Here is a 72,089-nt window from a genome sequence, read left to right on the forward strand (position 1 = left end):
ATGACAGGAGACGAATCACTGTTGTTCGGCATCAAACCATTCAACGGTGGTCACGTTTCCTTTGCCGGTGATATTGGAGGAGAGATAACGAAACAAGGGAAGGTCTCGAATGGCACATTGACATTTGATGAAGTCAATCTGGTGGAACAGCTCAACCACAACCTGCTAAGCGTCTCTCAGATCTGTGATAAGAAATTTTCAACCCTATTTACAGAAAATGAGTGTCTTATTCTGAAACCAGGTTTTAAGGTCCCTGAAGAATGGATTATGATGCGTACTCCGAGGCACAACGATGCCTACATTCTGGACATGAGAAGCAATTATTCCATGCAGTCTGCTTCCTGCTTGTTGTCCAAGGCCTCGGAGAACGACTCATCTTTATGGCATCGATGGTTGGGTCACGTCAACTTTAAGAACTTGAACAAGTTGGTTAAAGGTGACCATGTGAGGGGTTTGCCAGTAAAATCCTTTCACTGTGCTGAAAAATGTTTATCTTGCTCTAAGTGCAGACATCACAAACTCCCTCATAAGCCCAAGCTTGTCAATTCCATCAATTCCACTCTTCAGTTGTTGCACATGGATCTTTTTGGTCCAATTCAACCTATGGCAATAGGTCGAAAAGCCTATTGTCTGGTTATTACTGATGACTTTTCGCGTTTCAGTTGGACATTTTTGTTAGGGCACAAGGACGAGACGTCACATTTTCTGCTCAGGTTTATTGTGTTAGTTGAAAATCAAACTGATAAGAAGGTGAAATGTATCAGAAGTGACAACGGCACAAAATTTTGCAACAAGGTGGTGAATGAACTCTGTCAAAACAAGGGAATTGTTCATCAACTCAGCGCACCTTACACTCCCGAACAAAATGGGGTGGCTGAGAGAAGAAACCGTACTTTGGTGGAAGCCGCTAGAACAATGCTCTCATATTCAAAACTACCATTGATTTTCTGGGGAGAAGACATCAACGCCGCTTCCTTTACCAAAATCGTGTGCTGCTGAACAAAAGACTGAACAAGACGCCTTATGAAGTCTTCTATGGATCAAAGCCAAGGGTAAACTTCTTCAGAACGTTTGGATGTCCCTGTACCATTCTCCAAACGAGTGTTGGAACAATTTCCAAGTTTGCTGAAAAGGCGGATGAGTGCTACTTTGTTGGTTATTCTGCTGACAAGAGTGCCTATCGTGTGTACAACAAGAAATCAAGAGTAATCTTGGAATCCTTAAACATTGATTGGCAAGAGTTAAACCCTACTGATGCACACAATGGTCCAGATTGGATGTTTGATTATGAAGGATTGTTCAAGCAGTTTCGTGGAATGTATATGACACCAGCCGCACCAATGGTTTCACCTGTTGCTTCTCCGCTTGCTCAACCAGATAATGATCAGTCTCTCCTGATGCATGCTGTTTTGAAAGATCTTGGACATGTTGACATAGCTGCTGCTGCACCCATACTGAATATACAACCAATGGCTAACCACCAAGTCTTGATTAGTAACGAGCAGCCCTCTGCTGACACTACTGAAATGCAAGCTGTTGATGACATGATTGATTCAGATTCTGACTCATACATGTTAGCAGATAACAACCAAAATGTTCAAGTTGATCAAGCAGATCTGCCTCCTGCAGAACCAAGTGTGGTGGAATATGTCCCCACACCTCCCTCAGAAGAAGACAATCAAGGTCCTGCAATGAAGACCGATGCATCATGTGGGCAGGTGGAACCCCGTCCGCATGAAACTTCTGATAACACCAACACAACTTATGTTCCAACTGTTGCTGTTCCATTCTATAACAACCTATGGGAAGGTCCCATTGCTGCAGAACATTTGGTTTAACCACAAGAAGATGGAACTGATCCTCAACCAAGTGTTTCTGTCCCTGCGAACACTGTCATGCATCCCATAGAGAGCCTGTCTATTCAACTTGAGGCCACACCAGTCGAGCATGTCGACCAAATTCCACAGATGTCAATTCATCGTCGACATCCGACTGAGAACACCATCGAAGATCCATCTGCTGGCATCCAAACACGCAGCACTTTCGGTAACATTAACAGATGTCTTTTTGCTTGTTTTATTTCTCAGGTAGAACCCAAGGACTACAAAGTCGCACTAAAAGACAACTCTTGGGTAGAGGCTATGTAAGAAGTGTAACACCCCGGCTAAAGCGGAAACGTCTGAGTGTGACGTACAGATTGCTCAAACACACGTGACACTATTAGGTGACCATAATAACATTATTTCATTTAAATCTTCATGTAACACAAGTTTATCAAATAATACAAGTTGTAACAAATAAATAAACAAATGATAAGTTATTCTTTGAATATCCTATAGGCATGCTATGTGTCTTCTAACTTTCATCCTCGTATCTTTACACCTGTAACTTATGTATAAAATAAAGTCAGCTACGAACATAGCTGGTGAGCTTCCACAGTTTAAATACGTACGTAAAAACCATACAACTCATGGACAAGTGATAAACGAGCAAGTAAGTCCTTTCCAATTGGTAACAACCAACGTACTCGGGAAATCGCGCAAGTAAGGTCCTTTCCAGTTGATAGCAATCAACGTACTCGGATAATGAGGCCCTTTTCCACTCGATACAAATGGACCGGAGTGCAAAGGGGGGCGTATGATCATACTTAATGAGGCTTCCCAACCGTGCAAGTAATATTCGTGCAAGTAATATTTGTGCAAGTAATACAAGTAACACACAAGTCCATATACGAATTGTAGTTTTGCAATACTTGAATTTCAATATGGATACATACGCTACCTCAAAACAATAAAAATATTAAAAAGGGGTGGTGAAAAACTCACCTTGAAATTGAAGAAAAACGTTGCAATGAAAACCGAAAGCATGATAACGAAACCGAAGCGGTCGAACATGCGTTAAAGAAATCCGAAACGATTGAACTTCTCGAACTATAATTAAAACAAAAGCAAAGTCTAACTATCGGGATTGAAAAGGTTAAAATTATTTTGTTAACGGAGTTAAGCATTATTTAATGTAACTTTTATTATTTTATGGCATTTTTATATTTTAATAATATTGTTTAAGCTTTAACGGGTTTTAACGATTTAAATTAATATTTTATTAATAACTTAACGCTAATACGAGAATTATGATATTTGCGAATCACGGATTTTAACTATAGTTTTATCTAAAAAAAATGATTATGTTTACAATTTATCAAAGGTAACGAGCTATAGTCAACGAAACGGAAAAATAAAATAATTTTATCGGGTTTAATGAAGTTGAACGTTAGTTTTTAGGTGAAAAATGTTAAACTTAGATTTATACATAATTTATTTATGTTAAAATTATTTTATTTGATTTAAAATAATTTTTAATAATCTATTTGGTTTATTTAATAATAAAGACAACTTAAAAGAATTCGGTTCATTTCCGATCGGACCCGGACTCAACTTTAGGTTGGGTTTGTTTCCGACATGGTAAAAAGTATTATATTTTAGAGAGCGAGATGAAAAGAATTAGTTTTAGATGTTGGATAAATAAAATAACTAAACCGAACCGAATAAATACATAAGCGAGTCAATATCGTTTTTGATGAACTACACTATTGTTAAATAAATAATATAACATTAAGTTCTAAACGACACGAACAAGCAGAAACTAAAAACATACCCGGAACAAGAACTTAGGGGGTGTTTGGTACAGAGAATGGAAATGGAGAGAAAATAGAAATGGAAATGGAATTGTAGAGAAAGAGAATTGGTATGGAGAATGAGAATCATTTCTCTTGTTTGGTACACGAGAAAATAAACAGAGAACTCTACCATACCCAACCCCACCTCCACCCAACCTGACACCACTCACCACCACAGCCTCACCACCACCAGCACCACCACCACAGCACCACCACCACAGCCCCACCACCACCACCAGCACCACCACCACAGCCCTTTCTTCAACCACAGCCCACCACCACCGGCTGCCGCCACCAAACCCCCTTCTTCAACCACAGTACACAAGAAATTAAAAAGATTCAAATTTTTGGAACATAAGATATAGAAAAAGGAGGCTCAGATCTGTCATCACTGCCTCTTTGGAGATTTTGTGGTGGTGGTTGTGGTGGCGATGATGATGATGATAATCAGAAGCCACCTGCAACCACCGCCGATTTCCACCACCACTGTCACCCACCTGCGACCACAATCACCCGACCATCTGAAAACCCTAACCTACCACGAACCACCACTTGAAACACTAATCTCCGTTCACCCGTACCACCTGCAACCTACAACCGGTTACCATCTCTGTGTTCACCACTGCGAACGGCGGAGACGGGGTGGTGGTTGCAGACTTGGAGACGAGGTGGCGGTTGCAGACTTGGAGACGAGGTGGTGGTCGGAGACGAGGTGGTGGCCGGAGACGAGGTGGTGACATGCTATGAGGAGGCTGCTGAGAAATGGATTTCTCTTTGTTTTAAAGAGAAATGGAATTCTCTAGTTTTAGAGAAATAGAAAGAGAAATAGAAATGAAAAGTGGAAAACAAACAAAAGAAATATTTCTAATTCTATTTCTCCTCAATCAAATCCCTCTACCAAACACCCCCTTAGATAATAAAAGAAGAAATCTTGAACTTCACGGTTTGACTTCATAAATCAAAGTAGGTGAAAATCACCAAAATGAGAAAATAACAAGAATCTTTTGTAAATTGAGTTGTGAGGAAATGGAAATGAATGGAGCTCTATTTATAAGTGAACTGAGCTAGAGTTGTTTCAATTGTATTAAATTGGTCAAAATACTTAATGGGTCATGAATGCCATTTAAAACTTGTAATTGGTCATAAAATTAAATTGTAACCTACAATTTATATTCAAACACATTTATTATCATCATAAAGAATTTTGACCAAGATTTAAATGTAGTAGGAATGTATTTTTCTTCATCTTTTAAAACCAACTAAGTAAAAAAATGTGACATAATTAAATAATAATTAAAAAAATGTACTTTGGTTATACGTAAGTAATGTTATCTATGCGACATTTGAATAAAGTATATATATATATATATTAGTAATGGTTAATATATTTAAATAACTTTAGGAAAAGCTATTACATATGAAATATGTAACATATGATTGTATTTATAACTAAATGGATCACATCGACTAATAAAACGGATTAGTTTTCAAAATATATTTACTCTTTAGTCCTTGAACTTTGAGGTGCAATCTATATGAAATAGAATTTATATAACTTGGATATTTTTATATTTTACCCGCACAGTTTGCAAATTGCTTTATCTTTAAAACATTGACTTTCGTTAATTGCGCAAAATGAATTGAAAGCGACAAATGATAACCGTAAATCCTCGGAATTCAATACGAATAGAAAATGAAGGTATGATAAACGACGAACAAGAGTACATTAAAATGAAAAACCGGGTCAGTTTAACGAACACAATACTAACTCAAAAATGACGAATGTCACTTGAAGTGAAACTTAAGAATCTTTTAATAATATATATATTTATAAACAAAAACCGAAAATTTGAAATGGGTCGGGTTTTCAGATTTGAAAAGTAACGAATGTTACAAGAAGAGCTGTTACAGTTTCAGAAGCTAAATGTTTGGAGGCTAGTAAAGAAACTAGAAAATAAAAGGCCAATCGGAACGAAATGGGTGTTCCGAAATAAGAAGAATGACAAGGGGGTGATCATTAGAAACAAAACCCGGCTTGTTGTACAAGGTTTTTGGCAACGTGAAGGTCTTGATTACGATGAAGTGTATGCACCAGTGGCCAGACTAGAAGCAATTCGTATCTTTCTGGCATACGCCTCGTACATGAACTTCAAAGTATATCAAATGGACGTGAAGACTGCTTTCTTATACGGGAAAGTAAAAGAAGAGATCTATGTCAGTCAACCTCCAGGTTTTGAGGATCCAATTCATCCTGATCACATTTACCGCCTTGATAAAGCACTATATGGTCTTCACCAAGCACCTCGCGCTTGGTACGCCACACTGGCTTATCATTTGGTGAAAAATGGTTACAAGAGGGAATCATCGATCAAACTCTCTTTGTCAAGAAGGTCAACAGTGATTTGATTCTGGTTCAAGTTTATGTCGACGACATCATCTTCGGGTCCACGAATGAGGATCTGTGCAAGGAGTTCTCTAAGGTTATGCAACAGCGATTTGAGATGAGTTCCTTAGGGGAGATGACTTTCTTCCTGGGCTTACAAGTTGAGCAGAAGAAGGACGGGACTTTGATTCACCAAGAAAAGTACGTTCAAAACATTGTTCAGAAATTTGGTTTCAAGGATTCATCATCATTCATGACACCAATCGCAACACGACCTGTTCTAGCTCCTGATCCATCGGAAAACCAGTCGATCAACACCTTTACAGGTCAATGATTGGTTCCCTGACGTATCTCACTGCAAGCAGACCAGACATCATGTTTCCTGTTTGTCAGTGTGCCAGATATCAGTCTGACCCAAGAGAAACCCACATGATTGCTGTCAAGCGTATATTCAGATACTTAAAGGGGAGACCATGATTGGGTCTTTGGTATCCAAAAGATTCTCCCTTGGAACTTCATGCTTACACCGACAGTGACTATGGAGGATGCAACTTGGACAGAAAGTCCACATCTGGTGGATGTCAATTCCTGGGAGATCGGTTGATCTCATGGCAGTGCAAGAAACAAGTCACTGTGTCCACCTCCATAGCAGAAACCGAGTACATTGCTGCATCCAGCTACTGCTCTCAAGTGATATGGATCCAGCATCAGCTGCTGGATTACGGTTTGAATTTCTATTGAACAACGATCAAATGTGATTATGAGGCGGCCGTTGCCATTTTCAAAAACCCGGTCCAGCACTCAAAGACTAAGCACATTGACATCCGAATACATTTTATTCGTGATTGTTATGATTGCAAGCTTGTCGACATAAAACGGGTCCATACTGATTTTAACTTTGCAGATCTCTTTACAAAAGCTTTCAGTCGTGCCCGATTTTTGTTTCTCGTTGAGTCATTAGGCATGATTTCCTTTCAGTAAATTTTATCATTTCTCTTTTAATTTAAAACTGTAAATATTTTTCAAATATGTCACACTTTTAGAGGGAGAAAATGAGTTAACTTTAACTCACCAAAAAGATTTTAAAATTTACTTTTAGTAAAACAAAAATCAAGTCACTCGACTTAACAAAAAGATTTTATTTTAATATATAATATTGACTTCATCTTTACTCCTATTAAAGTAAATTCTAAGAAAATTCAAAAAGAATTATCCCATTTAGAGGGAGCTCCTGTTTAGAGGGAGTCAGATATTTAAATTTTTCAATCTAGAATTTGATCCGTTTTTTATGGAAAGTGATAGTACGTTGGTATGTAATGATTCTAGCGCATTAAAAGAGTAGAACAAAAGGCTACAAGATCATTCATAGATGTGTAGGTAGGCTTGACAAACAAGTAAGTGTCGGGTGATATAAACTTAAACTAATGTCGGTACTAGTGGATATACAATTATGAAGCGGTTGCATGATTCCGTAAAGTCATATTCATGAAGGCAAAAATGTAACTATACATGTCATACCCAAGTCTCTCTTTACCTGATCACAGTCGTCTTATGAAAGTCAGTGTCAATTTTAATTTTCATTGAGTCAAGAAAAGAGTTAAGTAAAAAGTCAAGAAAAGCAAGAAAAAGAAAACAAAAGAAAAGAAGTCAGAAAAAGAGTCAGTCCTAGGAATTTTAACTTCTACTTTATTTCTTCATTTATTTTTGACTCAAGCCTTGGACTTTCTACGTTTGTAGTCATACAAGATCTGATTGTTAAGGCCCTGAATCTTCTGCTTTGTTTTATTTTCCTTCTTTTGTTCAAGCCTTGGACTTTCTCTGTGCGATAATATGGTATTATCCGACCTGATTGTTATGGCCTGAACTTCTGCTTTATTTTAATCTTTCTAGATCGAGTCAAGTGTGCAAAGCACAAAGTGTCATGTGTAAGGTGTACAGTAAGTCAGTCTGTCAATAAGAGTACTGTGATCAACAAAGAAAGGTCTAAGTCAAGTTGAGGTGATATGTTAACACAAAGTAGGCCTGAGATATGATGGAATCAGTAACATGTCGGATTAAGTGGGGACCACATAAGCACCGTGCCTAACTATACTTTAAATGTATCATTTCTGGCATCAAAACACTTGTCAAGTTAAAAAGGACGACAATATCTACAGTCAATGATGAACTTGTGTCACAATAATTTCAAAAAGGTAACGCGATCTAGGGCTTTGCAAATCAATATGATTCCATAGCGTGATCATTCTTTGTAAATTAACCAAAGAAAATACTATGAAAATTAATTTATATTATTGTTTAAATTTAAAATGTCTTAAATTCTCTGTTTTATTTTGTAAAATATTAAATATCTGCATAGTTTAATATCTTAAACTTTATTTTTATTTATTTTATCTTTATTTTATTTTATCTTTAATTTTAAATTTTAATTTTATTTTTGTTTCTAGTTCGGTTTCTTCTTTTATTAAGTTTTATTTTGACAAAAGAGATCGTTCGTGCAAATGTTAACGCTTATGGACCAACAAAAGAAAATATTATAAACAATCAAGTGCGTGGTTTCGGTAGGTAAATGTTTTTTCAGGTTTGAAAATGCAAATGTTTTTAAAGACCGAGGACTGAGAGTGTATTTTCGGTGAATACTCGTGATATTTTGACCTTATCGCGAGATAGGCTGACTTTATATATATGGGAATCCAAAATATCATTCTCTATTCACCAAACACTTTTACCTTTACTCTCTCTCTTCTCTCTCAAATCTTCAAACTCTCAAACCCAGATTTTCTTCGACTTTTCAAAGAATCCGGTCCTCATAATCACAATCATGCCGTTGAATCCTAAGTATCCACCTTCAGTATAACAACAGAACACCATAAATCATTTCATCTTTATGTTTCTGGGTTCTCGTGGATCAAGACGACGGTTCATATTAACCGTCGGCTTGATCCATGTCTGATCTTCTTATAAGATCGATTCATATGTTGTGAACAATCTGTTGTTGGACTTATTGATCTTGATTATCATCATTAATTATTAGAATTAGAGTTGTTTGTGTAAAGTTTTTAGATCTAGGTTTATTCACAGGTTCTATAAGTTCAAATTGACCAAGTAAACAAAGGAGATTCAAGCTCATACTTTCCAGAAATCTGATTCGCATCTAGGCGACCTTGAGTAATGAAAAGGGAAGAATATCTACCAAGTTGAAGTTTTTCGCATAAAAAGGCCTTTCTCTTCGCTTTCTGTTTCGCTTCGCTTGACCATGAGAAGCAAAAAAGGGCTTCATGCGAAATTTTTCACGCGAAAAAGTGACACTTGGAGAATTTTTGAAAAACTTAACCTTGTTAGCTACTGTTCTGTTTTTGAAATTTGAACTGTTTGGACACTTAAACTATTTTGAACTTAACCATTGTACATTTTGGACTAAGTAACGTATATAATGTATATAATTAACTAACTACTAAATTATGTAATGTATACATACTTAAAGCTTATATATATATATATATATATATATATATGTAACTCATTTGTTTTGTTTGTCTTAATGATGATTCTCATGATTATATGGTTTTTGATTTCAGAGTCACAACTTGTTCTGTGCTCTCGAGTTACCTAAGGCAAAGAAGGATAGAGTCTTCACATCAATGGTCAAGGGGCTCAAACAATCACCCCTTTCACATGCCATCTCGGCTGACCCAGCTATTTTCTACAAATGGGTCCTGGACTTCTGGGCGTTTGCCAAAGTTGCAGATGATTCTCTATCGTTTACAACAACCGTTGCCAGACAGGAATTAAATATTACCGAAGATGACATTAGAAGGGTGTTAAAGATTGATGACCAGCCCAATTACAAATATGAGAAGGGTGACAGAAAGAAGTTGGAGGCATATGTTGCTCAAATGGGATACGACACAGAATGGAAGAGCCTCGAGAAGAAGCACCTTCCTCCGTACTGGAGATATCTATTCCACATAATCATTCATTGTTTTGGAGATACCCGTGGAGGGGTCGATAGTATGAGCACTGATTGGGTCCATGTTATGTTCGCGTTGACAAATCGAGAAAAGTTTAATTACTCTCGAAGAATATTTCTATGCATGATGGGAAATATTAAGAGTGGGACGACATGGCTTTTATACCCAAGATTTGTACAAATGCTACTTGATGATTTAATTCCAGACGTCCCTAGGCCAGGAGCAAAGAAAGCTAAGGACAAGAAATCCCATCCTGAGCCATTTCATGTACATGAGATCAAGTCATCGATATTTGGTGTATTGTTGAGCATAAAAGGGAGAGGTCATCAGTATACGGGACCAAGACCTGGTCCTAAGTTTGGATTGTTTGAGTAAACGGAGCCTGCTGGGGATGAGGCGTGTGATGAAGGAGAAGAGGAAGATGAGCCAGAGGTTGAGGCAGAGCAAGATTCTTCTGATGAGCCTGCTGAGGATCGAACAAAGGCAAAGCATGACTTGAAAAGAAAAGAGGCCGAAAAGGGCAAACTGATTGAGCTTGAGGAGGAAGAAGAAGACCAGCCGCCCTTGAAGCGTCTGCGAAAGGTTGGAGACTCCAAGAAGGCTCCAACACTTGTTGTCAAGCTTCCCTCCAAAGGTAAAACCCCCTCCTCTCCTGCTGTCACCAAAGAAGCCCTGGCTCAAGCCCTCAAAACACTAGATGTAACCAAGATAAAAATTCCTGCCTATAAGATACCTAAAACCAGAAAGAAACCTAAAGCCAAGAAAACCAAGACCCTACTTCATGACTCACCAGAATCCTCACCCGAACCCTCACCAACAGACCAACCCATCTCCACATTCCTACCCCAAATCCCATCCTCACCTCCACAACAACCAACCCAAACTGAACCAGAATCCTCCCAAGTCACAACACCACCTACACAACCAATCACCGAACCCACAACCTCCTCAATTTTCACCCCATCCGTCTTCAGCTCACCCATACAAACAACCAGCCTTTGGAGCAAAACAGTCATAACTTCCCCAACCCAATCCCTACACCACCCACCACCACCACTTCACCTATCCCAACCCAATCCTTTACCCTACCTCTGCAAACAACCCAACCTCCCACAATGACCATTACACCACCAACCACAATAATCTCAGCCAAACCCATCAGCCGAGGGAAGTCTTCGACAACTCCGGTATACGCCGATCCTATCCTCGATAGGATCGTCGCACTGGAGGAGTCAAACGCTAAAAGGGCGGAACGAGAGATTGTGCTCCTCAAGTTAATCAAAGATATGAAGCAAAAGGCTCTTGAGGATGAAAAGGAAAAGGATCCGGGTGTTGGAAGAACAGAAGGCAGCAAGTGATGAAATTGCTGAAAATCAGAGGTTATTGACCAACACCTTCCACACCCGAATCCAGAACATGCAAGCGCTGATGAACCGAGAAGCCTCTGAAAATGCCAATCTGAGAGCAGACCATTCAAGACTTGGAGATAGGCTAACTACACTTGAACGAAACTTACCAAGTGCTAGTGCTCTCAGAACTAGCGTAAACAAGAAGATAGAGGATGCAACACGTAGGTGGGATGTTGAGAATGAAGCCACAAACTCCAGAGTCACAGCTTTAGAGAATCAGCTCGCCTCAACTGCTTCCCTGGATTCACTCAGAGCTGAAATGGAGAGTGTTCAAGAGAAATTAAAGATGCAAGATCGTCTTGTTGGTGCAGGATGTCAGCAGTTCAGTCTTGTGTCTGTAATCGAGTCTGTAATGTTAATTATGTTTTATATATGTCTTAAGCGAAGTTGTTAACAAGTTCGCCTAGGCGAACTTGTTAGTCAAGCGAAGTTAGGGACAACTTCGCCTAAACATGCCAGGCGAAGTTGTCGTGTATTTATATACTAGGTTACGGCTTAGGTTTAAAGATACGGGTAACAGATCGAGTCGTGTATTGTCGAGAGTTACAGAGGTAACATGAGTCTTTGTATTCGGTGATATTCATATCACGTGTTTGAGTTGCAATATACAACGTGTTCTCGTTTGATCGTAACGTGTTTGGTTGATTTGTTTTCTACGCTCGTAACGACCTACGCAGGGATTCCGCACCTACGTAAATCGAGATATCCCGTGTAGATCCGGCTGGGAACCTACAATTGGTATCAGAGCATTTGCTCGATTGTGTGGTTCGGGATTTTCACGCGGGGGGTAGAAATCGTTCCGTTTCGACTATTCGCGGGACGTTTTTTCTGTGTTTTTGGGTTCTACTCACCTCCAACCTTCAAATACAACCCTTTACACCTTCACAAACGTCGAAAAACCCAGAAATCGGATCTGCAGAAACTTGCTGTTCATCGGGCGAAGTTGCCGTCACTGTTTGTAGGGTTTCGGCGAAGATATAAGGTTAAGCGAAGTTATCCACAACTTCGCCTACCTTCTCAAGTTCGCTTATCTCAAGCGAAGTTCCCTATAACTTCCCCTACCTCCAAAGTTCGCTTACCTCAAGCGAAATTGATCAGCGAAGTTAAGTACTAAGCGAAGTTATCCACAACTTCGCCTACAGTACTGTTCAGAAGAAAATTTTTATTTTTTGGGTTTCTTTGTTTTTGTGAAAGATGTCGTCTGTTAACATCTCAGAGCTAGTCAAGATGGAGGTAGAAGCAGGTTCAGCTACTAAGGCTCCAAGGTTGCTGAAAGGAACCGATTTTGTTGCTTGGAAGGATCGGTTTCGAACAATATGTTAAATACCAGGATGCAAAGATGTGGGTGTGCATCCAGGATGGTTATATTCCACCAACTGCTGAGTACGAAGGTCGTGATCAGATCAAGAAGTACAGCAAAATGGAAGAAGAAGAAAAGAAGATGTATGAGGCCGAAAGCAAGGCTCATGCAGTAATCACTATGGCTCTTCCACAAGAAATACTTCACACCTTCAGGAAGTATAAAACAGCAAGAGAGCTTTGGGAAGCTCTTGAGAACCGGTTTGAAGGAAATGTGGGAATCCGTGCCTCGAAGATCAAATTACTCAAAACCCAGTTCTCAGTCTTCAAGTATTTGAAGAACGAATCACTTGATGATATCATCACTCGATATTATCATCTGATGACTGAACTCAGCAACTATTCTATTTCTTACAGAGAAGATGAGATAGTTGAGAAGCTTCTTGATGCTCTCCCACCAAAATGGGAGATGTACACGGTGTTGATGAGGGAAGACAAAGACTTTCCCGAATATGATTTGGAAACGGCAGTCAACAAGCTCCGAACCTTTGAACTTAATATGGTTCGAAAAGAAACACCTACGGATCAGGTTCAAGATCCAGGTATGTATGGTGCCAAGGTTAACTCAGGCTCAAGTTCGAAGTCTGAATCTGCTGCCTACTACTCTAAGGGAGAGTCGGGCGGTAACTCAACACATGAGGGTCATGTGTCTCTCAATATGAATGGTGATGTATGCTTTGTAGCTGGAGGATCTAATGCTTCGAAACCTCAACCAACCAAGAGTAGTTTTACTCCAAGTACTTCAAGCAATAACTACTCTAAGATGCCTATGAGTGTAAAATCTGCTGAAGAGCAGTTTGCACTCTATGCATCTTTTATTGCTTCATATGAAAACTATATTCAGGGTAAGATTGTTGATCCTGCTATTTTAGATGAAGACTATGACCAGATTGATGCTGATGATCTGGAAGAGATGGATCTGCAATGGAAGATGGCGATGATAGTAAGGAGAGTTAAACGGTTCATGAGGAAGACCGGAAGGAAATTTGTTGGAGAAAGGCCAGGGTTTGACAAATCAAAGGTTAGATGTTACAATTGTCAACAAAATTGCCACTTTGCAAAGGAGTGCAGAAATGAGCGTGTAGAACGTGGTCAAGGCAAGTCTACACAGCATAATGGGAGTAATAAAGATTATAGTGCCATGATTTCCAGAGAAAACGGTGAATACAACTGGAACCTGCATTCTGAAGAAATTTTTGAACAAGCCAATTTGGCAAATGTTGAAACTGCAAGAAGTGAGAAGGCTACTGGAGAAGATCAAGCCTTCATGGCAGATGTCAAAGACCAGCTCTCCGAGGTATGTACTAAACTTACTTGTTCTAAATGTGAGAATTTGTCTGAACAATTAGCAACTATAACTGATCAGTATGTTAGTTTGGATGCTGAATTTAAAACTTTAAAAGAAGATCATCATTTTACAAAAGCTAGAGAAAACAGATATAAAATAAAAATAAAGCTTGTGAAAAAGATATTAAAAGTCTAAAAGCAAAACTAGCTGAAAAAATTCAAGTGATTGATCTCAGCTATGAAGTTTTGGAAGAGAAAACCAAACTAATAGCTGAAAGAGAGAAACAGATTGCTGATCACCAGGTGAAAGTGGTGGAACTTAATAGAAAACTGGAGCAATTCAGAAATTCCTCTGCTATACTTGATCACCTCGTGAGTGATCAAGGTTCCCCAGTTAAGAGGGGAGGTATTGGATATCATGAGGTTCCACCACCGTACAAAAATAATTACACTTTTAATCCTAGTAATCAGAAATCTGTTGACGTTGAGGTTGGTCAGACAGTTCAAGTTAAGGTAACTGGTAAAGAACCAGAAGTTAGTAGAGGCGAAACAAGTTCGCCTGTTTCAAGTGTTAAAATTTCTGATCCGAGTCCAGTCTCATCAGATTCGGATAAGTCATCCGAGTCTGATAAGACAAAAGAGGAGGAAGTATTACCTAATAGTGGAAAGAAAACTAAAACAACTGAAAAAAGTTCTCCACTTAACCCGTATGTCCCACCATATGTGAGACGAACGGGTGGTAATACAGCCTCGACATATAAAACAACTTTTGATAAGAAAGTTGAGCACAGGAATTGTTTTAGATGTAATCAATTAGGGCACCTAGTTGCAGATTGCCCTCTGAAGCAGAGATTCAGAGGTGTGAGGCCTTCTAAAACTGAGAATAAGCCTAATGGTAATAATAATACTGGTAAAAATGAAAACCCTTTAAAATTCAGAAATGGGAATAATTCAGGTTTTCAAAGAAACCAATCTCAGTTTTACACTGCTCATAACCAAACCGTAAGTAATAATTCTATTAATTCACGAAGATTTGGTTGGCCTCACAGGCAGTCTACAAGGAGGTATCCTAATAGGACTTACAGAAATTATACAGATACTAACTTTGGAAAGCCAAAGTACGGGGTGTATCGATCCAAGACCAATTGGTCTTGGGTCCCTAGATTCTAATCTTTTGCTTTAATCGTGCAGGAACAGTTGAACAGGGCTACAAACAACCAATGGGTTGTGGATAGCGGCTGTTCCCGGCACATGACTGGTAACAAGAATTTGTTACAAGACTGGAAACCTGTTCAAGGGGGGAGAGTGAGTTTTGCAGGAGAGAGTGGTGGTAAGATAACAGGAATAGGGACGGTGTCTAACGGAAAGATGACGTTAGAGAAAGTAAACTATGTTGAAGAACTGAAGCACAATCTGCTGAGTGTTTCGCAGATCTGTGACAAGAAGTACACCGTACATTTTACAAAGAATGAGGCGATCGTGTTGCACCCTGGTTTTCAGATACCAGATGATTGGATTGTTATGAGGGCTCCAAGAGAGAAAAATACGTACATTATGGATATGAGATCGACTGAGATGGCCACAGAAGAATCGTGTCTTCTGTCAAAAGCGACCGAATCGGAATCCGAGTCGTGGCATAGGAGAATGGGGCACATTCTTCTTCGGAAAATGAACCACATTGTCAAAAATGGGCTTGTGTTGGGTGTTCCCTTGAAAAGTTTCAATTTTGAAGACAAATGTCTAGCGTGCAAGAAGGGAAAACAGCACAAGAAATCCCATCTCACCAAGAAAGTCAATTCGATAAACAGTACCCTAGAACTACTTCACATGGATCTCTTCGGTCCCGTGAGTGCAAAGAGTCTAGGAGGTACTTCATACTGCTTGGTGATCACTGATGATTACTCACGATATTCTTGGGTATATTTCCTGAAGTCGAAGGATGAAACGACTCAGATGGTGAAGAATTTGATTACCAAGGTCGAGAATGTTATGGGTAAAAGGGTAAAGTTCATCTGGAGTGACAATGGAACGGAGTTCAAGAATTATGAGATGGAGATCTTCTGCCTACAGAAAGGGATTGAACACCAGTACAGCGCTCCGTATACTCCACAACAGAATGGAGTGGCTAAAAGGAAGAACAGAACGTTAATTGAAGGGGCCAGAACCATGCTGGCTGATTCGAAGCTTCCTGTGGTGTTCTGGGCTGAAGCTGTTGCAACAGCCTGTTATATTCTTAATAGAGTCTTGACTGTTAAAAGACTAAATAAAACGTGTTATGAGCTTATGCATGGGAGAAAGCCCAACTTGAGTGGTCTTGAACCATTCGGGTCCCCATGTTCGATATTAAAGACAAATTCTAAATTTGGTGAAGTAGCCGACGAAGGAATTTTAGTCGGATATGTAGTTGGGACTTCCAACAGACGAGTCTTTAATACATCAACCAGCAAGGTGGAGGTGGTGTGTAACACTGATATCACGAGTTACAAATCACCAAAACCAAGCTCGGGACCCGCTGGGATTTTTGACTATGATAGACTCTTCAAATCTTTTAACATACCCTATTTGGATAGTGCAGAAGTAGATGAAAGAGTTGCTACGAAGATGCTCCTTGATGAGGAAGAGGATCTTGTGCAAAGACAGTTGTTCGATAAATGTCAACCTTCCTCATCAAATGCTGTCGATACCCCTGCTGCCTCACCTGAAGAAGAATTTTTCAATCCGTTTCACTCTCAGCATCAAACACCCATTGACAAGCTATCTTCAAACTTAGAAGACAACTTGCATATCAGTTCGGTTCCGACTACGAGAATTCACAAAGATCACCCTTTGGAGAATGTGATAGGTGATGTGTCCTCCGGTGTACAAACAAGACGAAGCTTGAATGAGCACACCTGTGTTTACACAAGCATTAAGGAGACAGGCATAATCAACGAATGCTTGTACACCTGCTTTATCAGCCAGATTGAGCCGAAAAACTATCAAATGGCCCTTAAGGACAGCTCGTGGGTCGAAGCCATGCAAGAAGAGTTGGCTCAGTTCAAGAAAATGGAAGTATGGAGTTTGGTTGAAAAACCAAAGAATGTGCATGCGATAGGCACAAAATGGGTCTTCAAATGCAAGAGAGATGAGAAAGGGATTATTATAAGGAACAAGGCGAGGCTTGTTGTGAAAGGATTTAATCAGCAAGAGGGGATTGATTATAATGAGGTGTTCGCTCCTGTGGCAAGATTGGAAGCCATTAGATTGTTTTTGGCATTTGCCGCTCATAAGAAGATGAAGGTATTTCAGTTGGACGTGAAGAGTGCGTTCCTAAACGGTAAAGTCGATGAGGTTGTGTATGTTGAGCAACCTCCGGGTTTTCCTGACCCAGACTTTCCCGACCACGTGTACAAGTTAAGTAAGGCGTTGTATGGATTACATCAGGCACCTCGTGCCTGGTACTCAACTTTATCAGATTACTTGCTTGAAAATGAGTTTGAAAGAGGGAAGATAGATAGCACGTTGTTCGTTAAAAGAGAATGAAGAGACTTTCTGCTGGTGCAAGTCTACGTGGATGACATTATCTTTGCTGCATCAAATGTCTCCATGTGTCAGGATTTTGAGGCCGTCATGAAGAAGAGATTTGAAATGAGTGCGATGGGTGAACTAACTTTCTTTTTAGGATTGCAGGTTGATCAGAAGAAAGACGGGATGTTCATTCATCAGACCAAGTATGTTCATGATGTTCTAAAGCGCTTCAAGATGGAGGACAGCACTCCATTCGATACTCCAATCTGCGTCAACCATAAATTGGGTGCTGAGTCAGACGGTGATGCAGACGTGGACCCAACCCAATATCGGGCTATCATAGGTTCTTTAATGTACTTAACTGCTTCTAGGCCTGATATAATGTTTGCCGTTTGTCTTTGTGCTCGTTTTCAGGCAAACCCAAAGGAATCTCACATGAAAGGTGTGAAGAGGATCTTGCGGTATCTCAAAGGCAAGCCTAAGCTGGGGTTGTGGTACGCAAAAGGAGGAGACTTGGAGCTAGTGGCTTACACAGATTCTGATTATGGAGGATGCAATCAGAGTCGAAAGTCGACAACTGGTGGATGTCAGTTTCTAGGAGGCAGACTAGTGTCTTGGCAATGCAAGAAGCAGACTTCAGTCGCCATTTCAACCTGTGAGGCAGAATACATGGCAGCATCCAACTGCTGCTCCCAGGTTCTTTGGATTCAACAACAGTTGCGCGACTATGGTCTGAATTTTTCTCATACTCCAATTTGTATTGATAACACTGCTGCTATCTCAGTAACTAACAATCCCGTAAAGCACAGTAAAACTAAACATATTGACATACGTCATCATTTTATACGGGATTGTGCTGAGAAGAAACTGATTGTGCTTGAAAAGGTTGATACGTTAGATAATTTCGCTGACTTATTTACCAAAGCGTTTGACAGAACAAGATTTCAAAACCTTATTGAGCTGAATGGGATGATCAATCCCGAGTAACCATGCTTTTTGTTTTTGTTTAATAAAGAAAATATATATAAAAAATAAAAAAAAATTAAAAAAAAAGTCATTATCGCTTAAAATTATGTCGGTTACCTCAGTTTGAAGGACATATCTTCGGATATGTTTGGTCCTCATTTCTACTTGTAGAGTATGAGGGTTGCCATTAACCAGATGACTGAAAGTGACCGGGGCGGTTTGTGATGTGTTTTTATTCTTTCGCTGAAAATTAGTCGTTCATACTTAGTTAGAAGGACACATACTCGTATGTGGTTGGTCCAGCGGATCCATTGGATCCTAAGGATAACCGTTTACCTGAAGACTTTGAACTGATCGGGGCGATTGAAGTTAAAAATTTTTTTTGGGAAATGAAATTATTTTTCAAGTCTACTACTTCGTAAGAAGTTCATTTGCTATGTTTAACAGAAAATTGATCCAACCTTGGAAATGATAGATATACTAATTCTGTGTGCTTAACTAGTAAAGTTATTAGGCTTAAAAGACTTTAGAACAGTCATTGTATGTCATGGTAGCTTTTTATGGTGCGTAAAAGTAGAAGTGATACTAACTAAATCTACTCGATTTTACGTGGAAACTCCTTATGAGTTCTGCATGTCTTCGTATATATCTTTCCGAATGATAGGCAGAAAAGCGATTACCCAGTCATACACGAGCCTGTTAGTGTTCTGATTCCCGTGAAGATAGCATATCAAAAGACTGCAGTGATCCAGATTCGGGACTTGCAGTTGTTCTCTGAAGTTTGTGTATTTGTTTAAAAAAAAAAAATTAAGTTATTGAGACATTCTAGAGCTTAAAATGTCAATCATGGTGTAAGAAAGAGAACGGGAAGCAGAGTCTAAATATTGAAGAGTACTTACAACTTAATCAGACACTACGGGTCGAGGTCAATTCGGGGTGACTTGGGGAAAGCCAAATACGCTTTGAGAATAGATAGGAGGCATCAAAATCTCTGAGTCGTTGCCCACTTAATTTTTGAGCGTAATTGAACTTAACTCGTATCACAGAAACGATGAAAACCATCTTAAGTTATTTACCTGCCTACAACCTGTTTCTTTATGTCATAATACAGCTAAACACGGATCTATGTGACAGTCACGTAGTTAGTATGATTCCTGTTCGGATCTTTTCTAAAACATGGTAGTCCCTGTCTAGACTGAAATTTGATCCCTTGTACTTTAAATTGTTAAAAGTTTTCTTTTTATGTAGTTGTATGCTTTTATACCTGGTTACTTAGTCTTGATCGTGTCATTTAACTCTTAAAGGAAGTTTTAAAATTTAATTGCAAAATGTTCAAACTATAGGGGTTTATTTTGTAAAATCGGCGAACTTGTACATAACTTCGCCTGCCCTAGGCGAAGTTATCCACAACTTCGCCTGAATAACTCCGCCCCTATATAAAGGATTTTAAAGGTCAAACTCTTCATAATTTTCAAAACCGGCGAACTTATTCTGCATCTTCAAGCGAACTTATCGATTTTCCAGCGAACTTGTCGTTTTTCGAATCTTTGTTCCTTTTTCTCAGTTTACGTTACGATTCAAGGTTCGTGATGTCGATATATCGTATAATCCATGTTCTTTTTTGTTTATCAAAGGTAGTGTCGAACCGTTTCGAGACCACGGACCGTCGGATCTTAGAACCCGATTTCAAAACTCGTTTTTACGTGGTCATGAACAAACTGATCGTCCAGATTTTCTTAATATCATGTTTTTCGGACTCCTCAATCGTCAAAATAACCTAAAACTTCAGATTTTCGAGTTTGAATCGTCATTACTGTTGCCGATTCAGATTCAGACGAACTTATAGGTTAGGCGAAGTTAGCCGTAACTTCGCCTGATAATCAACTTTGCAACAGTATATGAAGCGATGTTGTGGTTAGGCGAAGTTATCATTAACTTCGCCTGGACCTTTTTACTTATTATGTTAATTAGACGAAGTTAAAGCTGAAGCGAAGTTGTTCCCAACTTCGCCCCACCTTTAACTTCGCCTATACAGAAATAATCACAACTTCGCTCATGGTAACAGGCGAACTTGTGGTTTGCCGTGACGATCTTCTGACTTGGTTTGTTTGTTGCAGATATGGCAGCTGTTGCTGGTGCTGGAGGTGCTGGTGGCGATGAGGGAGGAGATAATCAGAGGCAATTCTTCCCGGGTCACAACATGTATATTACATTAGACCCAGATGCGAGTGGTGTGGAGGATTACCGCGAAATCATCACATTCCTCCTTCGCTCGCGGATATTCCACGCAATCACTACGACTCTGCCGATATCCTTACCCAATATTGAGGATTTTTGGCAGACGGTGGAATACGATTGCCGCGTTGAGCCCCCGGTGATGCGAGCAACCGTCAACAATCAAGAAGTTCAGTTCTCTTCTGAACAAATCCGGCCGGCTTTACGGTTCGGAGATGAGACCAGGGATGACCCGACAGACTTTGTGGCTCCTTTCCGTGATGGAGCATTTCTACGAATGGGCTATTCTGGTCCATTGGGCGATACACAAAGGAGGAAGGGTTTCCTACTCGATCAGTGGCGCTTTCTCATGCACGTCATGATTGTTTGTATGTCTGGGAGAAAGGCGGGCACTGACGGGATGGGCGGGACCATGCAGTCAGCAATGACTGCTCTGACTTATAACAAGCGTTATAGCTTCAGTCAGATGGTCTTCTATGAGATCGATAGACAGAGAAGGGCAGTGGCGCGTGAGAGGTTCATCATGTATCCAAGATTCATTCAGATGATCTTGAATCATGTTGCTCCAACGCTACCTCAGCGTCGCCCAATCAGATACGTGGAGAGTGTGAACAAGCGTATCTTCGCCCAATGCCGAACATCCAGCGCGAGGAGCAAACCTGAGCTGCGTCCAAGGCATACTCCACTGTTTGGGTATTTAATCAACCCGGAGTATGTTCCTGCTCTTGGGGACGAGTTTAGAGATCCTCAACCACAACAGGCGGGAGCACCTGAAGCTGTACCTGCTGCGCCTGTTGTGTCAGCTGAAGAAGACGTAGACCTTGACGTTGCATTTGGCGGCCAAGGATTCTTTGACATGGACCGGTTTGATCCTGAAGAAGAAGTGCAGGTCTCTGCTGCACAGGGTCCAGGTGTGAATGTTACTAGGGCAGCTACAACGGTAGCTGGCTCCGAATCTGATCATGAAGTGGCTGAGGCATGACGTGTGTTGGTTGAACGTGAAAGGACTTATGGAAAGAGAAAGAGAACTGAAGACGACAGTGAGTCAGAAGAAGAAGAAGACATTCATAAGTTGATCAGAAGGTCAAGAAGGGACAGGACAGGTGCAGGAAGGGGAGCTGGTGAGAGCTCTAGAGTCGTACGTTTCGCTCCACTTGACTGTCCGGTATGTCAATTGTCCCTACATCTCTACAGGTTACGAGGCCAAGCGCCACGGACGTTCCCGTGGTGGCTACATCATCATATTTCGGCCTCCCATCTATCACCTTCCAACTGACGACTCCGGAGATTGTGTCGTTGCCTCCTCCAACTCTTACTCCAAAGGAGGTGGTGGCACAATTTATTGAGTCGACAGTCATTGCTACCGCAGGATTGTCAGGTGTGATACCACCTGCGGTTACGCCTACTTCTGATGTCCCGGTTACATTTGAAATCCCTCCTCAGTACACTCAAGACATATCTCACATGAGGTTTGATTTCGATGCAACCCTATCAGACTCGGAAAGAATAGCGGCACTTGAGTGGGTCGTGGCAGAGCAAACAAGGATAAATCTTATCCAGACCCAGGCTATTCAGCGCCTAGTAGCAGAAAATCAGATACAGTCATCCCTGCTGGTTGAACATGGCAAACTTATAGATGCTTTAAAGGAGTTCTTGGCATCTCAGGGGTAGACAGGCTGTAAAGGCGACGAGTTAAGGACAAAGAAGAAGAATGATAGAGACGATGATCCCAATGCATCGAAAGGTGCAGGTGGTGAGTTGCCAAGAACTGTTCAAGCTCTTGGGACTTCCACAGCTCAGGGGGAGTCTACAGGTGCAGCTGGCGGTTCTGGTGGTGATGAGGTGGTGGTTGTAGAGGTTGAGGAGATGGGTGATGATGTGATTGATGCCTTGAAGGAGTTGGATGTTGAAATGCTAGATGATGATATGTGTGATGATGATGTGCTACCTGTGGAAGAAATTGAAAAGATCGGTGCACAGATTGTGATTGAAGATGATATTGAAGAGGGTGAAATAGTAGAGGAGAATGTTGAACACGAGCTTCCAACAGTTGAAAAGTCAGATATGGGTGAAGATACAGTAGTTGATGATACTGAATGGGAGGAGCAGCCTAGATGGAAGGAAGGCTATGCTCATTGGTTTATCAAAACGAAGAAGCCAGTGGTACCTACAATGTTCAAGAAGAGTTATAATATCAAAGGGTACGCTGAGTCAAAGAAAGGTATTATCTGTTGGTTATATGATGAACAGTTAAGGTTGTTTGTGGTGAAACGTTTTGATGGGATCCAATATTTCAAGAGGACGTTGAGATCTCTCAATACCTTACCTGAGTGTGAGGTGAAGGATTTGGCCAGATTGGGGTTAATTAATAGAAGTAATGATAATATGGCCAGAGTTATTGGGAAGATCGTGTGGAAAGAAAGTATTAAAGAAAAGAAGTTTGAGTTATTGAAGCCACCGAAAGGAAAGCTAGTGGAAGATAAGGAAAGAGGAATGAGAGCAGATGGCAAGCCATGGATGGTGATGAAGTACAAACCGATTCGATGCATGAAGGAGGTTCCAATGAAGACTATGCCTCAGGATGTGTTGAAAGATCTTAAATGGTGGTATGTTGATTGCCAGACTGCTGAAGCCGTGATGGAAGACGAAGATGAACAAGAAGTGCTGAGAGTCTATGATCCGATGCATCTTGTTAATTTATCTAAAGCTAATCTGCAGGTGTTGAATGAAAAGAAGATATTCTATATTCCTGCTTGGAAAGACGAAGCAAAGAAGTATCAGCGAGTGGTCATGGTGTGTGTTAGAGAAGGAGTGCATGCATGAAGACAAGGATTGAAGATTACAAGACACGTGCTTAAAGATCAAGACATGAAGCTACTGCCAAGGGGGAGTCTGTTGGTGCAGGATGTCAGCAGTTCAGTCTTGTGTCTGTAATCGAGTCTATAATGTTAATTATGTTTTATATATGTCTTAAGCGAAGTTGTTAACAAGTTCGCCTAGGCGAACTTGTTAGTCAAGCGAAGTTAGGGACAACTTCGCCTGAACATGCCAGGCGAAGTTGTCGTGTATTTATATACTAGGTTACGGCTTAGGTTTAAAGATACGGGTAACAGATCGAGTCGTGTATTGTCGAGAGTTACAGAGGTAACGTGAGTCTTTGTATTCGGTGATATTCATATCACGTGTTTGAGTTGCAATATACAACGTGTTCTCGTTTGATCGTAACGTGTTTGGTTGATTTGTTTTCTACGCTCGTAACGACCTACGCAGGGATTCCGCACCTACGTAGATCGAGATATCCCGTGTAGATCCGGCTGGGAACCTACACGTCTGAATGAGCTTCAAATCAAGACAAATGAAGAAATGGTAAGAAAGTACCAAGCGGCCTCAGACCTAATGGGTATTCATGAAGATGATTTTCATGGTCTAGAGGATAGGCTTGATGTAGTTTTCAGAAGCTGGAGAAGGTCTGGTGTGACTTCTCAAGTTGGTGGTTCACGGCCTACCGCGGGTCCTTCTGTGGCCTTGCGAGGAGTTCAGGTCGAGGCTTCTAAAGGTGAGGCGACTGTTGGTCGAATAGTACAACAGGTCGGCCAATCCAGCGGTGTTGGTGGTGGTTATGATGGTGATGAAGAAGATGATGGTGATGAAAAAGAAGATGATGATGATGATGATGATGACGATGATGATGACGGCGATGATGATGTACACAACAGCTTTGATGACGATGATGGTGATGGTGGCAACGATGGTGGTGAAGATGCAGGGGTTGGGGCAGCAGGAGGTGGAGGTGGAGATAACACTCAATCACCTCCACACTCTCAACACGATGCTCAAGACCCTGCTAACCCCGGTTCAGCCAGTAAAGTCAGAGAGGATGACTCACTACTTGAGAGCTTGTATAAGGATATCATCTCTCCGACTGACAATACAGGTGTGATCGATGATTTTATTAATGCAGGTATGAGCTTTGAGGAATTCATCGAGAGAACGGGAACGGAGGAGGCAGTAAATGAACAAGACGATGACATCAACTACTCGCCAAATCCGGATACTCCTCCCGCTCAAGCTTCAGAGGCTCCTGCAACTGATCCTGTCATTGATCATTCACCAAAGAAGAAGCGAAAGACGCACATTGTCTCAAGTTGTGCGTCTGCCCGCGTGCTCAACTATCCGTATCATGACGACTCGCTGATCGTATACACAAGGTACGATCAACGGAATAGCGTTTGGGCCATCAGACGTTACAGCAGGGACCTCATCTATCTCAGTCATTACGAGCTGAAGACTCTACCTGAGCTTGATCTGAACTATCTAAAGAAAGCTCTAGGTTATGGTGCTGCTGGAAGTACGCTGAAAAGTTGGGTCCCGATTTATCTACAGCGTCAATCGAGAGTCAACTACTAGGACTTCGAGCCGAATAAGGGTCACAAATACAAGAACCCAAGAGAAATAAACCCGGCTACCGGAGAGCCTCGCACGATGTGGAGATACAAGGTGCCGAAAGAATGTCACGAGATTTATCATGGCGAGCCTTATCTTCCCAACACTCTCTGAGACTTCATCGATTGGGAGTTCGACAACACAACCGGTGAGGCCGTCATTCACTGCCGTGACATGCACGAGATCAGAATGTTTGACGAGCATGAGCTTATGGGACTGCACATTGAAGATGTAAAGAAGCTCTACAACAAGCCGCTAGGAGCCGTCGAGGATTTGGGACGTCAAAATACCGACCGGATAGTGGAAGCCTTCAACAAGTTCATGCGTAGACTTGTTGAACTTCTACTAACCAAGGACGAATGCTTGGTATATGACACCGACGGGTTCCAATACTAAAGACTAGAGGGAGATTGTTAGGCCCCATTTTGTATATTTAGTCTTTTGTATTGATTCGGTTATGTATTTGGGCCGATAGGTCATTTTGTACGTAGTTGGGCCACGGTCCATTGTAAAGAAGCCCATTGGGCCTTAGTGTATATGAAATATGCTTCTCATGCATGCCTCCCTTAAATAGGGTGCATGCCATGAGAAACTAAGACTTTTGGCAATTCCTCAAACTCTTTCTCTTTCTTTTACACTCGCAAATAACAAATTCAAGATCCGAGACCTCTTAGGTGACTTAGTGTGATTTCCGGTAGCACTAAGTTTGGTTGATCCAAGACACGTTGTTAGATCCACCCACTACGGGACCTACAACAAGTGCCCATTTTAGTTGTCATATGACGTTTTCCCAGGCCTTAGTTGCTACTTTGGGTAAGGTAGCGGCTATGCCAAAGTCTGTGGAGACTTGTTTGAGACTTCTAATGTTACCACGTTGCACAGTATGGGTTTTAAGGCCTCTAACCGTCAGGAACGTATGTCTAGTGATAGGAAGTCTTTGCAATGTCATAGTTTTCAGCAGTCGCTGCCAACTTGGGGTGACGGTGATGGTTTCCATAACCTTATTTTATCGTTTTTTACCAACCGTAGGGCAGACTTTGAGTAGTGATGTGTTTGCCATAGAGTCTGTTAACCCTGCGTTGTGCACCAATGTTAAAAATGCTTGTGGAAAGTTGCAGACTGGCATTTCACTGTTGCGGTTAAAGTTTTATGGTCTTTAGGGGTTTCCCCTTTCGGTAAGGATACTTTGAAAGCATTAGTGTCAAAGCATCCTATCTTTCCCCCTCCAATTATGCTGGTTACCTTGCTTTCTGAGCCTCCCCTTATTGTGGATGGTGATAGTGTGCTTGTGGGCATTAAATCTTTCCCTAAAAGGACTTCTTGTGGGTGGGTCGAATTGAGGGCCCAACACATTTTAGATGCATTTTACGGAGAGGGGTCTCTAATCGCGGATAGGTTGCTCAAGGAGATTTCCGTGTTGGTTTATTTTTTTTCGGAGGGGGGGTGCCCTAGGGTTTTGGCAAAGGTTGTTGTGTCTCCCCCCCTCACGCCATTGCTTAAACTGGTTCGATGTATTTTCGTAGGTGCCATTTAGAGGAGGCTGGTTTCTAAGGTGGCTATGAAGGGTGCTGGGAAGGAGATTGCTAAATATCTTTGTGACTTTCAGCTTGGGTGGGAGTCCCTAGTGGGGCAGAGATCGTGCGCCATAGCACGAAAAGGTTTAAATGAGTTTCACTTAGATGAGTCATTGGTTATACTTACTGTCGATTTCTCTAATGCCTTCAACTTAGTCAACAGGATCGCCCTTCGATCTACATGAGGTTCGAAGTCGATATCCGTCCATTTCCTTATGGATTTTTTATACGGCCATTCAGCTAGGTTATATGTGGGTGATGATCATATTGAGTCCACCATTAGGGTTCAACAAGGGGACCCTCTTACCCTCTCCTTTTAGCATTAGTTTTGCATCTACTTGTTCACCGGATCACAGATTGTTGCAAGATTATCTTCCATGCTTAGTATTTGTGGTATGATTATCGGATACGCTAGAGAGGTGGCTAAATCCTTAAATATTATCAGGGCTGGGGGCCACATTTGGGCCTGGAATTAAATGTTAAGAAAACATAATTATTTTGGCCGATGTGAAATAGGGTTGTTTCCTTGCAGGATTGGAAGCCCGGTACTCGATGTAAAACTTCTTGGTAGTGCTGTAGGGATGCGGGGTTCATTAGTAGTTTGGCTATAAAAAGTGCATCTAGTGCTACGGAAATGATGAGCTGTCTCCCATAGCTTCGAGACCCTTAATGCGAGCTTCTTTTGCTCCGCTCATGTATGGGAGTTTCAAAGCTATTATTCGGTCTTAGGACGCGCCAACCTATATATATAAGGAAAGATGTTTCTATTTTTGGAAATAGCCTTTGAATGGCGATTAAGGATATTTTGGTTTGTGTGGGGGGGGGCATTTTTCGAGGAGTTTCAATTAAGTTTGGCATCACTCTCGACTCATTTTGGGGATTTGGGTTTATGCTCCGCCAAGGATGTCTCTACATTGCTTTTGTGGCTTCGAGAGCACAATCATGGGGGTTGCAAGACCACATTCTTCGGGGTTGTGGTATTAATGGGTCTGACTCTAACTATGGGTATGCATTCTCTTACGTATGTCACTTCCTGATTCGATCTTAGCAGTTTCTCTAATAAGGGTATTCCCCCCCCCCCCCACACACACACACAAACACCCAACATGCTTTGACGAGTGCCCTATTTAGTGGAATCGTTCAGAGTATAGGAGTGAGGTTTAATCTAATGGCTCACTAAAAAGTGTTGTTTGAATGTCTTCGGGCTCCTCAAGCTAAGGATTTCCTGACGGCCATCCCCGTTGAAGGACCGGGCCAACATATGTCAACTTTAGAGTGTCGAGCTATCCTTAAGTACCAACTAATGATCCTTGTGTTTCCATCTAATGAGCCTTGCCCATTTGTTGCAAGCTTTGTTTGGATTCGTTTGGCAAACATGCGCTTCATTGTAAAGAGTTACCTAATTTTAAATGCAGACATGATTTGATTTACAATGTTCTTTGTGATGTTCTCAAACAAGCAGAAATTTTGGCTGAAAAGAAGGCCCATGTGACATTTCTGTCATACTCACTTAAAGGGAGATCTACTCTATGTCCAGCTGATATTCTTGTGTTGGGTGGGAAGGGAGAAAAACGCTTGTGTGGACCTTACAGGAATGTCATCTCTTGTTGGGCTTAGTGACCATGGGTCTGTTGTGGGCCAAAATGCATTGAAGACGGAATCAAGAAAAGTTGATAAACACTAGAAAGCTTGCTTAGAAAATCAACATGTGTTTCTCCCATTTACTTTTGATGCATTTGGTTTCTTGACCTCGGAAGCTATGAATTTTCTTACCATGGTCCAACGGGTTGTACATGGTAGTTTTCGGCCCCTAAGTCTCAAAGCTTCATTTTTAGGAGGATTAGGTTTGCTATTCAAAATGGAGTTGCAGCGGCCACTTTAATGTAAAGTAATTGTTTGTGGTTAATGAAAGCTGTTAATTTAGATTAAAAATATTCTATCATACATTTCTTTCCATGAGACATAAGTGTATTAGGAACTGATTTTAAAATTTTCGAAACTAGTTCCAACCCGAACTAAAGAGTTGACACTGCACCCAACCAAAGAAATTGGTTAAAACCAACTTGAACGAGCTTACGAGCTAGAAACCGGGCCTACTTTGAAGCTGAACCAATCATTTTCCACTTGGGGTGGCCACGGGTCGTAGTGATCGACACAGTGGTGGCTTGGAAATAATAGCCCATCGAGACAACAACAACAACCAACGAGCAATGGCGGTCGGCGGGATAGCTGGCAGTACGGGTTAGGATTTGCATGAGTCTTGTTTAGTGTACGGATTCAAGGGAGTCTTGAGTTCGTTATGAAAGCAAGTCTAATAGTGAGATTTATATGTGCTTTTGATGCCTTTTTATGATTTTGGCCAAAAAGTATGATGTGAAAGTTTTAACATGTTAATTTATGTGTTTATGTAATGTGTGTTAACGTTTTATGAAAAGGTGCCAGTCTCGTTGGATGTCGTCAGGATGGTTTGTCACCTCAGGGAAGGTCGTAGTGGTAGAGTAAAAGTCTAGTTTGATGGAAGATCACAATAGCATAGGCCTCACATAGACCATTGGTCGTGTATATTGTAACCTAAGTTTAATCATGAGCGAACCAAAAGTATCAATGTTTTTTTTGTAATGATGAATGAGATATATGTGTTTTTATTAAGTCTTAAGTGTTTAAAATTTTTATTTTCAAACGAGAAATTACCTTTCTTTGATGATTTTAAGCACATATTGTAGGAAATATGCATTCGTATATTAAAGGAATAAAAAACACTATAGGTTAAATAACAGTATAAAAATAAATAATGCAGTATGTTATAGTTACAAATAAAACCGAAATAAACAAAAGTACAAGAAAGAAGATGAAGTATGATGACTTTTGGTCAAGGATTGATGTTAAATATGGGTATTTTAAAACAGATTTTGAGTCTCCAAGAGAGCTCGTTTGTTTTCCAAAGTACAATGTTGTCAGGGAAGACTCAAGCATCTGAACAGTACCTTGAAGATGAGCCCTAATAAGAAACAAAAGATTGCTGGAGAGAATTTGAGAGTATTGTGTGTAATTGGGTGTCTTTCAGCTAGGAAGCACCTAGTATGTATAGTGAAAAAGTGATCTCAACGGTCAGCAAAATAAAAACAAAATGTATGCATAAAGGCATCTTAGGAAGCACCTAGTATTAAACGTCCACTGCTACAACATTGGATAGTCACGAGTGCAAAGTGCATCACCAAAGCGTCCACAGGCATTTGTAAAGCACCCTTCAGGGACAAGCTTGTGTGTGTTCTCCTTCTAAGGAAAACATTTGCTAAGTAATCCTCCTTATGAACCTCTTAGGGTTTTGTCCCCTCTTTGCATGTTCCACTTATTTATTTATTTTTTATGTTTTGATGGCCTTAAAAAAATTCAAGCACCCAACTTCAAAGACCGATATCTTATTCATTTTAGTTTTATTTTAAACTTGGCACCGCATTTATTATGAAGTTCTCACAGCATAGAAAACAAACAAAATAATGAATACTTGTATTAACCATAGTTACAAATAAATGTTTGCGTTCAAAGTTGGTAAAAGGAGATCCCCACATCTGATATTATCATCTCATTCCAACTCCCTCAAACATACACACACTCTCTCTCTAAAATATTACTCTCTAAGAGATCCCCCACTCTAGAAGGTGATCCTCATCAACCGAGCTGTTTGGTCTCTGAGCTGCTGAAGTATAGTACCGGTGATCAACTCAATCCAACCTTAACGACCAGTCACCGGTTAAGCATCATGAACCACTTTCAGCTACTATCTAATCGTCGGGTCTCGGCCATTATCTACTCTTACATTCTCTATCTCTGGTATACATATCTATATATCAATCAATCAATCATGCCCAGTAAAATCCCACCGACAGCAAAGCTATAAGTAGGGTCTGGGGAGGGTGGGATGTAGGCACACCTTACCTCTATCCAAAGGAATAAAGAGGTGGCTTCCAGAGAGACCATCGGCTCTAAGTACATGCGTATGAAGCAAAATAAAGGAAATCAAAGTTTAACAGTTATATAAAAACTACTACTAATTATAATAATATTAAAAATAAGATCACAGTTTAACAGCAATATAAAAGCTAATAATAATTATAATAATAATAATATATGTAAGGGAAATACCATTATGGTATGTGACCTAAATAAGTTAAGTCTAAGCCCTAAGGTATTCAATTCTCTCTAAAAATCCTTAACTTTAATTCTACTTCTCCACGAATTCATATCCTCAACCATGTCCTCGGAGAGGTTTAGGTCTATCAAATCATGCATAATCCTCTCATCCCAAGTCAATTTCGGTCGTCCTCTACCCCTCCTCCCCTCTATAGTAATGTTTTCTACGGATCTAACAGGATTCGTCATCTGTCTTCTCTTTACATGTCCAAACCATCTCAATCTCCACTCTCTTATCTTGTCTGCTATGTTCGCCACCCCTAATCTCTCGCGAAACACAACGTTTCTTATTCGGTCTAGCCTTGTGTGCCCACACATCCAACGTAGCATTCTCATTTCTGCTACCTCCATCTTCCGCACTTGTGCCTTCTTGATGGCCCAACAATCTGTTCCATATAGCATTGCAGGTCTAACTGCCACCCTATAAAATTTTCCCTTTAGTTTAGTCGGGAAACTCTTGTCGCACAATATACCCGTGGCTGCTTTCCATCTACCCCATCCTACCTGAACTCGGTGGGTCACATCACTGTCTAATTCCCTGTCGCTCTGTACAAATGATCCTAAATACTTGAACTTCTTTACCTGCGGGACCACCTGCCCTTCAATTGTGATCTGTGCGTCTTCATTGTCGTTTATCCCACCAAAATCACAGTGGAGGTACTCCGTCTTAGATCGGCTAATCTTTAAACCTTTTGTCTCTAAGGTTGTTCGCCACTCCTCAAGCCTCATGTTTAGATCTTGTTTTTTCTCAGCAAGTAACACAATATCGTCTGCGAACATCATGCACCACGGGAGAGTCCCCTGAATCGACTTTGACAACTCATCCAAGACTACTGCAAAAAGAAACGGGCTCAACGTTGACCCCTGGTGAAGACCTACCTCTACAGGAAAGAAATCTGTATCCCCCACTGGCGCACGGACACTTGTTTCACTCCTGGTATACATATCCATAATTATCTCTATGTATTTCCTGGGCACTCTTCTACCCTCCAAGCACTCCCAGAGCACCTGTCGTGGCACACTGTCGTAGGCCTTTTCTAGGTAAATAAACACCATATGTAGATCACGCTTCTTCTCCCTATACTTTTCCATTAATCTTCTTATAAGGTGTATTGCCTCTGTGGTGGAACGCCCCGGCATGAAGCCAAATTGGTTGACCGTAACCTGAGTTTCTCGTCTAAGTCTAACCTCAATCACTCTTTCCCATAGCTTCATAGTATGACTTAGTAGTTTGATTCCTCGGTAGTTACCACAACATTGGTTATTTATATAATTTCGCTCCTATACATATCTATATATGTTATTTATATAGTTACCACAACATATACATATCTATATATGTTATTTATATAATTTCGCTCCTATCATCTTGCTAATTGTGTTATTTTGATATTATATTTTGTTTGTCGTCCAAAAAAAATATATGCATACGAGTTATTGAGCTAGAGTTGTACAGAAGTAGTTGGTCCATCCGAGCCGTTGAAGCATTCACTAGAATAGGGTTAACAGCCCGATAAACAATTTAAGGAGGAGATAGCATCTATATAGAGAGACAACAAAGGCCCCTAATGTAATGACACGATAAAAAAAAAAGGACCCACATGATCACACCTGAATATCCCAAGACAGTGTCCCACAACTAGGGTAGTACGATATAGATGGAGTGGGTTGTATATAATTAATAGATAGTTTTATATGTAACCAAACAATATATAAAAATATCTCGATTTACACATTTTACTATGTCTTCTTTGTCATTTAGGAGCTCTCGTATCTTATTTTCTTACCTTTATAAATCAGTAGTTAATCATATATAGAAGCTTATCACAGTTCATATCAACATGGACTGATATTTGCTTTAACAACATGCAAACAGGATTGGATTCGGGAGTCAATAAGCTAACTCAATTTTATCAAGGATTGTGTAACACAAACAAACTTACAAAATGTAGTTCTGCATATTTATCCTTATGTGATTCGACAGAGAATTATTATCCTATGTCGTTTTTTTAGATATTTTTCAAAATTACAAACACTTAAATAACTTTAAAAATATTACAGGCTTGTTATTTGGGATATATATATATATATATAATACTTTCACATCACATGCTACTTTCCGGCGTTTATGGTCATGGGTCCGATGGTAAATATAAAATGTATTTGAAAAATGGGCAAGCATTATTATTCATTAACTATATATTTATTATATCCAGAACTCCAATTACTGTACTCATCATCATTCATCAAGTTGCATTAATATATACTTTTTAGTTTCTGGAAAACAAAACCTTTTTCTACTTTTAATAAACGTTAAAAACTTCCAGAAACATATCCTTTAAAAGTTAATAATTATATATTTCTGAGGTATATCCGGTGTAATTAAAAGTAACGTAATATTAAACATATAAATAAATGGAGTAAGTATTTGTATGTTTATTATGTTAAGAGTTGTTTGTATTTGATCGTAACACTATATTGTTACAATCATAAGTAACGCATAATGTTTAATATTAGTATTTAAGCATGTGCTTCACAGCAAGGTTGGTGAAGGGCGTTGGCGAATATTTATTTGTTACCAGGTATATCTATGTATTGATAGACCATTTGGGTCTTATCCTGAACGACGATAAAATTAATCAAGTCACACGATTAACTAAGCATGTCTCATTAGCTTTAATTATAAAAGCTAAATAAAAAAAATTAAAGGTATAAAAAGTAGTTTAAAAAATTACTAAGCTAATAACTCTATTAAAGGTGTCACGTGGTTCTATCATGATCTAAAACTATTCACAAATCGAATTGTTAGTTATAGGCAGGATCATCTCCGAGAATCCTATAAAATTTTGGAGCTCAGAACAAGCATAAAAAATGAGCCTCTGAAATCACGTTTACTTTTGTGATTTTGTAATTTGACAATTTCTTGAAACCTATAAAAGAAACGATTAATAGGTTCTTTTAATAGTCATTCTCATATTTGTAGGGTGGTAAAGTGGTTAAGGTATGAAATAGAAGGTTTAAAAAAAGGATATGTTATTCATACACCTTTTGGTTATCCACACACCCTACATACGATCGTATAGGGGTTATACTATCGTATGAAACACACTTGAAAGTGGGTGTGTATAAGTCAAAGGGTGTGTGACTAACCAGAGCCTTAAAAAAATAATATATGTTGTATTAATAAAAATGAGTTATAATAAGATCAAAGAGTTTAAAGGGGCCACCAAGCGTACCGGTTTCTACCACAACGCCACGCCACGTTGGTCTGTCCTCTATAGCCATGCGGCAACAGAATCAGCAATTCCTGGCTGTTGCCCACCCACGCCATATTATTCTGTTCCCGTCTTTTTTCCAGTACTTTCTGACCCATTGCTTCAAAAACAAACAATGGCCCCGTTTGATTTAAATATATTTCTCACTCTAATTGAAGCGAAAATAACTTTGTTTTGGCTAGTGGTGTTTAGACCATTTTAAAATTGAGGGGTGTTTGGGGTTGCTTTTTTTTAGCAAGTAAACAAACCGAATGAATGTGAACAACAATTTATTCGCTAACAAAACGAATGTATTCGTGTTTCTTTAAGTTCGTTCGTTAAGAATGTAAATGCACAATTCATGAACGTTTAATATAATAGAGCTAATGAAAAGTAAATATGAACAAAAATATGTTGGCCCAATAAGTTATCAAGACTAGAGATAATTTTGTTTGTGTTTTGTCTGTTAATTTCGTAAACAAACATAAATGAACACAAACAAATATATTATAGACTGAAAATAAAACTAACATTCTACAAACAAACATACTATAGACTGAAAATAAAAGCAACATTCTTTGACTTAAAAATTAGACATAATCACCCAAAATATATAAGTTTGCATGTTTGACATAATTATCTGAAAATTGTTCGACAAAATAATTAAAAAAGTAGTATCAAAGTTAAGGTGAGAAACTAATGAAAATTTAAAAATATATATAAAGAAATTATCAAAGTTAAGGTGAGACATAATAATCGTTTAAAAAACATCAATATGTTCGTATTCTTTCGTTAAAGATATAAAAACCTATACATCTCAATTGAAAGAGCTCAGGTGTTAAAAAAAAATAATGAACGTAAACACTAATATATACGTATTAAATCAAAACAAAACTAAGTTAAAAATTAAACGTGTTCATATTCTTATAAAAGAAAATTCAGCATGTTCGTATTCTTTCGCTAAAAATATAAAAACCTATGCATCTCAATTGAAAGAACTCAAACGTCAAAAAATATAATGAACATAAAAAACTAATATATACGTATTAATATTAAATCAAAACAAAACCACATTAAAAATTAAAAAATAAAGCAAATCATTACAAAATGATTAAAACAAAAACCTGAATAAACATGCATAACTCGAAAGACTCAAACTAGTACTTATATAAATATATATGATTTATTTTAAAAACTACTTTGACTTTTAAGAACTCGAAATAACTTAACGTGATTTTTTTTTACATATACGTAATATATGCAGGTTACATGTACGTAGAAAAATTATAGAATTTTTTACGCACCGAGCCAACTTTTTACATAGGTGGAACAGACGTTTAAATTAGTGTAATTACTATACATCTTTATTCTCTCTCCTACTTAATTTTTTAATCAAATGTAATTTTAACTACATAATCTATTCTATTTAATTAAATGTGTGGTTAAGAATGAATTTCTTAAGTTTTTAAAACTCATAGGGGAGATTTCAAATGAGAACCACTTTGAGTTTTAAGAACTCGAAAGAACTCAACGTAACAATTTTTTTTTTAAAATTTTTTTTTTACACATGCGTAATATATGTAGGTTACATATACGTAAAAAAATACATAATTTTTTACGCGTCGATTCGACTTATTGCATATGTGTAATGAACGTTTAAAGTTGTGTAATCACTGTAAATCTTTATTATCTCTCATACTTTAATTTTTAATCACATTTAATCTCAACCACATAATCAAATCTATTTAATTAAATGTGCGGTCAATAATGAAGTTCTTAAGTTCTAAAACTCAACAAAGTTCTCAAAATATCCCTCCCCTATATATATGAGAAGTATAGTTTAAAAACCCTTTTGAGTTGAGAAAACCTGTGAAAACCCTATGTAACATCGGTTGTTACATTTATTACAAAACATTAGAAAATAAAAAAAATTTGTTACGCATTTTTTTTACCTTTTTTTAAACTTTTAAACATAGTTTTCAGGTGAGAGAAAATATTAACATTTTTTAATTATGAACCACAAGACTTTTCAAAATTTAACTAAAAACATGTTATTGAGAATGAGTTAAGGTTTCATAACTTAAGTGAGTTTTTATTTTAACCTAACCATATATATATATATATATATATATATATATATATATATATATATATATATATATAATACAGGGTAAGGATCCTAAGAGAACCATTGGCAAATTGAGAACTTTGAGAACCATTTTGGACCACTAAAAAAACCCTCTAAAAAATATTAAAAAATTATAAAATAAACAAAACCAAAAATTTTAAAAAGGTAAAAAAACCAAAATTCTTATATTTCATTCCGGTTTCATTAAAAAAAATGAATTTTTTTTCTTTTTAATTCGTATTATATCTATAAATATATGTATACTTTCATTTAATCTCTAGTTACGTAATATACACATATGTACATTATCATTTACCTTAAATTATACATATGTGTATAGGGGAAAAAACAGGTGTGTGTATATTATACATATATGTATAATAAAAAAAACCTATTTTTTTTCTTTTTAATTCGTATTATACCTATACACATATGTATACTTTCATTTAATCTCTAGTTACGTAATGTACATTATCATTTACCTTAAATTATACATATGTGTATAGGGAAAAAAACATGTGCGTGCGTATATGTACATATTATACATATACGTACATGTATAATTTAGCTAAACCGAGAATTTTTTTTTACGTTTTTTTTTACAAACCAGGATGATAAATAAGTACTTTGGTTTTTTTACTTTTTTTATTTTTGTGTTTTTTTTTGTTTTATGATTTTTTTTTATTTTTGGGTTTTTTTGTGGTCCAAAATGGTTCTCATAATTCTCAATTCTCACAAAGTTCTCACATGATCCTGATCCTATATTCAGGATCATGTGAGAACTTTTTGGGAATTGAGAACTATGATAACCATTTTGGACCACAAAAAAACCCAAAAATAAAAAAAACATAAAACAAAAAAAACACAAAAATAAAAAAAGTAAAAAAAACCAAAGTTCTTATTTATCATCCCGGTTTGTAAAAAATAAAATAAAATAAATAATAAAAAAAATTCTCAGTTTAGCTAAATTATACATATACATATATGTATAATATGTACACACATGTTTTTTTTTATACACATATGTATAATTTAAGGTAAATGATAATGTACATATGTGTACATTACAAAACTAGAGATTAAATGAAAGTATACATATGTGTATAGGTATAATACGAATTAAAAAGAAAAAAAATCGGTTTTTTTTATTATACATATATGTATAATATGTATACACATGTTTTTTCCTATACACATATGTATAATTTAAGGTAAATGATAATGACATATGTGTATATTACGTAACTAGAGATTAAATGAAAGTATACATTTGTGTATATGTATAATACGAATTAAAAAGAAAAAAAAATTTGGTTTTTTTTAATGAAACCGGAATGAAATATAAGAATTTTGATTTTTTTTACTTTTTTAAAATTTTCGGTTTTGTTTGTTTTATAATTTTTTTAATATTTTTTTATAGGGTTTTTTAGTGGTCCAAAATGGTTCTCAAAGTTCTCAATTTGCCAATGGTTCTCTTAGGATCATTACCCTATATATATATAGGATCAGGATCAGGATCATGTGAGAACTTTTTGGGAATTGAGAACTATGAGAACCATTTTGAACCACAAAAAAACCCAAAAATAAAAAAAAATCATAAAACAAAGAAAAAACACAAAAATTAAAAAATTAAAAAAACTAAAGTTCTTATTTATCATCCCGGTTTGTAAAAAAACGTAAAAAAAATTATCGGTTTAGCTAAATTATACATGTACATATATGTATAATATGTACATATATGTACGCACATGTTTTTTCCCTATACACATATGTATAATTTAAGGTAAATGATAATGTACATAAGTGTACATTACGTAACTAGAGATTAAATGAAAATATTGATATGTGTATAGGTATAATACGAATTAAAAAGAAAAAAAATCGGTTTTTTTATATTATACATATATGTATAATATGTACACACATGTTTTTTCCTATACACATATGTATAATTTAAGGTAAATGATAATGTATGTGTACATTACATAACTAGAGATTAAATGAAAGTATACATATATGTATAGGTATAATATGAATTAAAAAGAAAAAAAAATTTGTTTTTTTTTATGAAACCGGAATGAAATATAAGAATTTTGGTTTTTTTACTTTTTTAAATTTTTTGTTTTTTTTTTGTTTTATAATTTTTTAAATATTTTTTTAGAGATTTTTTTTAGTGGTAAAAAATGATTCTTAAAATTCTCAATTTGCCAATGGTTCTCTTAGGATCCTTACCCTATATATATATATATCATTATTATTTTATTTGAAAAAAGAATATTTTGATAATTTTAATAATTAATTCTATAAATATTAAATAACACTATCATAAAAGGAAATCTGATAGGACACGTAGGCAGGTAAGAATCTTTACACCTCCATGTCAAGTGACACGTCTAACGATCTCTGCTCCCAACCTCCCCCCCAAAATATCTTCAGTTGGGCCCCACATACTTTACCTTAGACCACACAAAACATATTATTTTATACCACGAGGAAACTCCTCTTGTTCTCCCCATCATTTGACACGTGGCACTAACTCTCTCCCATTATTGACCACAAGTTTCGGCGGTGGAAATTTCTCTCTCTCATTCTCTTGTTAAAAGACATTTGTGACCCTAGACGGCGTCCGTATGCTTCTAGAGAGTTTTAAATTGTATTTAGCGATTATAAGATGTAAAAAGATAAATAAATATTTTTTTAGCATACTTGGTACATCTTACTATACTATTAAAGCAAAACAAGTTTTTCGCATGTTATTCAACTAGCATATTTACATAGGCTTCCAACTCATCAATTTTTCATTTATATAATTTCTACATGTTAATTTGAACATTAATTTTAAACATTAACTCCTAAGTTGAAGAAAGTTTTAAAATAAATGTTATAATTATCATTTATTGAGTGATAAAGACAATTAATTGTTTTCATTGTTATTTTTTTAAATTTTGAGAATTTTTATTATTATATTTCTTTTGGATTTTGAGAAATTATTTATGAGCCTTTAGACCGGATGTATGGATGTTTGGATTAAAATAGTGGTTTAAGTCACGAGGTTTTGATTATATTGTTGCTTTATTAAATACGCGGTTTAATAAAATTATAATTATATCTCATTGTTATATTCATATTTTATCATTTATATGTTGTGTACTTAAATGTTTTATAATTTCAATAAAAATTGTTTTATAACACACAATTTATTTTACGACATCTACATGTTTACGCTTCATAGTTAACAACATATGACTTCAGTAGATGATGAAGTTTTAGTTAATATGTTTTTTTGTTTCATTGTATAAGTTATAAATATGTGGCATAACTTATAATTATGTTTTAAATTGTTATTTTTTTTTTCTATTTGTCTTTTGTATGTTGAGTTTTTTTAATTAAATTAACAATGTGATACCTTATAATAATAATAATGCTATATTATTCGATGTTTACAATTCATTAAAATGTATGTAACACATGCGTGCACACGCGCGCGCGCGCACTCACACACACACACACACACATATATATAAAGTTTTATATATTTTTCATCCGTGTGTAACACGGGATTTAACCTAGTATACTAATAAAACGAGTATATAATCCCTAGAATTGAGAGAGATCACAATGAAACTAAACACGCTAAGATAATATATGAACATCTTAAAATAGTATTTTAGGATTAGCGACTTGTTCACTAACCAAAGGGTTTGGCCTATAGTATTAAAGTATTGAATAATAATTTTGTTCTTTTAAATGGTGTGGTTAAAATTTTGTAATAAAGAAAATTCAAGACCTTCAAATAAATAGAGATGACTACAAAAGCTGATAATGAAATAAAAATACCTTTTTTTTTACTTTAATCTTTATATGATTGCAAAATCTCTGTTTTTAAGAAATCTTAAAATTAACACTAACATTTAGTGGACGGTATCATACAAACAGTGTGTAGTTTTGTGAGATGGAATCTCATTTGACAAATAAATTTTCAAAAATTAAAAAAAATGTAACGTTTCGCTAAACTAAAAATATTCTTTCACTTAATTGTAGTAGTTATTTTGAAATTATATAATGAATGCTTTATTAAAGAACACTTTTCTTTCGGTTTTCAATAAAGCTATTTAGCGCCATTATTAGAAGGAAACATGCTACCCTTAGGCTGAGGGGTGTGGGGGGCGCGAGAGGGGGCGCGAGTGGGGGCGCCAGCCAATAATATTGTGACGTGTGGCAGAGAGAGAAACTTGATAAGATGGGTGTTGGTAGTGGTGCTCGCGCCCCGGGGCATGGTGTGGAGGGGCGCGAGAGGGGGCGCGAGTGTTTTTTTTTTTATTTTTTTATAAATGTATTAAAAAAACGTATTATTAAAAAAACTCATAAATTATTTAAAAAAACACACATTAATTAAAAAAACACATTAATATCTAAAAAAAAATTAAAGTACTAAAAAAAACATTATTCTTATTCTTCGGCTTGGTCTTCTTCGATCAACCTCTTCCGGATACGTTCCTTTTGTTTTTCCATCAGCATTTGGTCGACCGGATTTAGGTTACTGAAGTCTGTTGTAAGGAATTCCAAATCTCTCATTCTTTTTTTTTCCTTTTTGTCATTAGAGACCACCTCCATGGTTTTGTTGAATTTATTGAGGGATTCAACAAGATCGTTGATGTTTACGGCTTCCCCCTCAGCCGGTTTTTTGCCCCTGGCGTCCCTTCCCAATGGCCGCCTTCTCGGCGGTGAAGACGTTTCCTCCCCCGCAACGTTTAGGTCGAATCCAACCCGGCAATCCGACCCGGCGGAAGTGCTGTACGCTCCAGACGAACTAGTTTTAGTCCGTTTCGGCCCTACTTCCGCATCAACGTCCGGCGCCACCAGCTTAACCCACTTAGAACACCTTCTCAACCTCTCCCACACCTTTACATCGTCCCACGTCTTCACCGTCCCATACCTCCGCAGGCACTCCTGCCTCCACTCTTCGACAGTGAAATTATAAACCGCCAAATCGTCACTGCCACTTGGTCTCATACGACCGGCGTTCCTGTTGAACAGATTAGTAAACAAGCCGACAAATTTTCTGATTTCGGTCCACCGACCCGAAATCATATCGGCGTTCCGCTCTGTACTCCCAACGAGCGAATAGAACGTCTCCCTAACCTTTGTCCAAAAGACCTTGCTCTTTTGGTAGTCCGCTGCAAAATGCATAAATAAATTTGTAAGTCATTTAACTTTTTTATTTAACTTTTTTATTAAAAATCATTTTTAAAAACGTTAAAACAATTACCGCAACGCCGATCCTCAGAAGTGACTATCCAAGCCCGACACAGGGCTTCCTTCTCATCCGATGACCACGGAGTGATTTTCCGTTTCGTCCTTCCGGTCGAAGCCGAACCCGACCCGTCCGTTGCAATTTGTTTTTTCCGGTGGACGCGTCTTCTTTGTCCCGCAGCTTCACCTTCTGGTTCTTGTGTCTCCGGAACTACAAAGTTAGGAGACGGTTGTATGTTGGATGGTTGAAAGCCGGATGGTTGTTGCGACCCCGAATAAAACATCGCTTGGTCCGGTGCCGACCATAAATCCTCGTAACTGTAATATGAATCTAGGTTTGGGTACCAATTTCCAGCCATGTTTTTAAAAAAAGGTTTGGAAGAAGGGGTGATTTTGGGTTTTGGGTGTGGTATGTGATATTGGTGTTGGTTTGGGTTTGATATAGGTTGAATAGAGAGAAAAAATCGGGTTTGATTTTGGTTTGATATTGGTTTCAATGTATGTTATTATATAGAGTATAAAAATGTTTTTTTTTTAATAAAAAACGAGCCCAACGGCTATTTTCACGCATTCCCAGACCTCTTTCACGCTCCCCCAGCCGCTAGCCCACCCGCGCCTGCCTCTTTTTCCGCGCTCGCGCCCCTTTCGCGCCCCTCTCGCGCCTCGGTGGTGTGGTCCTCGCGCCCCGGGGCGCGAGCGTCTCGCCTCTTGCGCCCTTTCTCACGCTCCGCACCCCTCAGCCTTATTATTATCGATGTTCAATAACAACTTTACACGATCGCTATAATTAATATATTAACCAGTGTGGACTGTAGTACTCACGTAGTAATGACAGTAAAACGCGAATTTAATAGGAAAATTCGAAACATGACACATTTGGAACGGATAATATCCCCAACAAATTAGCGTTTGGACGAGTTTTGGATTAGTTTTGAAATTTTTCGTACGTCTGGGACGGGTCTGGGTCTGTAATATAACCGATTACCCGATAACATTGACTCATTTATCTGATTATATACTCGATGTACCCGAGATACCTTTTTTTTATATTGTGTATATAGTATATTCTAAATATATTATTTGTCAAAGCTTTTCATGGCAATTATTTGAGATATTTTATTTTTATGGTAATCATTGTTTTGTAATCGATAACTTATATTTTGTTAAAGCCCAATGGGTATTGGGCCGAGTATACCCGATGGGTATTTTGTCCAAAACCCAATAGGAAACCTGAAGGAAAAACCCGAAACCCGACGGGTAATTACATGATTAAAACCCGAGGGTTTGGGACGCGTTTGAGACGAGCTTTAATAATCGGGTATGGGTTTGGAAATGCCTAAACCCGACCCAAACCCTACCCATTATCATCCATAACTCATATCGCGTTGCGGTAGCGGTTTTGAATATATAAAATAAGTCAACCATATTTAGAAATAACTAAAAAGAGACTTCGTGATAAAGCGGCATTTCAAAAATAACGAAAACAAACCAATTCATTATCAAACATTAACAACATCCAAACGATTACATGACGTGACAGGTAAACGGCTGCGGCGCAGCCTTTTTTTGGATAGCAAACCTAATCCTACCGAAAACAAAGTTTTGGTTCGTAGAGGCGGATAAATTACTATGCATGACCCTTTAAACCCTGTTCAAAAAGTCAGCGGCCTCTGGAGCTAAGAACCGAAAAGTGTCAAAGGAAAAAAGGGATAAACACGTGTTGATTCTCTAGACAAGCGTTCTCATATTTAGCAACTTTTCGTGCCGCCGCCTTCAACGCAGCCTGCCCCCCTACAAACCCATTGTCTCGTGGCCCAACAAGCGGAGACATTCCTGTGAGGTCCACACAAGCGTGTTTCCCTCGTACCCATCCAAAAAGAAGTATGTCGGCTGGTCGTAAAGTGGACCTCCCTTCAAGCGGATCCTTCAGAAAGTTAACGGATGCCTCCTTTTTAACAGAAATCCTACCTGTTTAAGAACATTGCATAAAACATCCCCCACTAAGTCATTAAAATAAGAAAAAGTTGTATTTATTTTTTTTTATTTTATTTTAAAAAGAAATTTGGTTCAACTCAATGTTTATAAAGTACACAGTTAAACTTTCTAATTTTGTAATTTACTTTTCTAAATTCGTGCACGGTTAAACATTCTTAAAAATCAATTCTTAACTATAGCAACTCAAATGTGTACCTTAAGGCCATGGGATATATTCATACAATCCACTTCTGACGTGAAAATAAGTTAATTGATTTTACGTGAAGACAAATATGGTATATAAGAGTGCGCATAAGCAATCAGAAAAAAGGATGATACAAACTTGATAGTTTTCATACACTTTTTATAAACGTGCTAATTATCAAATGAAACGCATTACCAATTCCCTAATCCGACTGTTCATCAAATCAACCGGTCACTTCCGCTATGAGAAGGGTCCTTCACTCCTTCCTTTCATATATAAAATATATATCTTAAAATTAGATATTTGCATAATAAAAATACAAAAACAACACATTTACCGTATAAAAGTATAAAAATACCATAGTGGCATTTTCGTTAATTCATCAAGAACCAAGGGCAATTTGAAAACGTCAAAGCAAGTTGCCGTTGGTATAACATCCCATCCCATCCCATCCTTTATCTTTTCTCCCTTCTTCCTTCCATTGGGTTTCTTATTCAGTACTCTTAAAATAAAACAAGAGAGAGAAAACAAGTTCTAGAGAGAGAAAAACTCAAGATCTGCAATTGTACAATTTATTGAACAAGATGCAAACCTGCGAGTTATGCAAATCTGAAGCCAAGGTCTACTGCGACTCGGACCAGGCTAGCTTATGCTGGACCTGCGACACCAAGGTCCATTCGGCTAACTTCCTCGTTTCACGGCATTCCCGGAGCCTTCTTTGCCGCGTGTGCCGGTCTCCGACGCCGTGGACGGCTGCTGGCGAGACCCTGGGGCAGTCGGCTGTGTCGATTTGTGACAAATGCGTGGTTGATGATGCTTCTGATGAAGAGGATGAGGAGGATGATGAGTATGATGGAGATGACGCTGATGATGGTGAAACTGAGCTTGATGTTGAGGATGAAGATGAGAATCAGGTGGTGCCGTTGGCGTGTACTCCGCCTCCGGCTGCGAGTTCTTCCGGTAGTGATGATGATGAATCTGCGGGTGATTCGGGCGGTTTTTTGAAGCGGAAACGGGGAAATGATCATCTTTGTGAGGAGGTATTACTATTTGGAGCGAGATTCGATACAAATAAAATTAACATGTTAAAAATATAAATAACGAATTATTACCATAGAGCGGTGTTGTACACATGGTCTAGGCGGTCACGTAGGTATAAGTACCCGGTGAGTAATTCTCGAGGACAGACTAAAACGAGTACTCGTAACTTTCTAATCGACTCACTTTTGGTCTTCTTTAGCAACGTTATAAATTAATAATAAGTAAAGTAATGATAACAAGTTACTCCTGTTTAAAATAATTACTATGGTTATTTACATATTTTACTCTTAGTTTAAAATAATAATTACTCGGGTTATTTGTATATTTTTTCATCTTAAAAACTAATATTTGTATTTGATCAAGTAAGGTGGGTGTAAACATAATTATTAATATTTGTATTTGATCAAGTAAGGTAGATGTAAACATAATTATTCTAGTTATTTTGTCTTTTAATCCTAACACTTACGGTTTTCTTTTTAATTTTTATTTTTTAATTTCTTCAATCGCTTTCCTATGAATCGATGCTGATTGTTACCTAATGCAATTCAGGACGAGGTTGACTGTTTATTGGTGAAGAAAAATCAAAATCAGCAGCGTGCGGATTTTAAGGAAGCAAATGAAGGTAACGTCGGGATATTATATGATTTTCTACCTTTAAAATCTGAGGCCATGGGCGACAAACTGAAAGCCAACGATTACCGGAAAAATATCTCAGGCGATATCGAATCTGGAGATTCTGGCGAACGCAAAGCAACGAGGACCGTTGGATTAGATTTAAACTCATCGGATTTGTAGTAGAAATTAAGATTCATGTGGTTTATTAACTTAACAATACCAGAATGAAGAATATTATTAGTGTATATTACATGAACATAACTAGAGTTATTGGTACTTGGGGTTCGTTAAAACATATTTTATGAATGTTATTTTATTTTTTATAATTATAATATTTTTGTTATCGACTTGAACTTATTAATGTTGTTTGGCTTGATTTGTTGACGCTCATAATTTGAGTTTGAGAATCCTCGTCGCTAATCCAATATTTCACATCATCTTTTGACGTGTTCCATCAATAGTCATCTTTGATGTTTGATTGGATGGTTTGATTTTGATATGTGAGGGAGGGGTGGTGTGGTTCAAGCCACGAGCAGGTTATGTGTGTCACTTGTCTTAGCCGCTCAGGTCCCTAGCATGTTGCGTGTCTTAATTAAACGTGTCTGTCCTCCTTGGTCCTGTCCATGATCACAATTTATGGGATGATGCTTTGATTTAAGATCTTGCACTTCAGCATTAAATTCGAAGTTGAAATATGAAAAACAATTAATTATTGTACTCTAAATTTTGTTTGCGAGAAGTAGTCAAGTAACTATACAGCCGAATAATTGAAGAAATGATTGAACATGAGAAAAAGTTTGTTTATCGTTGTTTTGTTTAAGAATACAAGCGGATACAAGTTGAAAAACATAATCAAACACCAAAGAATAGTTCATGAACACAAACATGAGCAAATATAAATAAACAAGTACATGGTTTAACACCTATGAGTGTTTACGGAGCATGAACAAATAGAAATGGAATATGTGAACAAACATGACGTAACATTCATTAAAAGTGCAAACAAACACAAATGGATATAAGTGAGCAAACATAACCTTACACTAAGTAGAAGTAAAGGTAAGCATATGAATTAGAGAAACCGCTACTTTGATAAAGAGCAAACTATTAACTAGTTTATTGAAGAAACACTAAGTGAACCCACGGGCAGATTATAGATAATCTGGGGGTTAAGTAATGTTTCCCACGAGGATGAGGTCCAGCAGAGAAGGTTGTTCTTCAGGGGACCTGCAAAACAGACACCGTAAGCTCGTCACTGAGAAGGGGGGGGGTTCCTCCTTGTGACCACCCTCCGGCGTGAGAATCAGACTAGATTGCTCTGAATATAAATGTATATTAAGAGATTGCTAGATAAGATTGAGATATCAGATGATGTCCTTACCATTCAAAGGTGTTGGAGTATTTATAGCCGAATGTAGGTTTCCTAGAAGGTACAGCCGGCTGAATAGTATTCCTGTTCTACCAACTAGTTTATATTTAGCAAAGAGCAAACTATTAACTAGTTTATACTATTTGAACATTGTATACACAAATGGTTTTAAATTAGAAAATCAAATCTGTTCTAATTTAATATTAGTAAAAAATATGAGTGAATATATGAACAAACATAACCGAATGAACATATATAAACGGCTATAAGCAACCATAAATGAACCAGTATTCACTAACGTAAATGAACAAACATGGCATGTGTTATCTTTGTTCGTTTAATCAAACGAACAAAAAAATGTATGTTCATGTTCATTCGTCTAATAAATAAGCGAATATAAATGAACTTTTCATTGAATAGTTAAAAACTGAATGCTCGATTCTTTACATGCTTAAAGAGATGGTTAAAAGATATTTCTTAATCTTGTACTTTTTAAAATTCTTAATTCTTTATATCATACTTTTGATTTTTTTTAAAGATATCATTAAACGAGAAACAGGACAACTCGCAATACGCAAGAGACCGAAATACAAAAGGAAAATAAAAACGAACAACCAAAATGAACAAACACACTTTTGATAACACTGTCAAAATGAAAAAAAGTCAAGATGGAAGGGTTCGACGGCAGCACAAACACCCCTCTGGGTATCCTATCTTTCCCCGTCACTCTCACAGACGGAAAACAACATCCTCTTCGGGAGAGACGGGATGGCAGGATTCAATGCCGTGGTATCTTCAGTCCACGGCATGATGCGATGGCCAACAGCTGAGGGCGTGGCGATGGTCACCGGTATTCCCCATGTACGCATCGCATCTGTCTCATCAACACCCAAACCAAAGATGGCTAAACCCACCATCACCGAACCAGAAGAATGGGCTTTCAATGGCAAATACCCCGACCAGGCGGTTACCATTGGCTCAACAATCACTGATCCTACGCGCACATTACTCAAACGCTTACTACAGAAAAACGCTGACATCTTCGCATGGAAACCAGCAGACATGACTGGTGTACCTCGAAGTAAAGCAGAGCATAAGCTCAAGTGTGACCCGGCTTTTACGCCGGTCATACAAAAGCGTAGAGTAATGAGGGCGGAACAAGCTAACGCGTGTAGAACCCAAGTCAAGGAACTCCTCGACGCGGGCATCGTACGCGTTAGCAGATATCAAACTTGGGTTGCAAATCCCGTTATGGTACCGAAGTCTAACAAGCAATGGCGCATGTGCATAGATTTCAAAGACTTGAACAAAGCATGCCCCAAAGATTGTTACCCGTTACCCGAAATTGATCTTAAGGTAGATTCGTTAGCACCGTTTCGCCTTAAATGCTTCCTTGATGCTTATAAAGGGTACCATCAAATCCACATGGCCGTTGACGATCAGGACAAAACCGCATTTCGGACGCCCGATGGCACATTCTGTTATCAAATGATGCCATTCGGACTTAAGAATGCCGGGTCCACATACCAACGCCTGATGGACAAAGAGTTTCATGCCCAAATTGGGAGGAACTTGGAAGTATACATGGATGACCTGGTCATCAAAAGCCTTGACCCAGAAGCGATGTTGAAAGACATCGAAGAAACATTCAACACACTCAGAAGGATAAACATGAAGCTCAACCCGAGCAAGTGTTCCTTTGGGATGGAAGAAGGGAAGTTCTTAGGAGTCATTGTTACAAAAGATGGCTTCAGAGCGAACCCTAAAAAGGTCGAAGCCATTATCAAAATGGAATCACCTACTACCATCAAGCAAGCTCAGACACTGAACGGACGCCTAGTTGCACTTAACCGCTTCTTGGCAAATCATGCGGATAGGTCGTTCCCATTCGTGTCGACGCTGAGAAACTGTCTAAAGAAAACGCACTTCCGCTGGACAACATAAGCGGAAGCAGCTTTTCAGGAAATTCGGTCACGCTTGATCGAACTCCCAACGCTCACAGCACCTGAAGCGGGAGAGGAATTAATCCTATACCTCTCCGCCACAGATAAAGCAGCCGGGGCCGTCCTGTTAGTCGAGCGAAAAGGCATCCAGATGCCAATCTACTATGTTAGCCGTCTCCTAACAGACGTCGAAACTCGGTACTCTACCCTGGAAAAATTAGTCTTAGCACTTGTACAGGCTTCACGCAGGCTAAGACGATATTTCCAAGGTCACCCAATCACTATTCTCACCAACTTCAAACTTGCAAACGTTTTAGGCAAACCCGAACTTTCGGGACGCCTAGCCAAATGGGCAATAGAATTGGGAGAATACGCGATAAAGTACAAGCCAAGGCCAGCCATAAAAGGTCAGGTCTTGGCCGACTTTATTGCCGAAGTCCCCGCATCGCGGGAGAAAGAGTGCCAGGACGAGGCTCAACCCTCTCCAGCACAAGACATCGATGATGTCTGGCGACTTTACACTGATGGAGCGGCCAGCAACGAGGGCTCAGGCGCAGGGTTAAAACTTACCAACCCAGCAGGCCAAGAATACACTTACGCTATTCGACTAGACTTTCCAAGTACGAATAACGAAGCTGAGTATGAAGCATTCTTGGCCGGGTTGAGGATTGCGCGTAAAATGGGAGTAAAGAACTTGGAAGCCCATGTGGATTCCATGTTAGTAGCCAATCAGATAAACGGGACGTACACGGCCGTGAACGACACAATGGCCCTGTACCTCGCTCAAGCAAAAACCCTCATGCGCGATTTTAATGATTGTAAAGTCATACACGTCAAGCGTAGCGAAAACAAATCTGCGGATGCGTTAAGCAAGCTTGCGTCATTAGCTTTCACCCACTTGGGAAAGGACATCCGCATTGAACTCCTTGGAGCACCATCAGTCCCACACAAGGAAGTCTGTGTCATCCAAACCGGCACAGAAACGTGGATGACACCAATAATAAATTACCTTACGGCGGGTATACTACCAGAGTCAAAAACACAGGCAAGAAAACTACGCTGTAAAGCACTGAACTATCAACTCATCGATGACATCCTTTACAGACGTAACTTTCTTGGCCCCCTCCTCAGATGCGTTGACGACCAAGATGCCAACTACCTCCTAAGGGAAGTACACGAAGGCATCTGTGGGATACATGCAGGTCCACGCGCAGTTGTAGCTAAGCTAAACAACGCGGGATACTTTTGGCCGGGGATGCATACGGATGTGCTGGCGTACATCAGAAAGTGCAGGTCTTGTCAGCTCTACGCACCCAACACGCATCGCCCGAAGAATGAACTCGTTCCAGTCACCTCTGCATGGCCATTTCAGAAGTGGGCCATCGACGTGACAGGCCCATTTCCCACAGCAGCAGGGAACGTCCAGTTTCTAGTGGTCGCCATCGACTACTTCACCAAGTGGATAGAGGCAAAACCCTTAGCCCAAACGACCGCAAAACATATCAAAAAATTCATTTGGGAATTTATTATTTGTCGTTTCGGGCTTCCACAGAATTTGGTGAGCGATAACGGCACCAACTTTGCTGACAAGAAGCTACAACAGTGGCTTAAAGAACTTCAAATCACCCACACCTTTACCTCGGTGGCGCACCCGCAGGGTAATGGTGAGGTGGAAAGAGCAAATAGGAGCATCGTCGACGGCATAAAGAGAAGACTATTGGAACACAGATCCGGCTGGGTGGACGAAGTTCCACAAGTACTTTGGGCACACAGAACGATGAAAAAGGCAAGTACGGGAGAAACCCCGTTCAGCCTCACTTATGGCACTGAAGCCATGGTCCCGGTCGAAATTGGTCTACCCTCACCAAGGGTCATGATTCAACCAGAGGACAATGATGCGGAAAGACGGTTAGACCTTATGCTAACCGAGGAACGCAGAGACTTAGCCGCAGCGCGTGAAGAGAACTACAAACGACAAATGCAAAAGTACTACAACACGCGGGTAAAACTCTGCAACTTCAATGTAGGAGACTACATATTGCGTAACAACGAGGCTTCGAACCAAGAGCACCGAGGAAAGCTGACCCCTGTCTGGGAAGGTCCGTACGTTATCAAAGAAGTACTGGGAAAGGGCGCATACCGGCTCGAAAGGCTCGATGGCACTCCCTTCCCACGAACATGGAACGGAGCTCAATTACGCAAATGTTACATGTAGATCAATTCCAAATTTGTAAAGGCCCAGAGCCACTTCTAATGGAAATGATTCTCTTTAGAACATCGACGCTGATGATTTTACATTTATACTTTTAACTTTCCACATGGATATGCCGGTCTTCACCGCATACATAAGTGTGAAAGAAAGCCGTTGCGTGGGGAATGCGGTAAAACCCGCATAAACCCAAAAAACGGCAAACCTTCACGCAGGTCAGTTAAAGGTAAAGTTCAGTCATCCCACTAAATGAAAGTGCCGGTCTATCCGCACGAATCATGATAAGAGGAAACTGAACACTAACCTATTAACAACAGCGCGTCGAACGGTAAATTTATTCAACACTGATATGCCGGTACTCACCGCATAATTACGTGAAAAGTCGTTGCGTGGGGAAGGCGGCAAAACCCGCATAAACCCAAAAAACGATAAACCTTCACGCAGGTCAGTCATAGGTAAACTTTGGTCATCCCACTAAATGAAAGTGCCGGTCCTAACCGCACAAATCATGAGAGGAAACCGAACCTATTGACAACCGCACGTCGAATGGTTAACTTATCCAAAACACTGGGAAAATTGCTAAAATAAACTAAAATATGCATGCGCAAGTCATGTAACGTTTATAACGCAAGTCCCAAAGATTCAAAAGTAAGCGGGAAAATACCCCTTACCTTGGCAACCAAGTAACTATAAGACGGGTGAGGGTACAGTGTCAAGGCAAAACCCTTCACATACCTAGCACCTGCAGGGAATTGACGCCAGGAATACCTTGGAAGTAAAGTAACTATAAGACGAGTGCGGGTACAGTGTCAAGGCAAAACCCTTCACATACCTAGCGCTCCGCAGGGAATTGAAACCAAGAAGGATCTTCTGGGCAATGCTTGCGGAAACGGGAATAACATCCCCGCATAGCGGGAACGTCGATAACTACATTGTTTGAAGCTCCAAGATGGAATTGGTGGTTTTAACATAATTGATCACTATGTTCAAAACTACCAAAACCTCATGGAGAATCCACACAAGTGGGACTCAACGCTCCTGACTTGCGAGGAGGTTACAGACCTACCCGCATCATACCCAAAGATCAAGCAGGAAAGTCGGGAATTTCTGCAAGTGACATAAGGACTTCCGCGGGAAGAATTTCCATGGAAAACCTTAAAACTAAACCCTATTCAAAACCCTTTGCTTAAGTCCAAAAGTTCACCTCACTTTATTAAACATTCATGAGAAGAACATTCGACTGGGGGGACTTGAAGAGGTAGGTCCCAGCAGAGCCCAGTTGGACCCGCAGGACTCACCTTGAAGAGAGACGTCTGCGCAGAAACCAACTGGATCCGCAGGACCCACCATGCTCAGAGACGTCACGTCCTTACGCGCAGTACGCAAGCTGTTCCCGCAGGAAATGCCTCCCAATGGTGAAGTACTCCGCCTGTTCCCGCAGCTGCGGATACAAGCCATCAGGGAAGGCCACCCGCGCAGCAAGGCTACACGCACAAATAACGAAAAAGAGACTTCGTGATAAAGCGGCATTTCAAAAATAACGAAAACAAACCAATTCATTATCAAACATTAACAACATCCAAACGATTACATGACGTGACAGGTAAACGGCTGCGGCGCAGCCTCTTTTTGGATAGCAAACCTAATCCTACCGAAAACAAAGTTTTGGTTCGTAGAGGCGGATAAATTACTATGCATGACCCTTTAAACCCTGTTCAAAAAGTCAGCGGCCTCTGGAGCTAAGAACCGAAAAGTGTCAAAGGAAAAAAGGGATAAACACGTGTTGATTCTCTAGACAAGCGTTCTCATATTTAGCAACTTTTCGTGCCGCCGCCTTCAACGCAGCCTGCCCCCCTACAAACCCATTGTCTCGTGGCCCAACAAGCGGAGACATTCCTGTGAGGTCCACACAAGCGTGTTTCCCTCGTACCCATCCAAAAAGAAGTATGTCGGCTGGTCGTAAAGTGGACCTCCCTTCAAGCGGATCCTTCAGAAAGTTAACGGATGCCTCCTTTTTAACAGAAATCCTACCTGTTTAAGAACATTGCATAAAACATCCCCCACTAAGTCATTAAAATAAGAAAAAGTTGTATTTATTTTTTTTTATTTTATTTTAAAAAGAAATTTGGTTCAACTCAATGTTTATAAAGTACACAGTTAAACTTTCTAATTTTGTAATTTACTTTTCTAAATTCGTGCACGGTTAAACATTCTTAAAAATCAATTCTTAACTATAGCAACTCAAATGTGTACCTTAAGGCCATGGGATATATTCATACAATCCACTTCTGACGTGAAAATAAGTTAATTGATTTTACGTGAAGACAAATATGGTATATAAGAGTGCGCATAAGCAATCAGAAAAAAGGATGATACAAACTTGATAGTTTTCATACACTTTTTATAAACGTGCTAATTATCAAATGAAACGCATTACCAATTCCCTAATCCGACTGTTCATCAAATCAACCGGTCACTTCCGCTATGAGAAGGGTCCTTCACTCCTTCCTTTCATATATAAAATATATATCTTAAAATTAGATATTTGCATAATAAAAATACAAAAACAACACATTTACCGTATAAAAGTATAAAAATACCATAGTGGCATTTTCGTTAATTCATCAAGAACCAAGGGCAATTTGAAAACGTCAAAGCAAGTTGCCGTTGGTATAACATCCCATCCCATCCCATCCTTTATCTTTTCTCCCTTCTTCCTTCCATTGGGTTTCTTATTCAGTACTCTTAAAATAAAACAAGAGAGAGAAAACAAGTTCTAGAGAGAGAAAAACTCAAGATCTGCAATTGTACAATTTATTGAACAAGATGCAAACCTGCGAGTTATGCAAATCTGAAGCCAAGGTCTACTGCGACTCGGACCAGGCTAGCTTATGCTGGACCTGCGACACCAAGGTCCATTCGGCTAACTTCCTCGTTTCACGGCATTCCCGGAGCCTTCTTTGCCGCGTGTGCCGGTCTCCGACGCCGTGGACGGCTGCTGGCGAGACCCTGGGGCAGTCGGCTGTGTCGATTTGTGACAAATGCGTGGTTGATGATGCTTCTGATGAAGAGGATGAGGAGGATGATGAGTATGATGGAGATGACGCTGATGATGGTGAAACTGAGCTTGATGTTGAGGATGAAGATGAGAATCAGGTGGTGCCGTTGGCGTGTACTCCGCCTCCGGCTGCGAGTTCTTCCGGTAGTGATGATGATGAATCTGCGGGTGATTCGGGCGGTTTTTTGAAGCGGAAACGGGGAAATGATCATCTTTGTGAGGAGGTATTACTATTTGGAGCGAGATTCGATACAAATAAAATTAACATGTTAAAAATATAAATAACGAATTATTACCATAGAGCGGTGTTGTACACATGGTCTAGGCGGTCACGTAGGTATAAGTACCCGGTGAGTAATTCTCGAGGACAGACTAAAACGAGTACTCGTAACTTTCTAATCGACTCACTTTTGGTCTTCTTTAGCAACGTTATAAATTAATAATAAGTAAAGTAATGATAACAAGTTACTCCTGTTTAAAATAATTACTATGGTTATTTACATATTTTACTCTTAGTTTAAAATAATAATTACTCGGGTTATTTGTATATTTTTTCATCTTAAAAACTAATATTTGTATTTGATCAAGTAAGGTGGGTGTAAACATAATTATTAATATTTGTATTTGATCAAGTAAGGTAGATGTAAACATAATTATTCTAGTTATTTTGTCTTTTAATCCTAACACTTACGGTTTTCTTTTTAATTTTTATTTTTTAATTTCTTCAATCGCTTTCCTATGAATCGATGCTGATTGTTACCTAATGCAATTCAGGACGAGGTTGACTGTTTATTGGTGAAGAAAAATCAAAATCAGCAGCGTGCGGATTTTAAGGAAGCAAATGAAGGTAACGTCGGGATATTATATGATTTTCTACCTTTAAAATCTGAGGCCATGGGCGACAAACTGAAAGCCAACGATTACCGGAAAAATATCTCAGGCGATATCGAATCTGGAGATTCTGGCGAACGCAAAGCAACGAGGACCGTTGGATTAGATTTAAACTCATCGGATTTGTAGTAGAAATTAAGATTCATGTGGTTTATTAACTTAACAATACCAGAATGAAGAATATTATTAGTGTATATTACATGAACATAACTAGAGTTATTGGTACTTGGGGTTCGTTAAAACATATTTTATGAATGTTATTTTATTTTTTATAATTATAATATTTTTGTTATCGACTTGAACTTATTAATGTTGTTTGGCTTGATTTGTTGACGCTCATAATTTGAGTTTGAGAATCCTCGTCGCTAATCCAATATTTCACATCATCTTTTGACGTGTTCCATCAATAGTCATCTTTGATGTTTGATTGGATGGTTTGATTTTGATATGTGAGGGAGGGGTGGTGTGGTTCAAGCCACGAGCAGGTTATGTGTGTCACTTGTCTTAGCCGCTCAGGTCCCTAGCATGTTGCGTGTCTTAATTAAACGTGTCTGTCCTCCTTGGTCCTGTCCATGATCACAATTTATGGGATGATGCTTTGATTTAAGATCTTGCACTTCAGCATTAAATTCGAAGTTGAAATATGAAAAACAATTAATTATTGTACTCTAAATTTTGTTTGCGAGAAGTAGTCAAGTAACTATACAGCCGAATAATTGAAGAAATGATTGAACATGAGAAAAAGTTTGTTTATCGTTGTTTTGTTTAAGAATACAAGCGGATACAAGTTGAAAAACATAATCAAACACCAAAGAATAGTTCATGAACACAAACATGAGCAAATATAAATAAACAAGTACATGGTTTAACACCTATGAGTGTTTACGGAGCATGAACAAATAGAAATGGAATATGTGAACAAACATGACGTAACATTCATTAAAAGTGCAAACAAACACAAATGGATATAAGTGAGCAAACATAACCTTACACTAAGTAGAAGTAAAGGTAAGCATATGAATTAGAGAAACCGCTACTTTGATAAAGAGCAAACTATTAACTAGTTTATACTATTTGAACATTGTATACACAAATGGTTTTAAATTAGAAAATCAAATCTGTTCTAATTTAATATTAGTAAAAAATATGAGTGAATATATGAACAAACATAACCGAATGAACATATATAAACGGCTATAAGCAACCATAAATGAACCAGTATTCACTAACGTAAATGAACAAACATGGCATGTGTTATCTTTGTTCGTTTAATCAAACGAACAAAAATATGTATGTTCATGTTCATTTGTCTAATAAATAAGCGAATATAAATGAACTTTTCATTGAATAGTTAAAAATTGAATGCTCGATTCTTTACATGCTTAAAGAGATGGTTAAAAGATATTTCTTAATCTTGTACTTTTTAAAATTCTTAATTCTTTATATCATACTTTAGATTTTTTTTAAAGGCCAATATCATTAAACGAAAAACAGGACAACTCGCAATACGCAAGAGCCCGAAATACAAAAGGAAAATAAAAACGAACAACCAAAATGAACAAACACACTTTTGATAACACTGTCAAAATGAAAAAAAGTCAAGAATAATGTTTGTGCATTATGTTTCTAAGAGAGGTTAATAAAAATTATATTGATGAGATGAGCGAGGTGATTTTAGCAAGATATAAATACAAAAACTAAAGATGGAAAATCATAAAGCTAGTTATTTTGTTTTGATTTTTTAAAGTTAGTTACCTGGATGCCCCATGTTGTTGCGTGAATTGCACATATGCTTCTAATTACCATTATATAAATATGTTCCCCCGCAATATTATTGTGAAGATTTTGACTCTCAAACAAATGTTTAACGTGATGCTGTTTGTTGACATGTGAATTAAAAGAAAATGGCTAAAATGTGATACGCGAGAGGGGTTCATGTAGAAATGCACTTATGAGTGTTGTAATGGTGTATAAACGAGTGATGTGCAGGGGGAAAGAACATAAGTGGAATTTTTTTTGTGTAACTCACAATTATTGCGGCGATTAATTTTGATATGGCTACAAAGATATATCACATCTAGGGACTTCCAATTTAGAAACGGGTCTTTTGCTAACCCTTCCGCATGCAACACCGACTTTTCATTTTTACTTCACCCTTTTGCACCATCTCTCTTCCTATGATATACTGCAAACATTATATTGGCAGTATGTTGTTCTTGTACATAACTGACTTGATGGCTAGAGTTCGTTCTTAAAACGACCCCTAGTCATTTTCTAATAGGTTTATCTACATGGATTAGATATGGGCTCCGAAATAGCTAGAAGATGCTAGACATGGTCTAACAGAACGAAGAAGTCCGATCCACCATCATATATGTAGTAATATAGACATATAAATGAGTGATTACGGTCAGAAAGAAAAGATATTTTTCATGCACCCCTGTTTATTAGTCATATATTCTTTTTTTGCTGCAAACTACATTTTACACGAAAATGACAAAGTAACTAAACGACAGTTTATCGTGTTATTATTATTTTTTTTTGTCTTTTCCTATTAGGATGCATCATGTATGAGAACAAGAACCCATAAAATAAAGTTCTAATATCAAAAACATAATCTAGATATAGTCACGCGTATGGTTGGTTCTATGCTTTGGTAAAGTTATAATGCAGTTTTGGTTCGAAGTTATTAAAATTTACACTCACTTCTCATTGTTCATTGAGCCATAAAACATATGATCCTTTTTTACTGGTAACGCTAAAAGATTTATTAGGTTTTTATGAAGATCGGAACCAGAAGCAACGTTCATAGGACGAAGAATGAGAGTTCTTTTTTTTTTCTCTCTTTCGAATGAGAGATACAATATAAGTCTTACTATAGTTTAACAAAATCTAAAGTGAGATAGTATTAGATAACAAACGCGTTACTCATAAAACAGAACCATAGTTTATATAAAAGTAAACGATAATGTATTATGTTAATTTGTTTGTCTTTTCCTCCTAGGATGCATCTTGTATGAGAACCAGAACCCATAAAACAGAACCACACATTAAATAAAAAACCAGACATGGGTGGCAATCTTGACCCAAACCATTTCAAATGGGTCAATTTGGGTTGTTTTAAAAATCATATGAGTTGGTTTGGGTCATAGATTTAATAAGATGGGTCAAAATGAGTCACTTAAAATTCCACCTTATTTTTGGATCAAAATGGGTCGACAAATTTAAATAAATGGGTCCATTTGGGTTAGTTCTTAAGGAAATGTGGCAAGCTCGGGTTGAAACGGATTTTGGATTGGAACGAGTTCAGTTTAGGTTTCGAGTCGACATGAGCTTTCGCACTGGATGGGTTGGGTTTCGGTATCCTTTGTTTCTTTTTGGTCGGTTTCGGAGCACTGGACGGGTTAGGTTTCGATTTCTTTTGTTTGTTTTTGGTCGGTTTCAGAATTGTTTTTGGCATTTTGTTTTGTTGTTGTCTGTTTTTTCAGTTTCATTTCTGTTAGCTTCAGTTTTTAGTTTCGTTTATATCGATTTTGGTTCGTTTTGATCAATTTGGTTCGTTTTTGGTTTATGTTTCGTTTCTGTCGGCTTTTGGTTTCAGCTCATTTCTCGGGTTTTTTTAAGAACAAGGACAACGGCACAAAAACGTTTTAGTTTTTTTACATTTTTTGTTTTTGATTTATATTTTGAGTTATGATTTTTTTATTAATTTTTTTGAATTTTTTTGAGAGGGGTTTTTATTAACAATAAAAATCCCTCCCAACAAAATTCTAAAAAATTAATAAAAAAATCATAACTCAAAATATAAATCAAAAACGAAAAATGTAAAAAAACTAAAACGTTTGTGCCTTTACCCTCGTTCTTAAAACAAAAAAAACGATCCGATCCGTTTTGACCCGTTCCGACCTTGACCCATTCCGACCCGGACCCATTCTGACCCAAACCTTTTGACCCTAACCCGTTCCGACCCAAACCAAAACAACCCTTTTTTAGTTGACCCATTCCGACCCTAACCCGTTTCGACCCATGACTCGTTTCGGCCCAACCCAACTCATTTGCCACCCCTACATCAACTTGATGAAATTAGTTAGCCTGCTGACCTTATTTAAAGCATATATTTGATTTGCAACCTTAGAAAATGTAGTGGGTGAGATTAAATATGATGGTCAAGGCACAATTTATAAAGTTGACTGATGTAAGGATGAGTGATTTAAGTGTTGATTTGGCTTGATGCTTTACATATTTTATTAATTAAAATATCGGCTACCCAATATCATGATGCCTTCCAACTTCCAAACAATCAAGATATTTGTTCATATAAAGTGTGGTTGATATATACTTGATAGGCACAAGATTATAATTATTTTACTGATAATATAACACTTGTTCTATTGAAATTTAATTTTATAAAGCTGATTTGTTTGGGAGTGGCTTGTTTATTTGATTATTTCTTTTTTATTAGTTTAGGTATTAGACGGTTAATAGTAGGTTGATAATTATTTTACTGAACACCTGTTCCTTTGAAAATTTATTTTTAAAATACTGATTTGTTTTGAGACTAGTTTATTTATTGGTATACTAGGATAGTGGCCCGTGTTATACACGAGTGGAAAAAATTTCAAACGTCACACACACACACAAACATATATATATGGGAAGATTTCAAATGAGAACCACTTTGAGTTTTAAGAACTCGAAGGAACTCGGCGTAACGATTTTTTTTTCGAATTTTTTTTACACATGCGTAATATATGTAGGTTACATAGACATAAAAAAATTACAGAATTTTTTACGCACCGAGTCGACTTTTTACACATGTGTAACGGACGTAAAAGTTAGTGTAACCACTTACATCTTTATTCTCTCTCCTACTTTGACTTTTTTGCCAGATTTAATCTCATATTCCAATCCATTTAATTAAATGTGTGGCCTAGAATGAACTTCTTAAGTTCTTACATGTAACATCCCGAAATTTCAAAGGTAATATTAATTACATTACTTATTAATAGATGGGAAGTTTACTCGGGTTATCAGGGAATAAATAAAAGAATAGGAGTTGGTATGGGTCGGGCTAATGTCGGGTAATGGAAGTGGGTTATGGACTTGGGTTAATTGAGATAGGTTAAATGAGAATGGGATTTCAGGGATATAAATACCCCCAAAATCCCAAAATATCTCATTTTCTCACCAAACTCCCTAACACACACTCCTTACACCCTCAAAACACACACATTCTAACCGATCAAGATTCGGAGCCGAGACCCGAGGTTTTGTTGATAGATCTGCGTTGGTAAGGTAAGAACATATCCTCCAAAGCTAATATTACTGAAAATGGTTAGGATTGGATGGGTTAACCGGACCCGAAACCCAAACTGCCCAAATCGGACCCCTAAAACGTCGATTTTAGGCCGATTTGATGGTTGGGATTTGTAGGCGCCGACCATACGATTCCGTGGGTACCAAAATCGAGTTATTTGGCTAAGAAACGAAGGAGTTATGGGCAAACAGATCTGCAGCGCGACAACTTCGCCTTCATCTGGGCAACTTCGCCTTCAAGCGATGAACTTCGCCTGCAAGCTAAGTTCGCCTGATGAACTTCGCCTGCAAGCCAAGTTCGCCTGATAAGTTCGCCTGAAGCCAAGTTCGCCTGATGGCAACTTCGCCTAAATGGTAACTTCGCCTAAAAGCCAAGTTCGCCTAAGGTTTAACTTCGCCTGAAGCCAAGTTCGCCTAAGGTTTAACTTCGCCTGAAGCCAAGTTCGCCTGAGGTTTAACTTCGCCTAAAAGCCAAGTTCGCCTGAGGTTTAACTTCGCCTGAAGCCAAGTTCGCCTAAGGTTTAACTTCGCCTGAAGCTAAGTTCGCCCGAAGGGTTAACTTCGCCTAAAGCCAAGTTTGATTAGAAAATAAATTATAAAGCGATAAGTTAAAGTAAGCTAATACTAGGCCACCAGATTAGGTCAGGCGAGTATTGATACGTGTAACTTGTACAGTTAGCCGAGCTCAGTTAAAGAAGGGATTTACAGCTACCAGAGAAAGAAGCAGAATTCAGGTGAGTTTCTAGCCCCATTCCTTGTTATGTTTTCGGGGCTGTGTGCATACTCGATGTGTTGTTAATACATTTATCCTAAGTGATAAGTGTATGTCATATGTGAAATGTGTGATAGATATGAATGATTGTTTGTCGGTACGCGAACGATCTTCGGATAATGCGCGTACTGTCAGGTTAAAAATAAAGGTACGAATATTATATATCGTAGATGTATGAATGTTCAAATGAATACTTGTCGGGGCGTGAACGATCTTCGGATATTGCACGTAACGACAAGGGGTATGGTTGTTAATGAATGAGGTAAAGAATGCCTAGAGTGTTCTTATGTTATAATGTAAGTATGTGTGTATAGGTACACGAATGGTATGTGATATGTGTGATATGTATGAATGATTGCTTGATGGTACGTGAACGATCTTCGGATATTGTACGTACTGTCAGGTTGTAACGTTATAAATATGGTAAGTATGATATGTATGTTTATGTATATGAACGTAATAAAGTTAATAAAAGAAGGAAATGACGGTTGTATGGTTGTATGGTTACGAAAAGGGTACCGAGCCCTAATAATACTCGAGGTAGGATGTATGGTTGTATGGTAATGAAGAGGGAATCGAACCCTACTAATATTCGAAAACCAAGGGACCAGACCCTTATAATATCTGTGATGTTAAGGACCAGACCCTTATAATATCTGTGATGTTAGGGACCAGACCCTTATAATATCTGTGATGTTAGGGACCAGACCCTTATAATATCTGTGATGTTAGGGACCAGACCCTTATAATATCTGTGATGTTAGGGACCAGACCCTTATAATATCTGTGATGATAGGGACCAGACCCTTATAATATCTGTGATGTTAGGGACCAGACCCTTATAATATCTGTGATGATAGGGACCAGACCCTTATAATATCTGTGATGTTAGGGAATCGAACCCTTCTAATATTCGAAAACTAGGGACCAGACCCTTATAATATCTGTGAGGTTATAGGGCGAAAGGCTCTTTAAAACGTATGATTATGAATGTAAAGAAAGTATGTAAGTAAGAAAGAAAGTATGTAAGTAAGAATGATGGTATGAGTACTTATGTGTGTATGAAAGAAAGTTATGAGGTTAAGTACGTATGTATGTAAGAAGGTATTGCATGATATTGTATGATTAACTAGAACTCACTCAGCGTAGCTGACTTTTAGTATGCACGCAGGTGAGCTGTTTATAGAGTTAGCATGAGGATGACACACGGCATGGATTGAACGGCTGGCATCTGAAGAAAGAAGTAAAGATGTTTTAAATATAAAGTTTTGTGTTATGGTATCAAAGAAAAGATTTAATGTTTGGTAACAAATGATTGATGTTTTATATTCCGCGAAAAGTTTTAATAAACTCTGATTTGAAGAACTGTGTTTATGAGTAAATCCGACGCTAAAGTAGGGTCACCGGGTTCGGGGCCTTACAAGTTGGTATCAGAGCATAAGTTCGAGAGATTTAAGCATCCTACATGCTTAGACTCGAACAGAAAATGAGATTTAAGTAAGAAAGGAAAGAAGATGCCAGTTCAAGAATGCCATGTGTCGCTCAAGCAAGATCAGTAAAGGTAAAGTGTATGATTAAATGATATATGTTAATGAGAAAGAAAGGATATGTGAACGATAGGGATAGGAATAATTGATTGTTTGATTTGACTAACTGCTTAAGTAGAACCAGCACAAATAGACTCATAAAGGGAAGTGTATAGGACACGGAAAGCAATGTGATCAGCTAGTCACAGCTGGCCACTGTTATTACCTGTTAGCCTTGCTATCCTTGTACTAGATAGTTCCTTGAGTGATGATGTTTGTGTTTTCCCTTAGAATACTAATGGCTGGAGCAAAAAGGTTTGTTGGTAAGGGAGGTCACACTGGACGTCCTCTTGGAATACGCGTTGTCCGAGAACCTTCTGAAGAACTAGTTACTACCACGAAAAAGGATAAAAGTGAAACTTTGCAAGGACCAAGCAGCAATGAAGGGTATCAGCTGGATCCTGTTACTCAATTTGCCATTTCTTACGCTGTGGCTGCTGCAGAGAAGAAATTTCGTACTGACAAGTCTGCCGAAAACCATGCAAGGGCCACTGAGAAGGCAGGAGGAGACGGAAAGAAGGGTGATGATTATAAGGGAGGAGCGAAAGGAACCAAAGGATCTGTAGATGTCGTGGAGTATGCGGGGAAGAAGATACTAAAGGTCGCGGGAAGGGAAACATGCAAAGTGTGCGGGAAGATGCACCTAGGAGAATGAAAGGCTGGTCCAAATCAGTGCTACCGATGTGGGAAGAAGGGACACATAACTCGTGATTGCACCGAGAACCAGAAATGTTATAAGTGTGGTAAGTCGAGTCACTTAGCTAGGGATTGTGGGGGAGCAAGAACGGTGGGGGAAAAGAAGAAAAAGAACCCAACTCCAGAACCAGAGGAAGCCGATGAGGTGGATCCACGCAAAAAGAAGGCAAGGCAAGAGGGGTTCACTGCTTGTGAAAAATGTGGGAAGAGACACCCCGGAGAGTGCAGAAAGGGATTAGGTGTTTGCTACAGGTGTGGAAGAGCAGGACATTCCTCTGGGGAATGTGATGATTACCATAGGTGTCACAACTGTGGAGGACGTGGGCACCTAGCAAGGGATTGCAAGAAGCCAAAGGAAGGACATGAAGGAGAAAAGAAGGAGAAGAAATGGGCTACCTCTGCTAAGCGGTCTGGCGAGATGGTGACAACAACTGATGAGAGGAAGGCCAAGGTTGGGAACAAGGATGCGTGTAAGACATGTGGGCGAGTGCACCAGGGAGAATGTAAGACTGGGACAGACAGGTGCTATCGGTGTGGAAAGAGTGGGCATTATTCTCGAGAATGCCCTGATCGTCCAAAGTGCTTCAATTGCGGAAAAGCTGACCACATGGCTAGGGATTGCAAGGAATCAGGGGCGGTAGGTGCGAAAGGATGAAGACTTTGGTAAACTGCAGAGAGGAACACCTGATGAAGGAATAATTGCTCATGCAATGGTTTATTTAAATTACTTTTGCTTAAGAACTTGTTTTGTGTTAAGGTTTAAAACTTATGTTTATCTGGGGCGTGTAATTATTTTGAGTTTGGTTAAGAATGATTATTATGTTATGGTGAAATGTTGTTTTAGACAATAGTGTTAAAAGTACTAATCGAAACCCTTAGAAGGATGAGATGAGTCTTGGTGCATCGAGGGTCTCATGGACAAGCTACCTTAAATAGCTAAAACACATGACCACCATTCGATGGCTGTAAAGTCGGAAGTAGGAAGGGTAACTCAGAAAGCGAAAGCAATTCTATAAAACGTGTATATGTAAGAAGTTTTCCTTTTATAGGGAATAAGTTAGGTTTCGGGGACGAAACCTCTTTAAGGAGGGAAGACTTGTAACATCCCGAAATTTCAAAGGTAATATTAATTACATTACTTATTAATAGATGGGAAGTTTACTCGGGTTATCAGGGAATAAATAAAAGAATAGGAGTTGGTATGGGTCGGGCTAATGTCGGGTAATGGAAGTGGGTTATGGACTTGGGTTAATTGAGATAGGTTAAATGAGAATGGGATTTCAGGGATATAAATACCCCCAAAATCCCAAAATATCTCATTTTCTCACCAAACTCCCTAACACACACTCCTTACACCCTCAAAACACACACATTCTAACCGATCAAGATTCGGAGCCGAGACCCGAGGTTTTGTTGATAGATCTGCGTTGGTAAGGTAAGAACATATCCTCCAAAGCTAATATTACTGAAAATGGTTAGGATTGGATGGGTTAACCGGACCCGAAACCCAAACTGCCCAAATCGGACCCCTAAAACGTCGATTTTAGGCCGATTTGATGGTTGGGATTTGTAGGCGCCGACCATACGATTCCGTGGGTACCAAAATCGAGTTATTTGGCTAAGAAACGAAGGAGTTATGGGCAAACAGATCTGCAGCGCGACAACTTCGCCTTCATCTGGGCAACTTCGCCTTCAAGCGATGAACTTCGCCTGCAAGCTAAGTTCGCCTGATGAACTTCGCCTGCAAGCCAAGTTCGCCTGATAAGTTCGCCTGAAGCCAAGTTCGCCTGATGGCAACTTCGCCTAAATGGTAACTTCGCCTAAAAGCCAAGTTCGCCTAAGGTTTAACTTCGCCTGAAGCCAAGTTCGCCTAAGGTTTAACTTCGCCTGAAGCCAAGTTCGCCTGAGGTTTAACTTCGCCTAAAAGCCAAGTTCGCCTGAGGTTTAACTTCGCCTGAAGCCAAGTTCGCCTAAGGTTTAACTTCGCCTGAAGCTAAGTTCGCCCGAAGGGTTAACTTCGCCTAAAGCCAAGTTTGATTAGAAAATAAATTATAAAGCGATAAGTTAAAGTAAGCTAATACTAGGCCACCAGATTAGGTCAGGCGAGTATTGATACGTGTAACTTGTACAGTTAGCCGAGCTCAGTTAAAGAAGGGATTTACAGCTACCAGAGAAAGAAGCAGAATTCAGGTGAGTTTCTAGCCCCATTCCTTGTTATGTTTTCGGGGCTGTGTGCATACTCGATGTGTTGTTAATACATTTATCCTAAGTGATAAGTGTATGTCATATGTGAAATGTGTGATAGATATGAATGATTGTTTGTCGGTACGCGAACGATCTTCGGATAATGCGCGTACTGTCAGGTTAAAAATAAAGGTACGAATATTATATATCGTAGATGTATGAATGTTCAAATGAATACTTGTCGGGGCGTGAACGATCTTCGGATATTGCACGTAACGACAAGGGGTATGGTTGTTAATGAATGAGGTAAAGAATGCCTAGAGTGTTCTTATGTTATAATGTAAGTATGTGTGTATAGGTACACGAATGGTATGTGATATGTGTGATATGTATGAATGATTGCTTGATGGTACGTGAACGATCTTCGGATATTGTACGTACTGTCAGGTTGTAACGTTATAAATATGGTAAGTATGATATGTATGTTTATGTATATGAACGTAATAAAGTTAATAAAAGAAGGAAATGACGGTTGTATGGTTGTATGGTTACGAAAAGGGTACCGAGCCCTAATAATACTCGAGGTAGGATGTATGGTTGTATGGTAATGAAGAGGGAATCGAACCCTACTAATATTCGAAAACCAAGGGACCAGACCCTTATAATATCTGTGATGTTAAGGACCAGACCCTTATAATATCTGTGATGTTAGGGACCAGACCCTTATAATATCTGTGATGTTAGGGACCAGACCCTTATAATATCTGTGATGTTAGGGACCAGACCCTTATAATATCTGTGATGTTAGGGACCAGACCCTTATAATATCTGTGATGATAGGGACCAGACCCTTATAATATCTGTGATGTTAGGGACCAGACCCTTATAATATCTGTGATGATAGGGACCAGACCCTTATAATATCTGTGATGTTAGGGAATCGAACCCTTCTAATATTCGAAAACTAGGGACCAGACCCTTATAATATCTGTGAGGTTATAGGGCGAAAGGCTCTTTAAAACGTATGATTATGAATGTAAAGAAAGTATGTAAGTAAGAAAGAAAGTATGTAAGTAAGAATGATGGTATGAGTACTTATGTGTGTATGAAAGAAAGTTATGAGGTTAAGTACGTATGTATGTAAGAAGGTATTGCATGATATTGTATGATTAACTAGAACTCACTCAGCGTAGCTGACTTTTAGTATGCACGCAGGTGAGCTGTTTATAGAGTTAGCATGAGGATGACACACGGCATGGATTGAACGGCTGGCATCTGAAGAAAGAAGTAAAGATGTTTTAAATATAAAGTTTTGTGTTATGGTATCAAAGAAAAGATTTAATGTTTGGTAACAAATGATTGATGTTTTATATTCCGCGAAAAGTTTTAATAAACTCTGATTTGAAGAACTGTGTTTATGAGTAAATCCGACGCTAAAGTAGGGTCACCGGGTTCGGGGCCTTACAAGTTGGTATCAGAGCATAAGTTCGAGAGATTTAAGCATCCTACATGCTTAGACTCGAACAGAAAATGAGATTTAAGTAAGAAAGGAAAGAAGATGCCAGTTCAAGAATGCCATGTGTCGCTCAAGCAAGATCAGTAAAGGTAAAGTGTATGATTAAATGATATATGTTAATGAGAAAGAAAGGATATGTGAACGATAGGGATAGGAATAATTGATTGTTTGATTTGACTAACTGCTTAAGTAGAACCAGCACAAATAGACTCATAAAGGGAAGTGTATAGGACACGGAAAGCAATGTGATCAGCTAGTCACAGCTGGCCACTGTTATTACCTGTTAGCCTTGCTATCCTTGTACTAGATAGTTCCTTGAGTGATGATGTTTGTGTTTTCCCTTAGAATACTAATGGCTGGAGCAAAAAGGTTTGTTGGTAAGGGAGGTCACACTGGACGTCCTCTTGGAATACGCGTTGTCCGAGAACCTTCTGAAGAACTAGTTACTACCACGAAAAAGGATAAAAGTGAAACTTTGCAAGGACCAAGCAGCAATGAAGGGTATCAGCTGGATCCTGTTACTCAATTTGCCATTTCTTACGCTGTGGCTGCTGCAGAGAAGAAATTTCGTACTGACAAGTCTGCCGAAAACCATGCAAGGGCCACTGAGAAGGCAGGAGGAGACGGAAAGAAGGGTGATGATTATAAGGGAGGAGCGAAAGGAACCAAAGGATCTGTAGATGTCGTGGAGTATGCGGGGAAGAAGATACTAAAGGTCGCGGGAAGGGAAACATGCAAAGTGTGCGGGAAGATGCACCTAGGAGAATGAAAGGCTGGTCCAAATCAGTGCTACCGATGTGGGAAGAAGGGACACATAACTCGTGATTGCACCGAGAACCAGAAATGTTATAAGTGTGGTAAGTCGAGTCACTTAGCTAGGGATTGTGGGGGAGCAAGAACGGTGGGGGAAAAGAAGAAAAAGAACCCAACTCCAGAACCAGAGGAAGCCGATGAGGTGGATCCACGCAAAAAGAAGGCAAGGCAAGAGGGGTTCACTGCTTGTGAAAAATGTGGGAAGAGACACCCCGGAGAGTGCAGAAAGGGATTAGGTGTTTGCTACAGGTGTGGAAGAGCAGGACATTCCTCTGGGGAATGTGATGATTACCATAGGTGTCACAACTGTGGAGGACGTGGGCACCTAGCAAGGGATTGCAAGAAGCCAAAGGAAGGACATGAAGGAGAAAAGAAGGAGAAGAAATGGGCTACCTCTGCTAAGCGGTCTGGCGAGATGGTGACAACAACTGATGAGAGGAAGGCCAAGGTTGGGAACAAGGATGCGTGTAAGACATGTGGGCGAGTGCACCAGGGAGAATGTAAGACTGGGACAGACAGGTGCTATCGGTGTGGAAAGAGTGGGCATTATTCTCGAGAATGCCCTGATCGTCCAAAGTGCTTCAATTGCGGAAAAGCTGACCACATGGCTAGGGATTGCAAGGAATCAGGGGCGGTAGGTGCGAAAGGATGAAGACTTTGGGAAACTGCAGAGAGGAACACCTGATGAAGGAATAATTGCTCATGCAATGGTTTATTTAAATTACTTTTGCTTAAGAACTTGTTTTGTGTTAAGGTTTAAAACTTATGTTTATCTGGGGCGTGTAATTATTTTGAGTTTGGTTAAGAATGATTATTATGTTATGGTGAAATGTTGTTTTAGACAATAGTGTTAAAAGTACTAATCGAAACCCTTAGAAGGATGAGATGAGTCTTGGTGCATCGAGGGTCTCATGGACAAGCTACCTTAAATAGCTAAAACACATGACCACCATTCGATGGCTGTAAAGTCGGAAGTAGGAAGGGTAACTCAGAAAGCGAAAGCAATTCTATAAAACGTGTATATGTAAGAAGTTTTCCTTTTATAGGGAATAAGTTAGGTTTCGGGGACGAAACCTCTTTAAGGAGGGAAGACTTGTAACATCCCGAAATTTCAAAGGTAATATTAATTACATTACTTATTAATAGATGGGAAGTTTACTCGGGTTATCAGGGAATAAATAAAAGAATAGGAGTTGGTATGGGTCGGGCTAATGTCGGGTAATGGAAGTGGGTTATGGACTTGGGTTAATTGAGATAGGTTAAATGAGAATGGGATTTCAGGGATATAAATACCCCCAAAATCCCAAAATATCTCATTTTCTCACCAAACTCCCTAACACACACTCCTTACACCCTCAAAACACACACATTCTAACCGATCAAGATTCGGAGCCGAGACCCGAGGTTTTGTTGATAGATCTGCGTTGGTAAGGTAAGAACATATCCTCCAAAGCTAATATTACTGAAAATGGTTAGGATTGGATGGGTTAACCGGACCCGAAACCCAAACTGCCCAAATCGGACCCCTAAAACGTCGATTTTAGGCCGATTTGATGGTTGGGATTTGTAGGCGCCGACCATACGATTCCGTGGGTACCAAAATCGAGTTATTTGGCTAAGAAACGAAGGAGTTATGGGCAAACAGATCTGCAGCGCGACAACTTCGCCTTCATCTGGGCAACTTCGCCTTCAAGCGATGAACTTCGCCTGCAAGCTAAGTTCGCCTGATGAACTTCGCCTGCAAGCCAAGTTCGCCTGATAAGTTCGCCTGAAGCCAAGTTCGCCTGATGGCAACTTCGCCTAAATGGTAACTTCGCCTAAAAGCCAAGTTCGCCTAAGGTTTAACTTCGCCTGAAGCCAAGTTCGCCTAAGGTTTAACTTCGCCTGAAGCCAAGTTCGCCTGAGGTTTAACTTCGCCTAAAAGCCAAGTTCGCCTGAGGTTTAACTTCGCCTGAAGCCAAGTTCGCCTGAGGTTTAACTTCGCCTGAAGCCAAGTTCGCCTAAGGTTTAACTTCGCCTGAAGCTAAGTTCGCCCGAAGGGTTAACTTCGCCTAAAGCCAAGTTTGATTAGAAAATAAATTATAAAGCGATAAGTTAAAGTAAGCTAATACTAGGCCACCAGATTAGGTCAGGCGAGTATTGATACGTGTAACTTGTACAGTTAGCCGAGCTCAGTTAAAGAAGGGATTTACAGCTACCAGAGAAAGAAGCAGAATTCAGGTGAGTTTCTAGCCCCATTCCTTGTTATGTTTTCGGGGCTGTGTGCATACTCGATGTGTTGTTAATACATTTATCCTAAGTGATAAGTGTATGTCATATGTGAAATGTGTGATAGATATGAATGATTGTTTGTCGGTACGCGAACGATCTTCGGATAATGCGCGTACTGTCAGGTTAAAAATAAAGGTACGAATATTATATATCGTAGATGTATGAATGTTCAAATGAATACTTGTCGGGGCGTGAACGATCTTCGGATATTGCACGTAACGACAAGGGGTATGGTTGTTAATGAATGAGGTAAAGAATGCCTAGAGTGTTCTTATGTTATAATGTAAGTATGTGTGTATAGGTACACGAATGGTATGTGATATGTGTGATATGTATGAATGATTGCTTGATGGTACGTGAACGATCTTCGGATATTGTACGTACTGTCAGGTTGTAACGTTATAAATATGGTAAGTATGATATGTATGTTTATGTATATGAACGTAATAAAGTTAATAAAAGAAGGAAATGACGGTTGTATGGTTGTATGGTTACGAAAAGGGTACCGAGCCCTAATAATACTCGAGGTAGGATGTATGGTTGTATGGTAATGAAGAGGGAATCGAACCCTACTAATATTCGAAAACCAAGGGACCAGACCCTTATAATATCTGTGATGTTAAGGACCAGACCCTTATAATATCTGTGATGTTAGGGACCAGACCCTTATAATATCTGTGATGTTAGGGACCAGACCCTTATAATATCTGTGATGTTAGGGACCAGACCCTTATAATATCTGTGATGTTAGGGACCAGACCCTTATAATATCTGTGATGATAGGGACCAGACCCTTATAATATCTGTGATGTTAGGGACCAGACCCTTATAATATCTGTGATGATAGGGACCAGACCCTTATAATATCTGTGATGTTAGGGAATCGAACCCTTCTAATATTCGAAAACTAGGGACCAGACCCTTATAATATCTGTGAGGTTATAGGGCGAAAGGCTCTTTAAAACGTATGATTATGAATGTAAAGAAAGTATGTAAGTAAGAAAGAAAGTATGTAAGTAAGAATGATGGTATGAGTACTTATGTGTGTATGAAAGAAAGTTATGAGGTTAAGTACGTATGTATGTAAGAAGGTATTGCATGATATTGTATGATTAACTAGAACTCACTCAGCGTAGCTGACTTTTAGTATGCACGCAGGTGAGCTGTTTATAGAGTTAGCATGAGGATGACACACGGCATGGATTGAACGGCTGGCATCTGAAGAAAGAAGTAAAGATGTTTTAAATATAAAGTTTTGTGTTATGGTATCAAAGAAAAGATTTAATGTTTGGTAACAAATGATTGATGTTTTATATTCCGCGAAAAGTTTTAATAAACTCTGATTTGAAGAACTGTGTTTATGAGTAAATCCGACGCTAAAGTAGGGTCACCGGGTTCGGGGCCTTACATTACAACTCAACATGGTTCTAAGATTAGTTTTAAGAACTAATCTTAAAACTTAAAACTTAAGAACCATGTTGAGAACCATGTTAAGAAATAAGAACTTAAGAACTCCATTCTAGGCCACACATTTAATTAAATGGATTGGAATATAAGATTAAATATGGCAAAAAAGTCAAAGTAGGAGAGAGAATAAAGATGTAAGTGGTTACACTAACTTTTACGTCCGTTACACTTGTGTAAAAAGTCGACTCGGTGCGTAAAAAATTCTGTAATTTTTTTACGTCTATGTAACCTACATATATTACGCATGTGTAAAAAAATTCGAAAAAAAAATCGTTACACTGAGTTCTTTCGAGTTCTTAAAACTCAAAGAGGTTCTCATTTGAAATCTCCTCTCTCTCTCTCTCTCTATATATATATATATATATATATAGCTATCATAAGAATTCTTTACGTTGTTTTCTGCAACACCACAAGATGTATGAAAAATATGTATAAATGGCGTGAATGAGAAACTGTATAAATGTACAAATCATTGAATTGTTAAAGTAATAGTCATATTAAAAAATGTAGCAAAAATTAGTTATAAATAA

The sequence above is a fragment of the Bidens hawaiensis genome, unplaced genomic scaffold (genome assembly GCF_021521415.1).
Source record: "Bidens hawaiensis isolate Kalapana, Puna unplaced genomic scaffold, B.hawaiensis_p1.1 tig00022042_1, whole genome shotgun sequence".
Classification (NCBI taxonomy): domain Eukaryota; kingdom Viridiplantae; phylum Streptophyta; class Magnoliopsida; order Asterales; family Asteraceae; genus Bidens; species Bidens hawaiensis.